Raw genomic sequence first — 65,001 nt, forward strand, 5'->3', positions numbered from 1 at the left:
AGTCCCTGCTGCTGAAAAATATCCCCACAGCATGATGCTGCCACCACCATGCTTCACCGTAGGGAGGGTGTCAGGTTTCCTCCAGGCGTGACGCTTGGCATTCAGGCCAAAGAGTTCAATCTTGGGTTCATCAGACCAGAGAATCTTTTTTCTCATAGTCAGAGTCTTTAGGGGCCTTTTGGCAAACTCCAAGAGGATTGTCGTGTGCATTTTACTGAGGTGTGGCTTCCGTCTGGCCACTCTACCATAAAGGCCTGATTGTTGGAGTGCTGCAGAGATGGTTGTCCTTCTGGTTCTTCCATCTCCACAGAGGATTTCTGAAGTTCTGTCAGAGTGCCCATCGGGTTCTTGGTCACCTCCCTGACCAAAGCACTTCTCCCCCGATTTCTCAGTTTGGCCTGGCGGCCAGCTCTAGGAAGAGTCTTGCTGGTTCCAAATTTCTTCCATTTAAGAATTATGGAGGTCACTGTGTTCTTGCAGACCTTCAATGCTGCAGAAATATTTTGGTACCCTTCCCCAGATCTGTGCCTCGACACAATCCTGTCTCGGCGCATTAATCAAATGAAATGTTATTTGTCACTTGCGCCGAATACAACAGGTGTAGTAGACTTTACCGTGAAATGCTTACTTAACAAGCCCTTAACTAACAATGCAGTTCAAGAAATATAGTTAAGAAAATATTTACTAAATAAACTAAGGTAAAAATGTTATAAAAAGTAACAATAAAATTACATAAATAACAGGGCTATATACAGCGGGATAGCGGTACCGAGTCAATGTGCAGGGGTACAGGTTAGTTAAGGTAATTTGTACATGGGTAAAGTGACTATGCATAGATAATAAACAGCGAGTAGCAGCAGTGTAAAACAAAGGGGGGGTCGTTAATGTAAATAGTCTGGGTGGCCATTTGATTAATTGTTCAGCATTCTTAAAGCTTGGGGTTGAAGCTGTTAATTAAGTAAAGATACTTTAAAGTACTACTTATGTCGTTTTTTGGGATATCTGTACTTTACTTTACTATTTATATTTTTGCCAACTTTTACTTCACTATATTCCTAAAGAAAATAATGTTCTTTTTACTCCATACATTTTCCCTGACACCCAAAATACTCATTACATTTTGACAGGAAAATAGTCAAATTCACACACTTATCAAGATACTGTAACATCCCTGGTCATCCCTACTGCCTCTGATCTGTTTGTAAATTATGTTGGAGTGTGCCCCTGGCTATCCATCAATAAAAAATAAATTGTGCTGTCTGGTTTGCATAATAAGGAATTTGAAATGGTTTATACTTTTACTTTTGCTACTTAAGTACATTTTAGCAATTCCATTTACTTTTGATACTTAAGTATATTTAAAACCAAATACTTTGACTTTTACTGAAGTATTATTTTACTGGGTGACTCACTTTTACTTGAGCAATTTTCTATTAAGGTATCTTTACTTTTACTCAAGTATAAAAATGTAGCACTTTTTCCACCACTGCTCAGTACTTTGTTGAAGCAACTTTGGCAGCGATTACAACAGTCTTCTTGGGTATGACGCGACAACCTTCACACACACATCTGTATTTGGGGAGTTTCTCCCATTCTTCTCTGTAGATCCTCTCAAGCTCTGTCAGGTTAGATGGGGAGCGCCACTGCACAGCTATTTTCAGGTTGCTCCAGAGATGTTTGATCAGGCTCAAGTCCGGGCTCTGGCTGGGCCACTCCAGAACATTCAGAGACTTGTCCCAAAGCCACTCCTGCGTTGTCTTGGTTGTGTGCTTATAAGAGAAGATGAGCGACATGTGGAGGGGAGGAAGACGATCACAAAGACAGGTGAAACAGATCAGGGTGTGACACAAAGAGTTCAATCTCGGTTTCGTCAGACCAGAGAATATTGTTTGTCATGGTCTGTTTTAGACTGATTCAATGAACCATTGTTTTTCTGTTCAAAATGTTGTATCAAGTCTGACCAAATGTGCCTAATTGGTTTATTGATACATTTTCAAGTTCATAATTGTGCACTCTCCTCAAACAATAGCATGGTCTGCTTTCACTGTAATAGCTACTGTAAATTGGACAGTGCAGTTAGATTAACAAGAATTTAATCTTTCTGCCCATATCAGATATGTCTATGTCCTGGGAATACAGGAACAACCTCATACTAGAGGTTATTAAGTACTTTACACCACTGGTACTGAGTAAAGGGTCTGAATACTTATGTAAATGTGATATTTCAGTTTTAAAAATTGTATAAATTAGCAAACATTTCTATAAACCAGTTTTTGCTTTGTCATTATGGGGTATTGTGTGTAGATTGAAGAATAAGGCTGTAACTAACAAAGTGGGAAAAGTCAAGGGGTCTGAATACTTTCCGAATGCACTGTATATTCTGCTTGTATTCTTAGTAATATGACAACTAGTCTTTGGGAGTGGTCTTGATCTAAATGGAAGGCTCTTGGTCGTTTTAACTAACAGCACACATTGAATGTAAAGACATTCCTTGACTGTACAAACACATCTCCAATGCATAAATCCATAGGAGTCTAAATACGTGTGCAAGCGTTAAGGGTACAGTATAACTGAAGTCCAAGTCCAGTATAAATGGTTCCCACATTTTAATGATCAACTGCAGAATGTTTCAATACATTGTCTTGCATGGCCTTCATTTTGAGCCTAGATCAACACAGTTGAAGACGTTTTACATTTTTTAGACACAAAGATGTGTATGAGGATGGTGTAAATCACCTCTTTCAAATAAAGGCGGGTGGGGTCTCAATCCAGAGCTGTGACATGGTTTCCAGAGCTAGGAGCCAAACAGGAATTCCTGGCTCCCCATAGCAAGTCTCCGCTTCCTCTTCAGAGAACACAGAGCGACCTCGTAGGGGGGTGGCTGCACATTCCCCAGCTCATCAAAAGCAGCAGTAACGGCATCATTGTGCAATTTGGGACTCATAATTAGGAACATAATGAGCCTAATCTGTCCATCATTTTGATCCCCAAATCACCATCAACACACACAGTTCAGTCTTCAGAAGGGGGATTCTTGCCCCAGGGCTGCGTCTGCTTGAGTATTTAAATTAGACAAGCTCAAATAGTACAGCTTGTGTTAGGATGGCTCATTCATGCTCCGAGATAGTACATTAGTAGAACAAGCAGCCATTCTAGAAGGGTCTGCTGTCTGTATGAATGATCCATGTAGCCAAGGACCGAAAAAGACTGAGTTCATAATGAACAAGAGGGAAAGGCAGGAGCAGCACAGGATGTATGATGGGTGTGGTGCAGACATAACCTAATTCTCACACACAAACAAAACGCCAGGGCTACTGGGTAAAGCATAGTTACTAAACTCATTTTGAATTCCTTTGCTCGCAGTACTGAGGCCCATTTCATTCTACAACTTGAAGATCAAATCGAGAACAAATGAAGGAAGTGATGTAAGAAGTTCCTAACTTCATCGTGGCCTAGCAGTCTTCACCTGCGAAACTAATTACCCCCTCACCGTTCAGCGTTGAGGGCTCAAGGGCCTACCTCATCTAACACCCTTTACACAGTACTGAGCCCAGTCAAATCAAGCCTAGCCATACTGCACAGGCCTGGTTACGCATCACCCATAGTTGTTGGAACCATGCTGGAAAGAAAATATCCAAGCCAGTACAGTGTGCTTCTTCTGGCACAATAGTGTGAAAAGGGTATCCAACGAGGGAATTGACACATGATGAGAATTATCAGTGTATCAGTCACCATAAGATACTATCCTATCTACAGTGAGCTCCTAACATATTGGGACAGTGACAATTATTTAAAAAATTGATGGTGTACTCCAGCACTTTGGATTTGAAATAGTGAATTGACTATGAGGGTTAAAGTGCAGACTGAGCTTTAATTTGAGGGTATTTGCATCCATATCGCTTGAACTGTTTAGAAATTACATCACTTTTTGTACATAGCCCTCCCATTTTAGGGGACCAAAAGTATTCTGACGAATTCAGTTGTGTATTACAGTAGTCAAAAGTTTAGTATTTGGTCCCATATTCATGGCACGCAATGATTACATCAAGCTTGTGACTCTACAAACTTGTTGGATGCATTTGCTGTTTGTTTTGGTTGTTTCAGATTATTTTGTGCCTAATAGAAATGAATGGTAAATAATGTATTGTGTCATTTTGTAAGAATAAGCATAGAAGGTTTCTAAACACTTGTACATTAATGTGGATGTTACCATGATTACCGATAATCCTGAATGAATCGGGAATAATGAGGGAGAAAGTTAGAGTCCTAAATATCATACCGGCACCAAAATTCGAACCTGCCATGTTATTGTAATGGTGAGAGGTTAACATGTCTTGGGGGCATGATATTTGTGTTTCTAACTTTCTCACTCATCATTATTCATGATGCATTCAGGACTATCTGCAGTCATAATAGCATCCACATTAATGTAGAAGTGTTTTGAAACACATTCTATTCTTATATACAATAAAAGTGACTCCAAAATGACACAATACATTATTTACCATTACTTTCTATTGGGCATAAAATAATGTAGCGATCATTACAATAATCTGAAACACAAGCTAGAGTCACAAGCTTGAAGTAATCAATGCATGCAAGGAATATTGGACCAAATACTAAACTTTGGACTACTTTAATACACAAGTGAATTTGTCCCAATACTTTTGGTTCCATAAAATGGGGGGACTATGTACAAAAAGTGCTGTGATTTCTGAATGGTTCACATGATATGGATGAAAATACCCTCAGATTAAGTATGACAGTCTGCACTTTAACCTCATAGACATTGTATCACTCCAAAGTGCTGGAGTACGTAGCCAAAAAAATAACATAATTGTCACCGTCCCAATAATTTTGGAGCTCACTGTATGTGATGTGCATGTTGAGCAAATTATATTTTTGTGGTGAAATAATCCATCTAAAGATTAAAGTAAGTATTCAAGCCAGCACGCACACACACACACACACACACACACACACACACACACACACACACACACACACACACACACACACACACACACACACACACACACTATCTCTCTGTGAAAGAACCAGCAACCAGGATTTTGCTGGGACAAATATGCCATCTAGTGGGTTGATTAAGTGTTAGGACAAGTTGTACCTACATAGATACAGTTGAAGTTGGAGGTTTACATAAACCTTAGCCAAACACATTTCAACTCAGTTTTTCACAATTCCTGACATTTAATCCTAGTAAAAATTCCCTGTCTTAGGTCAGTTAAGATCACCACTTTATTTTGAGAATGAGAAATGTCAGAATAATAGTAGAGAGAATGATTTATTTCAGCTTTTATTAATTTCATCACATTCCCAGTGGTTCAGAAGTTTACATACACTCAATTAGTATTTGGTAGCCTTCATATAATTAATTAAAATGCCTTTATTAGTATGGCATGTTCAATAGAAACAAAGTTTAAAAAAACGTTGTTTCTATTGAACATCTCTTCTCTTCCTATTGAGCTGTTCTCCTCTCTTCTCTTCCTGTATTGTGCTGTGCTGTTTAAACAAAGTTTAAAAAAACTTTGTTTCTATTGAACATGTCATACTAATAAAGGCATTTTAATTAATTATATGAATAGTGCCTTGGTCCTCCTTTCTTTTTGATGACCAATTTACCCCTTTTACCAAAGAGCACCTTCTGTCTACCAAAATGTACTATTGTGTACCTTAGTAGAGCTTCCCTTCCTCCACTTTCTACTAGTATTTGGTAGCATTGCCTTTAAATTGTTTAACTTGGGTCAAATGTTTCGGGTAGCCTTCCACAAGCTTCCCACAATAAGTTGGGTGAATTTTGACCCATTCCTCCTGACAGAGCTGCTGTAACTGAGTCAGGTTTGTAGGCCTCCTTGCTCGCATATGCTTTTTCAGTTCTGCCCACAAATTTTCTATAGGATTGAGGTCAGGGCTTTGTGATGGCCACTCCAATACCTTGACTTTGTTGTCCTTAATCCATTTTGCCACAACTTTGGAAGTATGCTTGGGGTTATTGTCCATTTGGAAGAACCATTTGCGACCAAACTTTAACTTCCTGATTGATGTCTTGAGAGGTTGCTTCAATATATCCACATAATTTTCCTCCCTCATGATGCCATCTATTTTGTGAAGTGCACCAGTCCCTCCTGCAACAAAGAACCCACACAACATGATGCTGCCACCCCCGGACTTCGTGGTTGGGATGATGTTCTTCGGCTTGCAAGCCTCCCCCTTTTTCCTTCAAACATAATGATGGTCATTATGGCCAAACAGTTATATTTTTGTTTCATCAGACCAGAGGACATTTCTCCAAAAAGTACCATCTTTGTCCCGATGTGCAGTTGCAAACCCTAGTCTGGCTTTTTTAATGGCGGTTTTGGAGCAGTGGCTTCTTCGTTGCTGAGCGGCCTTTCAGGTTATGTTGATATATGACTCGTTTTACTGTGGATATAGATACTTTTGTACCTGTTTCCTCCAGCATCTTCACAAGGTATTTCGCTGTTGTTCTGGGATTGATTTGCACTTTTCGCACCAAAGTACGTTCATCTCTAGGAGACAGAACGCATTTCCTTCCTGAGCGGTATGATGGCTGCGTGGTCCCATGGTGTTTATACTTGCGTAATATTGTTTTTACAGAGGAGCATGGTACCTTCAGGCGTTTGGAAATTGCTCCCAAGGATGAACTAGACTTGTGGAGGTCTACAATTTTTTTGTGGAGGTCTACAACCCACTAGAATTGTGATACAGTGAATTATAAGTGAAATAATCTGTCTGTAAACAATTGTTGGAAAAATTACTTGTGTCATGCACAAAGTAGATGTCCTAACCGACTTGGCAAAACTATAGATGGTTAACAAGCGATTTGTGGAGTGGTTGAAAAACGAGTTTTAATGACTCCAACCTAATGTAAACTTCCGACTTCAACTGTATATAAATGGTATGTATTCATCAGGCTTTTCTAAAGAACATAATACATCCCTTATTTCCATTTTATAGTGTCATTTATTTCCAAACTCCAACATAGTATATTAGATTTCAGAAAACATTTCTAGGTGAAACAAATCCCAACGTGGAACAGAGGTATTATTCTTCTCAAAATAAATAAAACTGGCATTATTTGACTATAAAATAAATAAACTTAAAATAAAGACATGATTCCAAGCTGTAGCATATAGTTATCACATATCACACACCAGAGTATATAATTACATCATTAATGTCAACAGTCAAGAAACAAACCTTGCTTTCACACCAGTTCTGTACAGTATAAGGAACCGTACACAGTGAATTCAAAGCACAAAATACTTCTAGAATACACTGAAACTTCAGTAATATGCATCTCTATCAGTAGACATACAAATACTGCCATTTGTCAGTTTGGGTTGGGTTGGTAATCAGCTAATGCAAAGAGCTGCAGCTCCCAGATTAACTTCAGTGAAAATAAGCTTTAAAACAGAAGTGAGATATGAAACTGTCAGTGTCTCTCTGGAAGATGGCAAAACTGCATGGACATATCAATAATTCATTGAGAAAGCAAAATGGTCATGCTTGCATTGACAAAAGAAATCACAAACACGTTTTGTTAAAATTACAAAACCACAGGCACAAACACAGGGTAGGAAAGGAACAAGGTGGAACCCCATAAGTGATGAGTTAATGTGATAGATAGTCAGACCCCTACAGGACTGGCACAGGCATGACAGGGCAAGCATGCATGCGTAGAGAAACACAGCGCCAACCGAAGAGTAGCTACCGCCACCACAAGTAGCCAGAAAGAGAGAGAAAAGGAAAACAAAGTGTGAGAGACGGAGAAAGAGTTGTGAGACAATCACCATAGTTACTGCCTGTATGGCGGTGTAGCCAGAGAGAGCAGCTGTCACTCATATTGAAAGGCAATAGGAGAAAGCAAAATGAGAGATCTGTCATCTCCGCTCAGATTGTATGCTTACCAGTAGACCTGCACTGAGTGCTTGAGTTAGACTATAACACAATGCACTCATTTGTCAAAGTTTCCAACTAAAACTCAAAAGTAAAATTGGTGCCAGAACAAATTTGTGCAGATTTGTTGCAAGCCAACAATCGGTGTCATTTAAGTATGATCGGTATATAACCTATTTACCCCAAAATAGATACATGGGTGTGTACAGTAATTGTCAGGCATTACTGTGTTGAATAAGAGCTGGAATTGAATTCCCCTGGAAAATCAGCAACATTGTTCCAGTGCTAAGAAAGACTTCGATGCATTCTGTTTTATCTCATTGACATTACTGTAAACATGTTTTTTTGTGGCGCAGACAGTGGCTTTTTTTCTTTGCCATGGGGTTTAAGCAATTGAATTCCAGCCCAAGTGTAGTGTTGTTTTCCATGGGTATTTTCCTAAGGTGTTGTGATGATAGCTTGAAGGCAGGTTTGGAATAGTAAATATGTAACAAGGCCGTCTCAGACTCCCCCCTCCCCTTAAACAGGTACCGCCCCTGGGCTCAAGGTACAGTAGAATAGCAAGCAGCCACAATATGAACATACTCATCTGCAGTTAGAAAAACAACAAGCAAGCTTGCAGAAACAATCAATAAGAAAATGACTAGAAATGGTGGTTGCCCCGCAATGTGTGTTGTTTTTGCTCCATTCAACAGAACCCCACAATGGATTTCTGTACTGGGTCGCAAATTGGACTGCCTTGCAACTTGTCCCTTTAGTCTGTCGTCTCTCTGACTACAGTTTTAAGAGGAGGGCGCTTTTTGAAGGACCTGTGCCCTGCCATCCCTGTGCGAGCCAAAGACTTTTAGGAATCTGCAATAAGAAAAAAAGCAAACAAAAAAAGCAAACAAACAAAAATGACACGACATGTTAGAGGTGATGCATCAAGACACGAGGAAAGTCATTCCATGACATTCCTTCACATTCTGACAATTATTGTGGCAGATTACGTTTCCCTAGAGTTGAGTCTATGCTGCACGAGAGCATGTTTCTGACCGTCAATGGCAAATCAACGTACAGAAAACTTGAGGCTACATGTGTTAATCATTTTCAAACAGAGGAATATCACCTGGTTGCAATACTATGTTCATTCATCTACTTTGACTTATCAATTGGCTCAAGCATGCAGAACAACTCCGTATCAAATAAAAAACTAAGCAGGGATATATTATTCATTCTAAAAAATAAATTCATCATATGCCAATGATAGTGGTGATAATGGTGGTGGGTGCGTTACCATGCGTCTCAGAATGAAACGTTTGTCGAGAACACCACTGTAAACCTAACACGACATTCAGTCATTTAGGCGCTTCAATGAAGCCCCACTGTCAGATTTTGGAGGAGTCAACAACAGTTTGTATAAGAGAATACATTACTAGTCTGTTGTACCATCCTAATCAAGATACCATGCAAGCCATGTTCTTTTTTCTTTACTGTGTAAACAGGCATGTCCTCTTTGAAACATGCCACATGCAACAACTGATTTAATTTGCGAAGCAGAGAGGCAATCTTACAGTAATCCCCTGCCAATGATGGTTGCTGCTCAAGTGCAGATATGCGATGTACTGTTAATGCAATGCAGTGGAGGCTGGCAGAGCATAACGAGTCTCCCTTTAGGCAAGCAAAATTAGCTATTCCAAATAGGAATTGATATGTTTAGATGCAATGCTCTATGGGAAACCATATTTTGTTGGTCAAATAAATCAAGAAATGGACATTAGTTATTATTATTAGTGCTAGAAGCAAGGCGTAGCTGATATGCAGTGGAGGCGTGCAGAGCATAACGAGTCTCCCTTCAGGCATGCAATAATATCTATTCTAAATAGGAATTGATATGTTAAGATGCAATGCTCTCTAATATAAGAAACTGTATTTTGTTGGTCAAATAAATCAATAAATTGACATTAGTTATTATTATTAGTGCTAGAAGCAAGGCGTAGCTGATATCAACAGGGGTCGAGACAACTTAACTTGGTTCTGACAACTTATCACATCCACACGTCTTCATACACACAAACAAACACTTCTCCAAAATTTGTTTCAACGGGTGCAAAACGGTAGAACGTAAAAAGCCCAAGTACAAATGTAAATGCAGTCCGTTGTTCTGAGAGTTCCGTCTCAAATGATTCTGTGATATTTCTGAAACACCAGAGTTCAGGGGGGTTGAAATGTCAGGATATTTGTGTTTGTTGGTCCACCCATTTCCCCTCTCTCAAACAATGACAATTATATGTATGTCATAGCACCTTTGGCATTTGTGTCGAAAAAGACCTTGATGTAAGATGTGGGTACGTATCCCTCTTCGTCCTCGTTCCTGCGCACCCGCGTCCACCCGTCACCCTTATCCTCCTCTATGACATACAGCAGCTCCCCCTCGGTCATGGAAATGGTGCCTTCGTTCTGACCTGAGAAGGGGAGACAGGAAAGAGAAAACAGCAAGTTACTGTTATTTTACAGCTGAGTGTGTTAAAATGTTACTTACTTCCAAAATGCCTATGCTGCACCAACAGTAGATCGTTAATGTGAAAAGCTCTCTCAGGGTGATGTAAAGCACCAAGTTCATTTGTAATCATTTAACAATAACCTATGTAATGACATAAAGTTTACATTTCTGAATATGCCCCGATGATTTAAATCCTCTTTGCAGACCTTTTTTTTTAACATGACGGAAGAAGCTGCATCCTTGTTATTTGACCCAGGCGAGACATCTGTTCTGAAAAATACATCAAACCCCAATCTAACAACACAGATTTCCAGAAGGGGCCTTGGCATACCTTCAAAAGGGTAGAGTGATTTGCAGGTTCCGATAGTGGGGAGTGGGTCCTCATAATCAAAGTCGTCATCAAAGTCGGTGCTCCGAGATTTGAGGTGATGCTCTGTGCTATGATCCTCTGTGTAGCTTCCGTCCGGGCTAACCACATGAAGAGCAACAGTAAAGATCAACAACATGGATACTATATGTGTCATTTTTCAAGTCACCAGCCTCCACTGGTGCAAACCCAAATATATCATTCAAGGTTGCACATATGGCCCTGGTGAGATTTGTCAAATCCATAAACCCATACATTTAAATCAGTATTAATACGCATACATTGAGTCAATAGACAGTCCTTGTCAGATATATTTAGAGCATAATAGATCATGTGCAACAAGCCCACAAACAAGTTTTAGTAAAAACATATGGTAATCTCTTGTGACAGACATCGTTAGCTAGCAGGCGCGAGGTTTGGTTGTGTTTTTTGCCCCGTCTGCTAGTCCACCGTTTCTGAGATATAGGAAGGGTCACATAGGTTCTACCTTTCTCGGTTGACATGTGCACAGTTGTTGTTGACTGGTGTAGTAGTCTGGGAGTTGTACAATCCACTTGGTGGTCTGTGTGGTTCACTCTTCTCTGCTAACCTGGTCTCCACCTCTACCAGCCAGGCCTGCAGACAGACATCAAAAGGTTTAGTCTCAACAATACTTGATACATTTCAAGGTTTATTAATTGTCCAACAAAATGCTTACCTTCTCGACAATGCAACAACAACAATAAAAGATAAGAATACGAATATAACAATACGGACATACATGAACTAGCGTGTGGAATACTACTCCCTTTTTCTTTATTTTGGATCGGTGTGGGGAAAATGAGGGGAAAGTCAGCGGTGAAAGACTCAGACACAGGATTCAAACCCAGATCTTAGTGTGTGGTCAGGAGTCGTCAGCACCACCACTAGAACATACTCTGGCAAACATAAAATATCTAACATGCATCGACATGGATCCTTTGTAATATTTCAACTTACTTCATATTTCCTTGATTCCAGTTGTAACTTGTCAATATTTTGGCAGATCTCCTCTAATCGTGGGTCCACACTGTTGGGGTCCCCCATGTGTGGGTTCTTTATGTACACGGCCTTCATTTTAGACAGAGCATCCCTACAACGCATTCATACATTCATATTGAAGAATTGTTCCCGTTTTTAAATAGACCAGAGTTAGTTTAAAACTCCTTATCTAGATTCAGAATTGGACTTTCACACATGTACTCTACCTCTGATCCATCTCTTTTTGTATTTCCTTGTTGATGTCATTGATTTTGGCCTGGAGCTTCTTCCTCCTCTGTTCAGGAGGCAGGTGACTACAATCTTCAGGGCCAGAACCCTATGACAAAACAAACCACCAAATAAACACCCAGACATCCTCCTACTAAAAGAAGCCTAACGCCATGGAGCAGTGACTTTTATATATGTTTAATGTCTTCATCTACCTTGCTGTGAAAAGGTTTTTGCCCGATTTCTAATTTTCTCTACTTTTGCATATTTTTTATACTGAATGTTATCAGATCTTCAACCAAGCCTAATATTAGATAAAGGGAACCCGAGTGAACTAATAACACAATAATTAACATACTTGAAAACCGACAAATGTTGCTGAGTTAAAGCAGTTCTGCATGCAAGAGTGGGCCAACATTCCTCCACAGGGATGTGAGAGACTGATCAACAACTACGGGAAGCATTTGGTTGCAGTCATTGGAGCTAAAGGTGACACAACCGGTTATTGCGTGTAAGGGGGCAATAATGTTTTCACACAGGGGAATTTGGCTTTGCATAACTTTGTTAACTAAATAAATAAAATAAGTATACTTTTTTGTTGTTGTTATTTGTAAACTCAGGTCCCCTTTATTTATTATTAGGTTTTGGTTGAAGATCTGATAACATTCAGTGTCAATTATATGCAAAAATAGAGAAAATTCCGAAAGGGGGCAAATACCTTTTCACTGCACTTTATTGTTGTCAGTAACAATGAGATCTGAGATGAGTATATCTAGTTGAAAGTACACCCTTTCGATTCCTCTATAGTGATGTAGATTGCATTTGTAATGTGTGCATTACAAAACCCCAATCATCAACCATCTAAAGAGTTATGAAAACAGTAGTGCTTACCAGCTTGAGAGAAAGCTTTCCAAGTGAGGGGGCGACAATGGGACGAAAAAGACACAATGTCAACATACGCTTGAAACTTTGAGACGGAAGTATGACATTGTACAAGCAGCAATGAAGGGTTGTGGACATTAAGATACATGGCATGTCAGTCTGAACAGTTAATTCGCCATTTGCAGCATTTTGTCCACCTACAGTATAAACAAATCTTAAACAACATGACACACACACACACACACACACACACAAATCGTAAATTGGACACAGTGCCAGAATAAACAACTTCCATACGATTGTCTGCAGGTGGTAGGCCAGGTTAGATGCCATTCAAAGGGAACGAGCAACAGTAGGAGCCACTATCAGTAGCCCATAGGCACCACATCAATGTCATAAGCACAGAGTCAATCTCCCTGTACACAATCAACTTACCCCACGCTTCAGACTCCTTAAGCATTGCATTTTATGTTTGGAGGTCATGAACTCGTTGAGGCGGTGGGAGAGGGGCTCACTGGGTTGCTGGGGAGACTGGGGGCCGTTGTGCACGGCACCAGGTGATGGAGAGGTAGGGGGGGGAGGGGGTGGTTGGCGTGGGGAAGCTAACAAAGACATAAGCTATGGGTAAGGGTCATGGAGTGGTATGGAACAAAACAATAACAGAACAAAATCAGGAAAAGTAACACCAAAAATAATGAAATGATGGAAGAACAACAAAGAATCTGGTTACCAACACTTAAGACGGCAGCGGTTAAGACACTGTGTCCAGCACAAGTTAAACATTTAGATAAAGTGTTTCTAACAAGCATTTATTTCATATTACAAAGAATCCCTCTGCAGTCCAGTCGGACACCTGGGCCACGTTCCGTCGGACACCAGGGCCGCGTTCCGTCGGACACCTGGGCCGCGTTCCGTCGGACACCTGGGCCGCGTTCCGTCGGACACCTGGGCCGCGTTCCGTCGGACACCAGGGCCGCATTGAGTCGGACACCAGGGCCGCGTTCCGTCGGACACCAGGGCCGCATTGAGTCGGACACCAGGGCCGCGTTCCGTCGGACACCAGGGCCGCGTTCCGTCGGACACCAGGGCCGCATTGAGTCGGACACCAGGGCCGCATTGAGTCGGACACCAGGGCCGCATTGAGTCGGACACCAGGGCCGCATTGAGTCGGACACCAGGGCCGCATTGAGTCGGACACCAGGGCCGCATTGAGTCGGACACCAGGTCCGCATTGAGTCGGACACCAGGGCCGCGTTCCGTCGGACTCCTGGGCCGGGTTCCGTCGGACACCTGGGCCGTGTTCAATGATGAGAGTGGACAGGATTCCTTATTCTTCATGTCAGAGATGTGCGTGTGTTCGTCAACATATATTTGTGCCTGAACATTACACAGCGTGGTGCCCTGCCGAACGCGGCCCTGGCTAGTACAGTAGGTAGAGGACAGTCTTGTGGACTGATGGTGTTGTCCTTACCTTGTTTCTCTTGATGAAAGGCCACAGTTTTCCCCTGCTGTTGCTGCGCCTGGGCTTGCTCTCCCCTTGCGAGTTTAGATAGCTGGACTCTGACACTGTCCGCCTCATAGACAGACTATAGTCCTCAACCTCTACGTCGCCAGGTGGCTCGAAGCCAGACTTGTAGGATTCCACCACATGCTTGGTGTCCTGTTGGGGATAGTGAGTTCATTAATGTATAACAGACAGAATATTATGAATATTTACCAAATGCATTTCAGCTTGAGGGCACCAAAATGAACCAAATTGCAGAAACTAATTTGCACTTTAAAGTACAAGTATTCCTCACGGAAGCCAACTTCAAAACTACGGCATTTTAAACTCTTATCTGGCGCAGGGAGACACAATTACAGCAAAGCCATGGCTCTTCAAACACACCACAGAAAGAATTTGAGTACACGTGCTGATCTAGGATGAGTTTTATCTTCACTATAATAAATGAATGGCGGTTGGGGGGCTGATCCTGGACCAACACTGATCTCAGATACATAGTAAAACTGAGTTCACGCTACTGTATTTATTTGTATTTTTTTACCATAAGTAAATGTATATGTCAACAAATGCCCCAAAACTGGATTCCTTTGAGATATAGAATAAAACTGGTCACTATCGGTGACGACACCCGTGTTGACTTTGCCTAGCAACAATCACATTTCATTAATGTGAAAGTGGGACAGCCATTAAAGAAGCACCAAAGTCAGCGTTTTGATGGTGTAAATAATTTATCTCCTCCTCCTATATTTAGTGGGCTGCTAACCCTTTACCGCTTCAGCGAATAGAACAACGAACAACCGCAATAATATTCTCTCCGCTCTTTTATATAGAAATCCAGTCAAATGATGTCACTGATATGTATAACAGATTTTTCTATGCACTTTCCTCGCAGTTTGTCACTATGTAAAAGGACTGTACATAACAAGAACCGTGATATAAACATGCAGTAGCCCTACTAACCATTTTTGGCTCTATGGATTCTGCTGCGTTGGTCATGCCATCTAAACATTTGCCAACAATAGGTAGCACTTTCCGATCGACCTCTGCGTAAGTCTTCATAGACTCTCCCACTCTCTCTATACGTTTTTCTTCCATCTCCTGTAGTTTCTGCAGTAAAGAAGACATTCTTAGATTAAAATAGGATTGTGAGTTGCCAAACACATACAAATCAGTTATATTGGGAACAGGGTGGATGTGAGTACTGGCAGTACTTTACTAGGACTGAAATAGGTGCCGGTACTCCTTTGGGGTGCCTGTACTGTTGATGTATTGGTGCAGGAGCTCCATAATAGTTTTGAGCAAATATTCTATGAGGTGCAGTTGCTCAAGCAGTAGAAATGTTGAGGAGGTCCAGTGAGCTCCTGCCCAAGTCAAGCACTGAGCCCTGGTGAATGCAATGAGTTTCTCCCCGAAGCGCTTCCAGTCAACCGGTACTGTGAGTGAGGTGAACTACCTGAAAGATGTGAGGTATGAGGGTATGATAATGTGCATTCTGCTCCTTGTTGAACTTCTGCAGGAAGGTGAGGTATTCATTCTTGCTGTCCTCTGCCACTTGGTGTTTCATCTGGGCCTGCTGTCTGGCCTGTATACCGAGAGGGAGTTCAGAGAGGGTTTAAAGATTTGCACGCACGCCAACAAGTGGGACTGTAAACCTTGCGTAGTTCCACAGAACATTGACACAGTACATTGTTTGTTAACACGCATAACACTGAACAAAGTAAAGTCAATATTTAAAAAATGATAAACAGAATGCGAATAATATTGAACTGAAACCCCCATACAGACATATAGTATGCTTGAGTTAAAGCACAAAAACTACACAAATCTCAAAACCACACATTATATAAGTACCACTGTCATTATGGTCCACAGCGTGTTGTAAAAAAAATAGCCAAGCGTGGCCTAGGACTGTATACAGTGTGGAGACTTTATTCACCCCCAAAAATATCTTTTCATCAAATGATCACGAGAGAGTAGAACCAACCCGCCCTTATCCTCTTATTACAGTTACATTTATGCATCTGACATTCCAGGATCTTAACCGTGTCAATGAATATTTCATATGGCTCTGCCACGTCGAACAAGACAAGGAAACACGGCTAAGGGAAGCGCTTAGGCCATAGATACATTAGTGGCAGGAAACTAGAATTCTGTGGCTTTCCTTTCCTCTTGGAGGGAGAGAGGAGTGTTGATAGTGGATATAGTAAAGCATAGTAGAGTTATACAAATGATGACCTGAGGGTTAGTATGTGTGTCAAAGCTGAACTATGCGGTGTTACTTTGCTGTGAGTGGTCCTCCCCTATAGTGTCAAGAATGTGTATTTTACCATGCCAGGAAGTCAAAACCATTAGTTAATGTCATGTAATGCTGCTCCTCAATTCACATTTAATGTTTATGATGACCAGATGAAGGAAACATTGACCTTAACAAACAACAATAACAAAAGAAAACAGGTTAATCTAGCATGCACATACTCCACACAGATACAGGATGAACACAGACAAACTGTCCACTGACAGGACAAGACCTGGATGGTGTGTCAGCAGACCGTTGAGGACTGTATCTATAGCATAACAGGACTCAGAGCAAACAAAACATTTTGGATGCATCACATTATACTTTGCAATCTAAACAATGATGCATTTTATTTGTGCCTATATTTATTATGTGTTTATATATGAATATGTTTATAGATACGTCTATTCACTGTAGTGTCATTCAATTACCATTTAGGAATAATGTACCCACTAACTAACCACAGCAGTTTCTTACTTTAAATACCCATTCCAATCCATAACTGTGTCCCTTCCAAGTCTTTGGAGATCTTATTTTGAAATGACGTTCCGAGTGAAACCAGCAATAGTACACTATATATACAAAAGTATGTGGACACCCTTTGGCTATTTCAGCCACACCCATTGCTGACAAGTGTATAAAATCAAGCACACAAACATGCAATCTCAAACATTGGCAGTAGAATGGCTGTACCGAAGAGCTCAGTGACTTTCAACGTGGCAAGGTGATAGGATGCCACCTTTTTCAAAAAGTCAGTCAGTCAAATGTGCTGCCCCGGCCAAATGGAAGTGCTGTTATTGTGAAGTGGAAATGTCTAAGAGCAACAACAGCTCAGCTGCGAAGTGACAAACCACACAAACTCACAGAACTGGACCGCCAAGTGCTGAAACGCATAGTGTGTAGAAATTGTCTGTTCTCAGTTGCAACACTCACTACTGAGTTCCTAACTGCCTCTGGAAGCAAGAACTGTTTGTCGGGAGATTCACGAAATGGGTGTCCACGGCCGAGCAGCCGCACACAAGCCTAGGATCACCAAGCGCAATACCAAGCATTGGCTGGAGTGGTGTAAAGCTCGCCGCCATTGGACTTTGGAGCAGTGGAAACATGTTCTCTGGAATGATGAATCACACTTCACCATCTGGCAGTCCGACGGACAAATCTGGTTGTGGTGATGCCAGGAGAACGCTACCTGTCTGAATGCATAATGACAACTGTAAAGTTTGGTGGAGAAGGAATAATGGCCTGAGGCTGTTTTCATTGGTTCGGGTTAGGCAACAGTTTGTGGAAGGCCCTTTCCTGTTTCAGCATGAGAATGCTCCTGTGCACAAAGAGAGGTCCATTCAGAAATGGTTTGTTGAGATCGGTGTGGAAGAACTTGACTGGCCTACACAGAGCCCTGACCTCAACCCCATCTAACACTTTTGGGATGAATTGGAACGCCGACTGCGAGCCAGGACTAATTGACCAACATCAGTGCCCAAACTGGAAGCTAGTCACCACAGCAATGTTCCAACATCTAGTGGGAACTTTTCCCAGAAGAGTGGAGGCTGTTACAGCAGCAAAGGGGGGACCAACTCCATATTAATGCCCATGATTTTGGATTGAGGTGTTCGACAAGCAGGGGTCCACATACTTTTGGCCATGTAGTATATATCTACGGGTGTACATTGAACATAGAGACAGATCCTTAGAGACATACAGACGCCTGTTAAACCTACCTTGAGATAGCACCGCTATAAGACGTGATGGAAAACAAAAACAGAGTTAGTTTCAGAGCACTACAGACAGGTTTTAGATGTCCTAATTATGTGAAAGTTGTATTAATTTATTAGTAATGTACTGAATGAACATCTAGACTGCAAAAAGGCTTGAACTACAGTACCAGTCAAAAGTTTGGCCACACCAACTCATTCAAGGGGTTTTCTTTATATTTACTATTTTCTACATTGTAGAATAATAGTGAAGACATCAAAACAATGAAATTACACATCTGGAATCATGTAGTAACCAAAAAAAGTGTTAAACAAATCAAAATATTTTATATTTGAGATTCTTCAAAGTAGCCACCCTTTGCCTTGATGACAGCTTTGCACACTCTTTGCATTCTCTCAACCAGCTTCATGAGGAATGCTTTTCCAAAAGTCTTGAATGAGTTCCCACACATTGAGATGGTTTGGGATGAGTTGGACTGCATATTATGCTGATCACTTTTTGGCTGCTTTTCCTTCACCCTTGTGGTGGATGAATCAGAATTATTTAGGTAACATAGATCATTTAAGATGTCTTATCTGCATAATATGTCTATGTGATATACTTGTTATAGTCACTTGGGGCCCAGAGAGGGGAGAGGTCAGGCTTGTCTTTCACATGTCTCTGGTGCTCTGCAGAATATCAGAAAGGGAAGAGGACAGGCTGGAACATTGTCTTCATATGTGAATGTATCTGTTAAACCATGTGAAGGGATGGCGTGATTAATGGGGAGCCAATTACTTGTCTCCACAATGTCTGTGCGCAAGTCACTCCCTCCTTTGGCATTGGGGGGAGGTGTATGGCAGTGTCTGGAACCATTGTATGTCCTCTCTGATGTTGCACTTATCCTGTGATAGTGTATGACATAGAGGCTCACTCCCCTCAGTGAGCTTGTCCAGGAGAGGCGTCAAGAAGGGGTTTTACTTGAGATGGGAGTATCTAGAGTTGACATTTGAGTTATGCCATTGGATGAGGTAATGGTTCTGTGCTATGAAGTACCAGGAACGAGATTAGAAACTCGTCTTAGAGACCAAACTGAACGATAATTTATAGCGAATGCTATCTGGCTACGGGATACTCCTTTCTCAATTAAAAGTCCCTTTGTGAAGTGTTCCTAATATCTGTGGTTCGTCATGTAGGTTGAGAGGGGTGTATCTTGGCTATAAAAGATCTTTGTACTTTTGTGTTGTCACTTTTCAATGGTTCATTAGAAATGGTGCATCATTGAAAGTCAGTGCTATTGCAAAAATCTTATTATTAAAGATGGAGTTTAAGTAAAACTCTGACTGGTGTGTGAAGTTTGTCTCTCTCCTCATTTGGTAATGCAGAAATTAACCACCACACCCTGCGGTCCAACTCATCCCAAACCATCTCTTGGGTTGAGGTCGGGTGATTGTGGAGGTCAGGTCATATGATGCAGCACTCCATCACTCTCCTTGGTCAAATAGCCCTTACACAGCCTGGAGATGTGTTGGGTCATTGTCCTGTTGAAAAACAAATGATAGTCCCATTAAGCGCAAACCAGATGGGATGGCGTATCGCTGCAGAGTGCTGTGGTAGCCATGCTGGTTAAGTGTGCCTTGAATTCTAAATAAATCACTGACAGTGTCAAAAGCAAAGCACCATCACACTTCCTCCTCCATGCGTCACGGTGGGAACCACACATGCGGAGATCATTCGTTCACCTACTCTGCGTCTCACAAAGACACGGCGGTTGGAACCGAAAATCTCAAATTTGGACTCATCAGACCAAAGGACAGATTTCCACCGGTCTAATGTCCATTGCCTGTATTTCTTGGGACAAGCATGTCTCTTCTTATTATTGGTGTCCTTTAGTAGTGGTTTCTTTGCAGCAATTTCACCATGAAGGCCTGATTCACGCCTGATTCACGCAGTCTCCTCTGAACAGCTGATGTTGAGATATATATGCTTCACAGAGTTTAAGTAACAGACATTGGGGCTGCAATCTGAGGTGCAGTTAACTCTAATGAACTTATCCTCTGCAGCAGAGGTCTGGGTCAGTAAGTCTGGGTCTTCCTTTCCTGTGGTGGTCCACATGAGAGCCAGTTTCATCATAGCACTTGATGGTTTTTGCGACTGCACTTGAAGGAACATTCAAAGTTCTTGACATTTTCTGGATTGACTTACCTTCATGTCTTAAAGTAATGATGGACTGTCATTTGTCTTTGCTTATTTGAGCTGTTCTTGCCATAATATGGACTTGATCTTTTACCAAATAGGGCTATCTTCTGTATACCCACCCCTACCTTTTCACAACACAACTGATTGGCTGAAAGGCATTAAGGAGGAAAGACATTCTACAACTTTTAATAAGCCACACCTGTTAATTGAAATGCATTCCAGGTGACTACCTCGTGAAGCTGGTTGAGAGAATGCCAGGAGTGTGCAACGCTGTCAAAGACAACGGGTGGCTACTTTGAATAATCTAAAATATACAATATATTTTGATTTGTTTAATACTTCTTTGGTTACTACATGGTTCCATATGTGTTATATCATAGATTTGATGTCTTCACTATTATTCTACAATGCAGAGAATAGTACAACTAAAGAAAATACCTTGAATGAGTAGGTGTGTCCAATCTTCTGACTGGTACCTAATGTGGAGTAAAGTTTTTTATACTTTTGACTATGGCATTGCTTGTATGGTTTAACGAATTTCATAGGGAAGGTGACTTTGTACAACAGTAACTGACATGCAAAATGTATATTAACGTTTAATGATAACTTATTCTGTTTGGTTAGTTCATGTTAGCTTTCTGAGATTCTTGACTTGTACATTTAGGGGGTACATTTCACTGCGTGATGTCAATAGTGCCTGAGAAGGTTTGCAAACTGTTTGCATCTTTGTACAGTTGTAGGCAACCGTGCAATGTCATGGCTAAATCAACTGAAATCAACTCTTTGACTTGGTTTAAAGTTGCAGGTGATTTGGCCAAATGTTTTTAACACTGCACATTTGCCCCCATCCCTACCATTGATTTTTGGTTAGTGGTGGTTTATGTTAACTGGAATTAGCAGTGGATGTTTAAACTCAATCTTGTTGCCACTACTGTACATTGAGCTAGCTTTGTTTCTACGTTGGACAGATCAGATACCTGATAGAATCCTGACTAGAACCAACATATTTGATCATATTACTCCAGTGCTAGCTTCCCTACACTGGCTTTCTGTTAAGGCAAGGGCTGAATTCAAAGTTTTACTGTTAACCTATAAAGCGTTACATGGGCTTGCTCCTACCTATCTTTCCGAGTTGGTCCTGCCGTACATACCAATACGTACGCTACGGTCACAAGACGCAGGCCTCCTAATTGTCCCTAGAATTTCTAAGCAAACAGCGGAAGGCAGGGCTTTCTCCTATAGATCTCCATTTTTATGGAACAGTCTGCCTACCCATGTGAGAGACGCAGACTCGGTCTCAACCTTTAAGTCTTTACTGAAGACTTATCTCTTCAGTAGGTCATATGATTGAGTGTAGTCTGGCCCAGGAGTGTGAAGGTGAACGGAAAGGCTCTGGAGCAACGAACCGCCCTTGCTGTCTCTGCCTGGCCGGTTCCCCTCTCTCCACTGGGATTCTCTGCCTCTAACCCTATTACAGGGGCTGAGTCACTGGCTTACTGGTGCTCTTTCATGCCGTCCCTGGGAGGGGTGCGTCACTTGAGTGGGTTGAGTTACTGACGTGATCTTCCTGTCTGGGTTGGCGCCCCCCCTTGGTTTGTGCTGTGGTGGAGATCTTTGTTGGCTATACTCGGCCTTGTCTCAGGATTATAAGTTGGTGGTTGAGGATTTCCCTCTAGTGGTGCGGGGGCTGTGCTTTGGCAAAGTGGGTGGGGTTATATCCTTCCTATTTGGCCCTGTCCGGTATCTTCGGATGGGGCCACAGTGTCTCCTGACCGCTCCTGTCTCAGCCTCCAGTATTTATGCTGCAGTAGTTTGTGTCGGGGGGCTGGGGTCAGTTGGTTATACCTGGAGTACTTCTCCTGTCTTATCCAGTGTCCTGTGTGAATTTAAGTATGCTCTCTCGGCCTCCCGGGTGGCGCAGTGGTCTAGGGCACTGCATCGCAGTGCTAACTGCGCCACCAGAGTCTCTGGGTTCGCGCCCAGGCTCTGTCGCAGCCGGCCGCGACCGGGAGGTCCGTGGGGCGACGCACAATTGGCATAGCGTCGTCCGGGGTAGGGAGGGTTTGGCCGGTAGGGATATCCTTGTCTCATCGCGCTCCAGCGACTTCTGTGGCGGGCCGGGCGCAGTGCGCGCCAGCCAAGGGGGGCCAGGTACACGGTGTTTCCTCCGACACATTGGTGCGGCTGGCTTCCGGGTTGGAGGCGCGCTGTGTTAAAGAAGCAGTACGGCTGGTTGGGTTGTGCTTCGGAGGACGCATGGCTTTCAACCTTCGTCTCTCCCGAGCCCGTACGGGAGTTGTAGCGATGAGACAAGATAGTAATTACTAGCGATTGGATACCACGAAAATTGGGGAGAAAATGGGATAAAAAAATAAATAAAATAAAAAAGTATGCTCTCTCTAATTCTCTCGTTCTCTCTTTCTTTCTCTCTCTCTGAGAACCTGAGCCCTAGGACCATACGTCACGGCAAACCGGGCATGATGACTCCTTGCTGTCCCCAGTCCGCCTGGCCTTGCTGCTATTCCAGTTTCAACTGTTCTGCCTGCGGTTACGGAACCCCTACCTGTCCCAGACCTGCTGTTTTCAACTCTTAATGATCGGCTATGAAAAGCCAACTGAGATTTATTCCTGATTATTATTTGACCATGCTTGTCATTTATGAACATTTTGAAAATCTTGTCTCTCTCTAATTTTCTCCTTCTCTCCTTCTTTCTCTCGGAGGACCTGAGCCCTGGGACCATACGTCGGGACTGCCGGGCGTGGTGGCTCCTTGCTGTCCCCAGTCCGCCTGGCCTTGCTGCTGTTCCGGTTTCAGCTGTTCTGCCTGCGGTTAGGAACCGCCACCTGCCCCAGACCTGTTGTTTTTCAACTCTTAATGATCGGCTATGAAAAGCCAACTGAAAATTATTCATGATTATTATTTGACCATGCTTGTCACTTATGAACATTTTTGAACATCTTGGCATAGTTCTGTTATAATCTCCACCCGGCACAGCCAGAAGAGGACTGGCCACCCCTCATAGCCTGGTTCCTCTCTAGGTTTCTTCCTAGGTTTTGGCCTTTCTAGGGAGTTTTTCCTAGCCACCGTGCTTCTACACCTGCATTACTAGCTGTTTGGGGTTTTAGGCTGGGTTTCTGTACAGCACTTCGAGATATTAGCTGATGTACGAAGGGCTATATAAAATAAACTTGATTGAAACTTGATTGATAGACATGGAAAAACTGTTTTTTGCAATCAATACTGAAATAGCACTTATCTAATCAGTACTGAAATAATTGCAATGTTTTTTGGAATCGGCATTGCACTGGTACAGTAACACGGCTTGGTTATCATCTGAGGAATTGAGTTTAGAGCGAACAATGAGAAAAGCCCATTGCTGGAGCGCCATGAAGCACTATACCATTGTCTACCAGCAGTGATTCATATTTGGATCCTACCCCACTTCCAAGAGGGACACAGCATTCTCTTGTCAGTGCAGCTGTTGCCACGCAAACCATGTTCACAGCTTTATGAGTAGGAGTAGAGTGGAGTGGCGACTAAGAGTAACTGCACATTCTCACACACACACACACAGGCGCCAAACGCACACGCGCATGTGTGTGGGCCCACACATGCACGCACACACACACGTGATGAGCTCAAGTCAATTGTGTGTAGGAGTGAACATTTCTACGTCAGTCTATAACTTACCTTTTCGACGTCCGCTTTAGTCACGTTGATGTCAGCATCAATCTTGTCGAAGTACTGCTGGGCTCTATCCGCCTCCTTACAGTCTCTCTCAAATCTCCGTTTACTCTGAAAAGAAGCAATTCACATGTCAAGTTGGAATGGTTCAGTCGTGTATCTCTTCAATTACTCCTACCTCAGGAGGACACTTACAGATTCTAGTTGTTTCCAAGAATTCTCAATGTGTTGCTGAGCTCTGCGGCCATCATGGAAATGCTGCCAAAAAAAATGGTATATGTTAATCTGTTAAAAGACGCATAAACAGCAGTAGAATCATTTGTGGTTTGAACCCTGAACAGTTTAGTATCTAGAACTAGACAGTCAAGAGACTTCTACATCTCTTATGAAATATCTTATGACGCTCCTTATGATGATTGGAAGAGCTACGCACTGTAGACTACAAGCACACAACATCCCCACCAAAAAGACACATCTACTCCTTAGCCATTCCATGGAATCAAAACTCAAAACTGACTAAAGAGATTTGCTGATGTGTTTATTCTTGACTAATGTAATGCTCCTCACAGCATATACAACCACCTCCAAGGGCACTTACGGAATCTCACTGAAGGCTCAAAAGGCACTTCTGCTTTTGTTGTGAGTTGAATTTAAATGATAGGAGACGTAAACCATTGGTGTGGCTTTCAAAGCTAATGTTCAATGCCTGGTATCAGGACCTCATTTAACTACACCATGTTCTAGTTAGGAATTCTATAAATGAAAAAACATATGTCGGAGTGAGCTATCGATCAAATCTACCTTTACTACAGGTTAGAAATTCAAAATAATGCAACAGGAATGGCAGGCCTGAAATAAGCTGGTTTCAAAAAACTAAAAAGTACTAACTCTCTCGCTCTGAGCTGAGCCATGGTCAAAGACATGCTGTCAGACAAGAGGCCAAAACCAAAGCCTTACAAAAGTGTGTGTGTGTGTGTGTGTGTTATACATTGCTCACATCATACACACCCCTCCCCCATGTCATATTAGTTCCAGCCACCCAGCTCCAGACAGAAGCCTGGTCCACTTATCAGCAGTGGAGGCTACTATGGATGGGTGGGGGCACTAGGGTCAACCTGCTCCCAATCCATTGACCTGGATACTTGACCCAGTTCTACCCCGGGATTTATTGGATGGGCTGGTGTAAAATGATGATCACCACCATGACAGATTATCAGCTTGATCCCTGGCTGTGTTGGACAGAGCAATGACAATCACCAATGACATAATAGCATTTTTGTATCTGCTCCAGCAATTGATTTTGCACATTTGTTGATCTGATTGTTATGTTTTCCAAAGCACCGTGCACTGGTTGACCCGGGATTGGCTGGTTTGGTTCAGATCATGTGACAGCCATAATCTCTGGATAGCCTCACTACAAAATGGTTGAGCTGCCAATGATCACGATCTGGGAGAGTTCAAGTCATGTCTGAACGAGCGATACACAGGAAAAGGGATGTTTTACCGATTTCCTCTCTGCTTTCAACTCCTGGATGTATCGCGTCAGCTCACAGATGATGTGAGTGGTGAGATCCTCAGCCATGACCTCGTGTTGTCCCGCATAGTCGTTCAGCTCGTTCAGGGTCATCAGGAAGGCCCGACAGGACGTGTACCTGGTAACAAGACGAGACGTGACCATGAAATGTGTCTAAAAACTTTTTTCACATTTAATCACGACAGCTTTATTATTATACATCCTGAGAAATACTGATGTCATACTTCTACAGAAGATTATCAGCACATTCCACTATCAGAGAGGAATATATTTGGTCATATAATATGATAAGAAAAAATGTAGAAGTACTATATATTATGGACTATATAATATTCAAAATTATAGAATTTACAGACCACTTTGACAGGGTCTTTGAATGACAGGACATACTTAGAATTCGTTTTTTGTGATTTTGTGACTAAGGAGGGGAAATAAGACATGGATAACACCCTCATTTGGAAAAGGTTATATGGACACCCCTGATGCTTAAACCAATATTTCACTTCAGAATTGGTTAAAATTAGGTCAAGGTTAGGGTAAGGATTAGGGTCAGGGTTCAGGGTGGCTAGTCGGTTTAAGCGTCATGAGAGTCCGTATAGCCTTTCCCCCCTCATCTGGCACTACTTTCTTCAAAGGCTTCCTCCCTTGCCTTAAGAAATGTCTCTAATTTTCTCTCAAACAGTCACTATGCACACGCGTCTTGGAATTGTCCAACTGTTTAGCACATACAACGAAGGATAACTTCTTGATGAAAAAAATGTATCCATCTGGAAATAACCTTGGATTTAGCTACACAGTAACCTCCAGGGCAAATATGGAGTGTTTCACAGCAAGCCATGAAAGTCTAGCCATGTTAATCTGAAACAGCTATTTTTACCACTAACAGCCGGTAACAAGTGGAGATGGGAAATCAGCTAATTAATTACATGACTTCATGAATTCATCACAAAAAGAATAGTCACATTAATGTGCACGGTCAACCTGAAATAGTGAACATTAATCCTTGATGCATTTACATTTCACTCACTTGTATTCGTCTTCCTCTCTTGAGTTTTTCTTGGGCTGATATTTTTTCGATAAGTTTCTGTTACGGAATGGAAACAAAATTCAGTACAGGTGTAGAAAACATGTAATACACTGTAAATCAGGTCACTGTGGAGAAATACAGAGGGACACATGTAAACAAAAATATAGTATATTTGTGTACTCATGGGGAAGGGACGCCCAGTGACAGGATGTCAAAATCTGTTGATGAATGGACGGCCTTAAGCGGAGTGACAGCCACCTGCCTAAGCCTCAGGAGAAGGTCTCTCACAGTGCTAAATCCTGCTTTATGGTGACCCCTAACAGAGAGGGGTAATCCAGAGGCCTACTAATATATTTAATGGGCAACTAGAATTTTGATCCTGACAAGTCACAGATTATCCTCTGTGTACCTCTGCATCTGGGTCTCTTATGTACACATCTCTATGAACAACAGCGTGATTGGACAAGAAAGAGCAGCATGAGAGGGGAAGTCATCCCTTAGCTTTAATGTGAAACTCAGGATGATTCATCCAACTGGGGATAGAACCTTCCTGTGAAAGCACAACTGTATGTGCAAGATTCATCTTGAAATATCATCGTACTATCTGTACAATGACACTTATGGTTCAAAAGAAAAATGTAAGATATTTCACATCATGTAATATAATATGCATCTTCTGAGTGGACTATCGGAAGCAGAATTCCAGAATACATTTCTCCCCATGAATCACTGGTAGCCTCCACTCACTGTGCTCTGCTCCAGACCATCTATTCTTATGTGTTGCTAAGCAGATTGCCAGACGTGCCAGCCACCTCTTTTTGTCTGCTTGCAGCCACATGACAAATCTGGATTTGCTTCGTGCTTCTACACCTGCATTGCTTGCCGTTTGGGGTTTTAGGCTGGGTTTCTGTACAGCACTTTGAGATATCAGCTGATGTACGAAGGGCTATATAAATAAATTTGATTTGGATCCTGACACAACAGCACATGGTGCAAATTCCATACGCCCAGATTCACGTTAACCCTTTGGAACTAAAATGACTCATAAGACCCTAGTCTGTCTTCTCAGGCCAGTTTAAACCCCTGCTTTTCTTTTGGGGCTTTTGCCTAATTTATAAAGGCTTAATTCCTCCATTCAGTGTCCAATCCGTGCTGTCCATATTCTGATGTGTTTAGTCTATGGTTTCCTAAATCAATATACTACCAACTGTACCATCAACATGTGTAATGAATTCAAATCTATTATGGTTGGTGTTGAAAAGTCACAATTTAACAAGACACCTCATATGCAATCTAAAATGGTGCCATTAGTGATACTGGCTGGAGAACAAAACACACCCATTGGACAATCCAGTTCAGAGCTGATTGCAGCACTATTGCTGAGGCACAGAAAACCCCAGATACAAGGTTAATGATGGTTGATTATGCATGCAGGAATTTGCTGGTGTGTATTCCTTGGTGAGTGAACGGCAGACAGCGATGCAACTCATCCACTGTCCCCGGGGACTACTCTGTCAGAGACTATCACTGTCTGGCAAGTACTCCCATATTATACAGTGGGAAGCTCCCAAGACCATTGGAGGATAACAAATGTGGGTCATTGCTATGGATAACCTAGTAACCATGGTAATGTGTTACCTACGCAACCTACACTTCCGGTTGCATTGAGATAAAGGCCTGTATCTGTTTCTAAACCATCACACTTTGTTGTTACATAAACTACCACCATTAGGTAGGCCTACATTCATCTCTGAATTTAGTACATCACTTTGAAGTGGGCTGATATTTCTACATTTATTTGTGCCCTTTATTTAAGCAGGTAGGTTATTGAGAAGGCATTCTCTTTCAACTACAACATTGTAATGTGCAGTGATAGACTAGAGCAACGTAATATTACTGTACCACTGGGCCCTGTTGGCCTGGTGTATGCATGTCAGAAATGTTGATCAAAATCTGAATACCACAGATAATTTTGTCACTCTTTGCGAACATTACCTCGTGACATTGTAACATGACTTAGACGACATTGGTGATCAGGCTCTGTAGTGTTTTATCAAAGTTACTCAAATCAACAAAACATACCAAAACATGTTTTAGTAGTCCTGTACTCAAGCGGGCACACGTCCGCCTTGAGAGACAGACAGTATCAAAATGGGGAGTGATGAGGGTAATGTTTTCCCAGCCCTTACCTGATTTGCTTTGCATAGCTGATTTCAATTTCAGATCTCTCCTTGACAAATTTTGTATACTTCTCCACAAACTCAATACCCCAGTGGGTGTGTTTTTCCAAGTTGTCAAACTGGTCCTGTAAGAAAAGAAAGAGAAATTAAAATGAGAATAAATTATAAAACAAAGCAGTAAGTTAATTTTCAAACTCACAAAAAATAGCTGGCCCTGGCAAGACTGGCTCTAAAGCAGTATGTAGCCTAGTAGTTAAGAGCATTGGGCCAGTAACCGAAAGGCTGCCGGTTCGAATCCCCTAGGTGACAATACTGCCGATGTGAGCATGGCACTTAACTCTAATCGCTCCTGTAAATCGCTCCAGAGTGTCTGGTAAATTACGTGAATTATCTCCGTGGCTTTTCTTCCTAAAGAACATTATTTTATTTTGCAGGCTTGAGGCAATGTTCATAAAAAATTAATAGCAATGAGCTATTATGGTTAAATTAGAGAGGGATAGTGTACATCAGTCTTTGTTGAAACACTAGGTCTGTAATTCTGCTGCTACTTTACTTTCTGCTGTTGTACAGCTACAACTGTATGTAGGCCTACAACATAAGATACAGGAGGCAAATTGTGAACATAATAGCACTATTGTCGTTCAGTCAGTGCGGTGGGATATGTATTATATGTTATGCACTCAAATGAACAATGTGGTGGCGGGTTACTTTTGCATCTATGCAATGCATTCAATAGCCTATTTGTGCACGCGCGTAGGCTGGCACATCTAAACAACTTAATAAAATAAAAGAGCAATCCTATTGAACTATAGGCTAGATTCCATTTTCCAAAAGAAAACAATCGTTGCAAATATTGAATTCGTTATGTTGGACTTTGCAATAGGCCCTTTTGTGAGCGCAAAAACGTCCTGTTCGCTGTTCTAGAGTGTCAATAGCCATTTCATTTATTCTTCTTCTTCTTCTTATCATTGTTATTATAATAAGGTGAAATGAGACACACAACTGGGAAGAAACACATTCCAAAATGCGTTGCCTACAATACCGCGCTCGCTACAATGTTACAAATGAAACATGTTGCCAGGGTCGCTACTATGTAGCTGTAGCTACTGTATCTCAATGCAGCTGTAGGCTACACGCTGTAGCGCAGCTACTGTATCTCAATGCAGCTGCAGGCTACACGCTGTAGCGCAGCTACTGTATCTCAATGCAGCTGCAGGCTACACGCTGTAGCGCAGCTACTGTATCTCAATGCAGCTGCAGGCTACACGCTGTAGCGCAGCTACTGTATCTCAATGCAGCTGCAGGCTACACGCTGTAGCGCAGCTACTGTATCTCAATGCAGCTGCAGGCTACACGCTGTAGCGCAGCTACTGTATCTCAATGCAGCTGCAGGCTACACGCTGTAGCGCAGCTACTGTATCTCAATGCAGCTGCAGGCTACACGCTGTAGCGCAGCTACTGTATCTCAATGCAGCTGCAGGCTACACGCTGTAGCGCAGCTACTGTATCTCAATGCAGCTGCAGGCTACACGCTGTAGCGCAGCTACTGTATCTCAATGCAGCTGCAGGCTACACGCTGTAGCGCAGCTACTGTATCTCAATGCAGCTGCAGGCTACACGCTGTAGCGCAGCTACTGTATCTCAATGCAGCTGCAGGCGTCCACCTGTGGTAAATTCAGTAGCGCAGCTACTGTATCTCAATGCAGCTGCAGGCTACACGCTGTAGCGCAGCTACTGTATCTCAATGCAGCTGCAGGCTACACGCTGTAGCGCAGCTACTGTATCTCAATGCAGCTGCAGGCTACACGCTGTAGCGCAGCTACTGTATCTCAATGCAGCTGCAGGCTACACGCTGTAGCGCAGCTACTGTATCTCATTGCAGCTGTAGGCTACACGCTGTAGCGCAGCTACTGTATCTCATTGCAGCTGTAGGCTACACGCTGTAGCGCAGCTACTGTATCTCATTGCAGCTGTAGGCTACACGCTGTAGCGCAGCTACTGTATCTCAATGCAGCTGTAGGCTACACGCTGTAGCGCAGCTACTGTATCTCAATGCAGCTGTAGGCTACACGCTGTAGCGCAGCTACTGTATCTGCAGAGTATAGACCAGTGGTATGGACCCCATTTGCAAGGGCTTCGTGATTGTAATAGGTTAATAGGGAATTATAGTGTAAGCAACTCTAGCTTTACACGTAGACAACATGGGGGATAGATATTGAGGTTTATAAGAAATAAGTATATCCATCACCGTGACTAAAACCCGATTCTGTAGCCAACGGCGCAACAGTCGACCAGTATTGAATCTGCCACTGTTACTAGCCTATACCTCCGATAATGAAGCCTGCATGCACGCGCAGAGAAGCATCATGGCAGCATGAGCGTTATGCTCGCTCGCTACTTTGTTGCAAAGACATACACAAATACTTAGTACCTCAACAGATCATACGGTTGACCATCAGATAAAAGCAAGAACAAGTTTAATTAACGGAAATATTTACGCAGTTCTACGTACCCACAGCTCCGTCCCCCATCTGCAACTCATGGTCTCAGAGCAATTTCTACCAAATGATCCACGATTTCTAAGCATGCGCCCAATGGTATGTTCAAAACTATATATGAGTACAAAGGTTTGTGTAGCTTTTCACCGACACATCCTGTCATTACAAATGGTGATTTGCCGTCAGATATCGGGTTGATTGCTGCTCCTACATGTGGGGCATCCATCCGCCTAGCCCGATAACAGCACGCGGCCGCGCGCTTCACTGGGGAATCTCTCCTAGCTGCTGCTCACCGGTAGTATAGAGCGCTTGTTGTGATGTATAATGAATGGATAAACGTTGTGATACTCAAAACGGTGAATATTTGTTATTTCAACGTGAAACTATTCAACCCATAGCCTACCACAGTGCATTCGGGAAAGGACCCCTTCCCTTTCCCACATTTTGTTACGTTACAGCCTTATTCTCAAAATGATTAAATTAAATGTTTCCCCAATCTACACACAATACCCTATAATGACAGAGCGAAAACAGGTTTTTAGAATGTTTAGCAAATTAATAAAAAACACATACATAAGTTTTTAGACCCTTTGCTATGAGACTTGAAATTGAGCTCAGGTGCATCCTGTTTCCATTGATCATCCTTGAGATGTTTCTACAACTTGGAGTCCACCTGTGGTAAATTCAATTGATTGGACATGATTTGGAAAGGTACAGATCTGTCTATATAAGGTCCCACAGTAGACAGAGCATGTCAGAGCAAAAACCAAGCCATGAGGTCGAAGGATTTGTCTGTTGAGCTCCGAGACAGGATTGTGTTGAGGCACAGATCCGGGGTAGGGTGCCAAAAAATGTCTGCAACATTGAAGGTCCCCAAGAACACAGTGGCCTCCCACATTCTTAAATGGAAGAAGTTTGGAACCACCAAGACTTCCTAGAGCTGGCCGCCCGGCCAAACTGAGCAATCGGGGGAGATGGGCCTTGGTCAGGGAGCTGACCAAGAACACGATGGTCACTCTGACAGAGCTTCAGAGTTCCTCGGTGGAGATGGGACAACCTTCCAGAAGGACAATCATCTCTGCAACACTCCACCAATCAGGCCTTTATGGTAGAGTGGCTAGACGGAAGCCTCTCCTCTGTAAAATGCACATGACAGTCCGCGTGGAGTTTGCCAAAAGGCACCTAAAGGACTCTCAGACCATGAGAAACAAGATTCTCTGGTCTGATGAAACAAAGATTAAACTCTTTGGCCTGAATGCCAAGCTTCACGCCTGGAGGAAACCTGGCACCATTCCTAGAGTGAAGCATGTTGGTGGCAGCATCATGCTGTGGGGATATTCTTCAGCGGCAGTGACTGGGAGACTAGTCAGGATCGAGGGAAAGATGAACAGAGCAAAGTACAGAGATCCTTGATGAAAACCTGGTCCAGAGCTCTCCGGACCTCAGACTGGGGCAAAGGTTCACATTCCAACAGGATTAATGACCTTAAGCACACAGCCAAGACAATGCAGGAGAGGCTTCAAGACAAGTCCCTGAATGTCCTTGTGGCCCAGCCAGAGCCCGGACTTGAACCCAATCTAACATCTCTGGAGAGACCTGAAAATAGCTGTGCAGCGACGCTCCCCATCCAACCTGACAGATTTTGCGAGGATCTGCAGAAATGAAATGGGAGAATCTCCCCAAATACAGACTTGAGGCTATCGCTGCCAAAGGTGCTTCAACAAAGTGCTGAGTAAAAGGTCTGAATACTTATGTAAATGTAATATCAGTTTTTATACATTTGCAAACATTGCTAAACACCTGTTTTTTCTTTGTCATTATGGGGTATTGTGTATAGATTGAGGGAGAAAAAAAACAATAATCAAGTTTAGAATAAGGCTGTAACGTAACAATGTGGAGAAAGTCAAGGGGTCTGAATACTTTCCGATTGCACTGTACAGAAGTTGCAGCTGTAGACCACAAATACAGTAGAACAGAATTACAAAATAAACATGATACATACAGGCCTATGCAATGGTGTAAAGTACTTAAGTAAAAATATTTTAAAGTACTACTTAAGTCGTTTTTTGGGTCTCTACTTTACTATTTATATTTTGACAACTTTTACATCACTACATTCCTAATGAAAATAATGCACTTTTTACTCAATACATTTTCCCTGACACCCAAAAATACTTATTACATTTTAATGCTTAGCAGGAAAGGAAAATGGTCAAATTCACACACTTATCAAGAGAACATTTCTGGTCATCCGTACCGCCTCTGATCTGGTGGACTCACTAAACAAATGCTTTGTTCGTACATTTGTCTGTTTTTTTTGTGTGACTCTGGCTATCCTTAAATAAAATAAAACAAATTGTGCCATCTGGTTTGCTTAATATAATGAATTAGAAATGTATACTTTTACTTAAGTGTATTTTAGAAATTACATTTACTTTTGACACTTAAGTATATTTAAAACCAAATACATTTAGACTTTTAGTATTTTACTGGGTGACTTTAACTTGAGTTATTTTCTATTTAAGGTATCCTTACTTTTACTCAAGTTTGACAGTTGAGTACTTTTCCCACCACTGGGACTAAGTGTCTCTATACTGTAAGATCTTCAACTGGTACAGTATGTAATAACACTGGCTAATGTAATGTTTTTAATTTTATAGGATAATGTGACAGCTAAATCACCTAGATAAGGTGATATGTTTTTCTGGATAAGTTTAATAACCATAAGCTTACTCTTTGGACATGTAGGCCTATACAGTATAGCAACTAGTACAGCTGATAATAAAAACAAACTGAAATAACCACCATTTTGACTGTCACTATAGCAATCCATGAAACACAATGTGACACTTTGAATTATGTTGAGCTTGTCATGTTGACTCTTCCAACGCTTGTTGTGCTGTGGAGGGCATGTTTTGCCAATTGAGCTATCTCCTGTGGGATCAGAGAGAGGTTGTTCAGAGGTTTAGCTGATAAATTACTTGGAGAGCGCTGACCTATACAATAAAGCAATAAGAATCAGACGTGTAGTAGACTTACATCTGAGCCCCTCACAAAAATGTAACTTTTGTTGTATTTAATCAATAAGGCACGAGAGGGTGTGGTATACGGCCTATATATCATGGCTAAGGGCTGTTCTTATGCACAACGGAACACGAAGTGGCCATATACCACAAACCCCCGAGGTGCCTTATTGCTATTGCAAACTGGTTACCAACGTAATTAAAGCAGTAAAAAGTTATATTTTGTCATACCCGTGGTATACGGTCTGATATACCACGGCTGTCAGCCAATCAGCATTCAGGGCTTGAACCACCCAGTTTATAATAAAGCAATAAAGCCTGAGGGGGTGTGGTATATGGCCAATATACCACGGCTAAGGGCTGTTCTTAAGCATGACGCAACGCAGAGTGCCTGGATACAGCCATTAGCCGTGGTATATTGGCCATATACCGGAAAACCCCCGAGGTGCCGTATTGCTATTATAAACTGGTTACCAACGTAATTAAAAACAGTAAAAAGTTAAATTTTGTCATACCCGTGGAATAAGGTCTACATACCATGGCTTTCAGCCGATCACCATTCAGGACTCGAACCACCCAGTTTATAAATATCTTAAAATCAATCTTAGTCTACATTAACTACATTTTAGGCACAGTCAATGACTTACCTTATTTGATGAAAACTGCCTCTCAATCTGCTCCAAGACATCTGGTATCTTCTCAGCAACTAACTCGGGTATGACATCACCTGGGAAAACAGTCACATACAGGGGATATGGTTTTCTGAAGGGAAAATTATAGCACTACATTCAAGGTGAGGAGTGTACACTAACCATAACGGGCCATAGCACTGAGGAGGCTACAAAAGTTCCCTACGATCTCTGGGTTGTCATGGTGTTGGAGTTCTGCTTCCTTGACAATAACTAATCCACTTCCTCCATCGGGGGTGAGGAGAAGCCTGAAAGCAGCCAACTCTAAAAGGAATAGAGGAACAGGGACAGTTCTCATATGTTCTGATATAAAGTCTTAATGTTTATGTTGACTCACCTGAGCTTTTGACAAGACTGTCCAGAGCAAGGAAAGCATACTTCACCACATAGCTATGCTTTAAATGTGCTTGGAGTGCGTGCATCAACAGAAGGGTGGAATCCTCAATGTCCTGGTCTTCAGTTAAACCTATTAGTGGAGAATCCGCCAATCAGTTAGTCAGTCAATCAATCTATCAATCTGGTGATGGATCAATCATTTGGGTGTGCTGGTGTGCAAAGACAAGCTGTGGAAACTACATTTCTGACTAATTTGTATAATTTGAGCGGGCGTTTTCACATATAAAATGTTTGTGAGAATTCTACAGAACATGTTTTGCTTTCACAATACCTGAAAATAACAGTTTCAGGGTGAAATCAGCAAGTAGCACATTCTACATGATGCTAGCGAGCTAGCTTATTTACAACGGGCAAAAAAAATTATGCAACTCAAGCTGCCGCGTCACAATACCTGTATCTTGGACCCGCTACTCAAGCAGGTCCAGGATTTGTTTAAGCCGGGGTTCGTTTGCGTTTCACACATGCTTTATAGCATGGATCTGGGTCTGGGCCATATATGTGAAAGCGCCCTTAATATTCTGAAGGTCTTAGCCTACCTTGTAGGGTCAGGGACGACAGGGCTGCACACACAGACTCCATCACTGTGCTGTCCTGCATGTGTGCCTCTCCTGCCACACACACAGCCTCCACAGCATCTTTCAAAGGTACACCTCCAAGGCAAATTCCTGGAAAAGCACAATATGCTGTTCACACATACAACACTTTGGCTGCTGGTAGAGCTCATGGCGTGTGCAAATTATCAAGAAATTGCAGATCATTTAATTTACACAATGACAGCTCTCACTTTGTGTCAGTACGCTCCATAAGCATTTGCAACAGGGCACGACAATGTCACAATCCTCTGGAAACTTCCTCAGTGTGTTCAGCACCTCTCTGATACCGTCCAGGTCCAGCACTTCTCTGGCTGCCTGCTCTGATGAAAGGGAGGTATGTCAGTAATAATATAGGGAGGGGCTTGCCAGTGCTGAAGTACCCTCAACAATAAGCTTAGCACCCCCATTTGCACTAGCCTGGGTACCAGACTGTTTAGCTAATATTTCACTCATAGTACTCCGTGACATATGCCAAATTCATGTTTAGCATGACAAGGAGTAGAAAGGAGTGGAATGATAGCTAAACAGACTGTGCACCCCCCAAGTAAAGAATGTATTAGCACACTGTGCATTTGGGAAAATCCAGGTAACCTGAATCTAAAATGGTAGATTACCTATTATTAAACTATTACTGACCATCCCCGGAGATACAGAAGAGAAGCTGAAAGGCATGAGAGAGCAGTGGTGCTTTCTCAGGGTGATTGTGCACGGCGTTCAGGACACAGGTGATCACTTCCTTGGTAAGCAGACAGGAGCCATCCCCAGCTTGGCCCAGCACTTCAAGGGTATTGCAGAGAGATGACAACCTTGTTGTCTATACAACCAAACCTAATGCCAACATGGCAGAGGAATCTAACCCACATTCGTGCAACCCACCCCAAGTGTTCACCTACCTGCAATTAAACGCTGGTGTAGGACCTGGCAACCATTTTGCTGAACACCTGCACAGTCCATGTGACTTTGCATGGCAGTGGTGACAGCTATAACAACGTCAGTTACCCTGTAGAAAACTACCATAACAATTTAAAGTTAAAGTAGAGGGCATGTTTTTCTAGAGGAACATTTGTAATATCCTGGTCCCAGATCTGATTGTTTGGCATGACAAGGACCATGAGTTATCTATTTTTATTTGACCTTTTATTTAATTAGGCAAGTCAGTGAAGAACAAATTCTTATTTACAATGACAGCACACCCAGGCCAAACACAAACATCGCTGGGCCAATTGTGCCCTCCCTATGAGACTCCCAATCATGGCCGGATGTGATACAGCCTGGAATCAAACCAGGGACTGTAGTGACACCTTTTGCACTGAGATGCAGTGCCTTAGACCACTGCGTCACTTGGGAGCCCAACCTATATAGCACAAACAGATCTGGGACCAGGCTAGATTTGTATGATAAGAATTTTAAAGATCATATCGCCCATAATGAGCAAAGTAAACAGCCTTACCGTTCCTTTCCTCAGACAGCAGGTATGACAGAGCTGACATCTGGACAGATTCCACATCTCTGTAGGTCTGCATGAACTCTGCAAATTACAATTGACCACTATTCGTCAGAACACAACTGCAAACTCTTAAGGACAAGTAGGCTATAGGGATTAACATCTGCAGTAATTTAGACACGTACATTCATTCATTCATACACAATTTTAATAAAACTAGTAGGGAACGGAGGGCAGTAAAAGGAAGTACCGACCGAGCACACTGTCAAAGCCTTGGTGGAATGGCAGCCCATGGACACCAGGGGGCAGTGTTTTCTTCATGGCGTGTAGAGGGGAGCCACACAACAGCAGACACTGCTTCACCAGATCCTCATTCACCAGTTCCCTTTATTGGAGAGATAATCTCAGTTGACCCAGAACTAAAATCTTGTGTAATTTTGTCAGATGGTACCATTTATGTTTACGTAGTCTGTTCACGAGACATTAGTGAAGGGATAGCATAACACTAGTTCATCTTATCCCCCCTGTATCTATAACTAAAGTTCAAGTTTAATTTATATTGCCATTAATAAGTACAATACATACATTGAAATGTCTCTGAGAGCTCAACCAGACCTCAACCTTTGAATGTCTCTGTGACGAGAGCTCAACCAGACTTCAACCTTGGAATGTCACTGTGGTGAGAGCTCAACCAGACTTCAACCTTTGAATGTCTCTGTGACGAGAGCTCAACCAGACTTCAACCTTGGAATGTCACTGTGGTGAGAGCTCAACCAGACTTCAACCTTGGAATGTCGCTGTGATGAGAGCTCAACCAGACTTCAACCAAACTGTGACAGCTGATAGTCTAGGGCACATGTCCCAAACTCATTGCATGAAGTATCTGCGGGTTTCTGCTCCACCCTTGTACTTGATTGATGAATTAAGGTCACAAATTATTAAGGAACTTCCCTCGGCTGGTTATAGAAGTCTTAATTGAAAGGAAAAAAACAAACCCACAGACTCTCAGTTCTCAGTGGAATGAGTTTGACACCCCTGGTCAAGGGCGACTACACTACTCACCACACGCTGGTCCTGGTCTTTGGGTTGCGGTCCAACATCATACTGAGGACTTGGTGGAGGCCCTTGAGGACGATGACGTCCAGTGATGTCTGGTCCTCTCTGATCCTCAGCAGCTGAGAGATAGATCCCTCCGCCTGTGGATGGGAGATCAGGGTCTTATTCATTAGTCCACACTGTAGCAAAATGTTTTGCAACAGAAAACAAGGATTTTTTTTTTTGGGGGGGGGGGGGGGCAAGTTCCCTGTTTCAGTCCGCTTTCTTCTGTTTGGTGACTAGTGACTTCAACCGTCAGTAGTGTTTCTCAAACCTCTCTTCCAGTACCCTCAGCCTTCCCACTTCTTTGATCCATTTCAGCACACCTTATTCAACTAGTCAAACCAGGTGTGCTAGTAGGGGAAGTTGGGGGAAGTTGCACAACTGAATGCATTCAACCGAAATGTGTATTCTGCATTTAACCCAACCCCCAACCCCTGAATCAGAGAGGTGCGGGGGACTGCCTAAATTGACGTCACTGGCACCCGGGGAGCAGTTGTTGTGTCGGTTAACTGCCTTGCTCAAAGGCAGAAAGGTACATTTTTCCACCTTGCCAGCTCGGGGATCCAAACAAGCAACTTTATGGTTACTGTCCCAATGCTCTAACCGCTAGGCTACTTACCGCCCCCGATAGTACTGGACTAGATTAAATGATTTACAGTACATAGGTGGGATACTCGAGGAGAGTGGTTGGGAAATGCTGATCTACAAATCAATCCCACCTCTATGGTAAATGAGGAGTAACTAGTCAGTCATAGACATACATCAAGCATGTGACAGGTCAGCATGTCGAGAAGGACACACCCCAGGGACCAAACGTCGGACTTCTCAGGCATCTGATGATGGGTCAGGCTCTCTGGAGCCATCCATCGTTTGGCACCTATAGAGATACAGTAAATAGCAAACAAAGTAAACTGTACTGTTATTAATTACTACATAATTCAATTCAATAAAATAAAGTAAAGAAATATTATATACATACAGTCCTTTACTCTTTTCTGTAACTTTACTCTATCTCCTGTGATGGAGGCAGTTCCAAAATCAAATATGACAAACTTGGCCTCTTTTGTCATCAGAATATTTGATGGCTTCAAATTCCTACAAAAAAAGAGAGAAATTGTTCTCTGAAATTATAATTTTTAGAAACCATAGGCTATTAATTCACGCAAACTATACAGGCTTGCCTGGCAGTACATTTCAATGTGAGGGGCAGGTTACCTGTGAGCAATACTCCGTTTGTGCAAGTAGGCCAAAGCATCCACCATTTGTCCCAAAAATGTCTTGATGACCTGGTTGGAAAACAACACTCATTGCCCTCAATGCTTAAGGGGTTGATAACATACAGTATGTGTTAATACTGGTTCAACTAGTGATGGAAACATCTATTGAGTTGTTGATGACCTTTTTGTTGATCTTCTTTTTCTCCTGTCTGTGATAAGAGATCACAGTGGATAGGGTTGTCATGTATGGGCAGTCCATTACCATTGAAAGAAAGACAGAAGATACCTGAGAAGGCAAAATGATTTAATGAGACTGACATTCATGATTTTACATTTGTAAATGTTCATTTTAGTCATTTAGCAGACACTCTTATCCAGAGCAACTTAAAGATTTTTCAACTAGTCGGCTCTGGGATTCAAACCAGCAACCTTTCAGTTACTGGCCCAACACTCTTAACCACTAGTCTACCTGCTGCCCTATGTGTCATATACAGGACATATACTTAATCTGTAAATAACAAACTTACCCTTTCATCCCAAAAAATGAATAACTTCTTATATGTGACAATGTTGGGATGTCTCACATTCAGCAGACAATGAGCCTGGAAAGAACACATGACTTTGATGGACACAGTGACAGTGTGTACCAAAATGTCAACAGATAGGCCTATCAGATGGAATAGCCAGATGGTGACATGTGGATCAAGTAGCTGACATATACTAGGCTTACTACTGTGCTATAACACAGTAGATTATTAAGTAACTTTGCATTGTATCAATACTAGTTTTGTGAGAGGCCTACAGGATCTCACCTCCTGGTATGCTTGGTTGGCTCTGCCTTCATCCAAACACTCAACCTGTGGGAGACAGAATTATATCAGCATGTCAGCATCTATTCTAAAAAGAACCAATGCAAATCCTTATCAAATGTGTGCCCACTCCACTACAGTATAACGTTACCTTCTTTAGTGTAAACTCTAGATCAGACGTTCTTTCCTTCACAAATAGAACTGTCCCGAAGCATCCGGGGCACATTGCATCCAAAATCTTAAAAACAATGTTTACTTTACATGTTACAGTAATGCAAATGAGCGAGTGAATAAATAAACAAAAACATAAGCTACTAATTATGCTGTAACAAATCGGCACGTTTTAATGTAACCATTGCAGGCCCCTTGATATTACGTCTGTCAGAAAACTACATTGAGGTTAACTGTTGAGGCAGAAACTTGAACCATGAAAATATACATATTTACCATATAATCGTCCATGGAGCAGTGTGTTCAAGGTGTAGAAATCTGTGCGCTGCTTTGGCAGCAGTGTTCAGTGTTGTGTTTCGAATAAGTGCATAGAAACAAGGCTGTGACGGTTATGAGGGGATTGCATATGCGCATGCTCAATTGCGCATACGCGTATTCAGATATTAATCAATGTAACGTCTCAGCCTGGGACACAATGCAACTCCACAATTATGTTTAACCGTTCAGGATACATCACATTCAGTTTAGCCTCTGCCACAGACTTTCAGCTCATCTTCAGTAATGGTAATGTAGCCATTATGTTGGTAACAATTAAAAAAAAAAAAACGTGAACGAAGGTTGGGAGCCGAGGCTCTACCTTGAGATAAAATTAACTGAACCGTGGTAGTCATGTGATTGTGACCTGCTGGCTGCGAGCGTGTGATTGGTTGCAGGCACACACTGTTAATTGTAAGTATTTTGAGTACAATTTGAGTTGGTGGCTGTGTGGACTTGGAGACTGAAGAAGGCAATGTGATGCACGAAACGTTGGTGGTTTACATTTCTGGAATATATCAAGTTTGCGACTCTCTTTATTCTATAGCCTTTTACAGGTAGTCAGCACCGCTATTATCTTTTTTTGTGGTGTGCACCATGTCATTTACTGGACTTGGAGACTGCCAATAAATGTAATTATTGTGTATGATATATATTTTTTATTTTTATTTTATTATCTAAGGGCTAGCCATGCATGGCACACCTTAGTTCCACCTTTTTAATATTTATTCCTATATGTGTGTGTTAGACTTGCTGCCGCCAGGTGGAGCCAGATGACGGCAGGTAGCCTAGGCGTTAAGGGCGTTGAGCAATTCACTGAAAGCCACCAAATTTTTCCACCAAATATTGATTTCTGAAGTTAAAACATTAGCATTGTGTTGTTTAAAAATGAATATGAACTTATTTTCTTTGCATTATTCGAGGTCTGACAACATTGCATCTTTTTGGTTATTTTGACCAGTTGTCATTTTCTGCAAATAAATGCTCTAAATGACAATATTTTTATTTGGAATTTGGGAGAAATGTCCTCAGTAGTTTATAGATTAAAACAAACATTTTAATTTTACCCAAACACATACCTATACATAGTAAAACCAGAGAAACTGATACTTTTGCAGTGTATCAGAACAAACTTTATCTGACTCTTTGTAAACTGGAAACCACACACCCTGAGGCTGCATTCATCGTAGCTGGGGATTTTAACAAGGCTAATCTGAAAACAAAACTCCCTAAATTCCATCAGCATATCGATTGTGCTACCAGGGCTGGTAAAACCTTGGATCATTGTTATACTAACTTCCGCGACGCATATAACGCCCTCCTTTCGGAAAAGCTGACCACGACTCCATTTTGTTGCTTCCAGCCTACAAACAGAAACTAAAACAACAAGCTCCCTCGCTCAGGTCTGTTCAACGCTGGTCCGACCAATCTGATTCCACGCTTCAAGACTGCTTCGCTCACGTGGATTGGGATATGTTGCGCATTGCGTCCAACAACAATATTGACGAATACGCTGATTCGGTGAGCGAGTTCATTAGAAAGTGCATTGACGATGTCGTACCCACAGCAACGATTAAAACATTCCCAAACCAGAAACCGTGGATTGATGGCAGCATTCGCGTGAAACTGAAAGCGCGAACCACTGCTTTTAACCAGGGCAAGGTGACCGGAAACATGACCGAATACAAACAGTGTAGCTATTCTCTCCGCAAGGCAATCAAACAAGCTAAGTCCCAGTATAGAGACAAAGTAGAGTCGCAATTCAACAGCTCAGACACAAGAGGTATGTGGCAGGGTCTACAGTCAATCACGGATTACAAAAAGAAAACCAGCCCCGTCGCGGACCAGGATGTCTTGCTCCCAGACAGGCTAAATAACTTTTTTGCTCGCTTTGAGGACAATACAGCTCCACTGACACAGCCCGCTACCAAAACCTGCGGGCTCTCCTTCACTGTAGCCGAGGTGAGTAAAACATTTAAACGTGTTAACCCTCGCAAGGCTGCAGGCCCAGACGGCATTCCCAGCCGCGTCCTCAGAGCATGCGCAGACCAGCTGGCTGGTGTGTTTAAGGACATATTCAATCAATCCTTATCCCAGTCTGCTGTTCCCACATGCTTCAAGAGGGCCACCATTGTTCCTGTTCCCAAGAAAGCAAAGGTAACTGAGCTAAACGACTACCGCCCGTAGCACTCATTTCCGTCATCATGAAGTGCTTTGAGAGACTAGTCAAGGACCATATCACCTCCACCCTACCTGACACCCTAGACCCAATGCGTGGTACATTCTATCGAGTCTATCAAAGCCAGTGTTCTCACTAAACACCCACATTTGTATTTGTGTGGGAAATGTTTGCAGGCTATGGTTGCTGTTTGTATTTAATTGAACTTTAGGCCCATACGAAGACAAATCACACAACATAGGCTACCAAATAACCTTAGGCAAAAATACACGAAATAAAAGTCAAGTGGAAAATATTATAAATGTCTTGATCAATTATGAGTATCTAAACATATCGACTTTTGGACACTGATGCGCAGGAGAACCCCTAGCTGTCAATCAAGCAGGCGCGGTGAACGGATTATGACGCTCAAGCGTTCCAAATGACGCAACAATACAGTTCCAGAACAGAGAAAGTTAATGCCGAAGATGTTATTCGGTTAAACTCTAAAACTGCGCTTTGACAAGTGTGATTTGAGGTGAGTCAAATATTTACAAAAGTTTACAATACATTAACCATCCGCTAGCCTACTTAGCCTATAATTGTGTCATGGTAAGATACCACATGTGAACGTTAATGTATTTGAAATATGTTTTCTTTCTGACATTACCTAGCTAGCCTTATAAAACACAATTATTAATTATGGATTCGTTTTTTTCTGTTGCTATCAATCACTCTATCTGTATTTACTCTTCTGTCTGCCTGTCAGACTATCTGTCTGTCTGTGTACTGTCTAGCCAGCATATGCCAGAAAGATTCTTCACATAGGCTCAAGTCTCATAGAAGGAGTGCTGATCAATGATCAGTTCTGTCTTTTAAATCAAACTGAATACGTTTTGATGGACAGGAGGGGACCTGATCCTAGATCAGCACTCCTACCCTGAAACACTTTGAACACAATCCAGGTGTACTGTGATTATGAAGTTGTGATGAGGTATTATTATATTAGTCGTGCTGATGCATGATGGGTTGTAGGCTAGAGCTTGAGTACTGTAGTCTGAAGGCTGTTTCTGAATTCACTGACCTGGTGAGTAAATGTTGTGTACAATGGCACCATCTAGTGACAGAAACATAGAAACACACATTGTTGCTGAACGAAGGCATCTCTTTATTTTCCAAAAATAAAACTTGTAGACCTTTCCTGCAGTCTCTGAGGAGATGGACACCTCTTCTTCTTCTGGACGATCTCCGTCTCCTACTGGGACTGTCTTCTTACCCCCTCCTATCATGTGGAACAGTCTGTAAGTCATTCATCACGTAACCTAGCTCTGGTCCAGGGCATTATGTGCGGCTTGCTGAAGGAAGGCTCAGTGTCTGCAAGCTGTACCTAACGCCCTGGACCAGATCTACACATTACCCACCACTGGCCATCATGGACAGTCAACTCATCACATTCACGTACTGTAAGTCACAGTTGTGTGAGTTGTGTGATTAAAGGCAGTTTCATTGAGCAGATGTTGAATTATTATTGTAATATTGTAATAAATTGTCTGAGTTCACTTCCTAAATAATGTGTTGACATTCCTTTGCTCCCAGCTACAAGCAGGCAGAGATGGAGGTTCAGTTCCTGAGGGAAGAGAAGAAGACCAGTACAGAGAAGGAAGCCCACATGCTTGAGTTGAGGGGGAAGGATCGAACGATCCGAAACCAGAAGAAGGAGATGGACAGACTTCAAGTGTGCCTCTGGGAGGAGGAAAAGAAGAAGAGGAATGGTGGAACGGAGAAGGACGAGATGATTGAACAACTACAGTCTGAGACAGACCATCTCAGAGCCCTTTTGACAGATGAAAGGAGGAGAAGAAGAGTAGAAAGGGGTATTATGAAAGAGTGGAAGGCTGAGATCCTGAGACTGAAGGAGGCAGAGAGCCAGAGGGAGGCAGAGAGCCAGAGGGAGGCAGAGAGCCACAGGGAGGCAGAGAGCCACAGGGAGGCAGAGAGACAGAGGGAAGCAGAGAGAAAGAGGGAGGCAGAGAGAGCCACAGAATGGGAGGAGAAGCAGAGAAAAATGCAGGAGATCAACAGACTAAAACAACTGCTGGAGCTGCTGATGGTGGACCTACAACTGGCCCACGTAAGACATGTCATTGTTATTATTAAAAGGCAGTGTATATTCACCCAGCTGAAAATGAATGGCAGTAGACAGCTGTATGCTAATCCAATGTTAACTTTTATGCCTTTCCTAAACGTTAACCCTTACCTTAACCTCACTGAAACTATACCTAACCTTTACCATAACCCAACCCTAGGTCCTAAACCTAACCTTAATTTATCTCAACCCCTACGCCTTTCTTCTGCTGGTTGAATATCCACTTCCATATTAACGTCATTACTGTTATTGTTGTTGATAACTGTATCTGTGCAGGTTGTAAATAATTGCATTAGTGAAACATCATTTGTAGGAGTAATTTCTACAAGCATAAACATCAGAGGCAACATTGTTGTAACATCACACAAATTGCAATGGGAATTTCTCAAACCCCTAACTGAATGGGCAAGCTAGTTGTGTGTTTGTATTTGTACACATTTTGGACATAATTTATTCCATAAAATGTCTCATAATTTTTTCAAACTATGTCAATACATTAACTGACAATGAATTGTCCAGATGAATTGATCAAAATGACTCTGCTATTGATGTTGTCCAGTGTTTGATTCAATTACCTCGGTCTAAGTTGTATTTCTATGTATCATTCTCTGCAAATCCTTTGAAAGTATGTCTTGGTCAAAGATTATCACTAATTTAACCTTTTCCAATTAAGCAAGAGATAGAGAGATTGAGGATCAGGCAGAAAGTCATGGAGGATCAGCGACCAAGACTGGCCTGGAACAACAAACCTATTGAGACAGAAAGAGAGAGGGAAAGAGAGGAAGAAAGGGACAGAAAAGCAGAATTGGAAAGACAAGAAATGATTAAGAAAGTGAAACAGGCAGAAGAAACGATAAAAGTGTTAGAACGAGAGATTGAGAGATTGAAAGAGACTGAAAAGGAAATCATATTTGAAAGAGAAAGAGACATGCGTATTGCAGAGAATGAGAAAGTCAAACTGGTTAACGAAAAGGTGAAAGAGTTAGAGAGAGAGGTTGAGAGACTGAAAGAAGATATGACAACAAAAGAGATTCAATACAAAATCAAATTTGAAAGAGCGAAACAAGCGTATAGAAGACAGAATGAAAGAGTGAAACAGGTTAACCAAAATGTACTAGTGTTAGACAGAGAGGTTGCGAGAATGAAAGAAGAGATTAGATTGAAAGACGAGACTGAACCAGAGAGAACATTTGATAGAGACAGAGAGAGAGAAAAGGATTGGAGACGAAGTGAGGAGGAGATGAAAAATAGAGTGGAGAGAGAGATGGAGATGGAGACAGCCCTCATCAATGACAATAAGAAGTCTGAATTGGAGGAAGTCTTCAAGAAAATCAAGGAACAGCTGAAAGAATTAGAAAACATGGAAACAGACAAATATAAATGGAAACAGAACCAAATGGACATGGAGGAGAAGATGGAGGGTGAGAACAACAAACAGAAAGAGGTAGAAAGAAAGAGAATGGAGAAAATACCAAAACAGAGACAACAAGAAGATGAGAAGAAGAAAGAGATGGAGAGAGAAGAAGAGGAGAGACGCAAACAGAAGCAAATAGAGATGGAAGAGGAAGAACGAGAGAGGGAGAAAGAGAGACAGAGAGAGATCAAAAGGAAGAGAATGGCGAAGAGACAGAAAAATATGGAAAGAGAAGAGAGACAGAGAGAGATTGAAAGAGAGCATGAAGAAGAAAGAAGTAAACAGATGCAAATAGAGATGGAAGAGGAAGAAAGAGAGCGAGAGAAAGAGAGACAGAGAGAGATCAAAAGGAAGAGAATGGAGAAGAGACAGAAAAATATGGAAAGAGAAGAAGAGAGACAGCGAGAGATTGAAGAGATACACAGAGGACAACAACAAGAGGAGAGACAGAAACAAATGGAGAAAGATAAAGAAAGGGAGAAAGACAATGAGAATCAGAGAGAGATGGAATTAAAAGATCAGCAACAGAAAGAGATGGAGAAAGAAAAGATGATTATGAGAGAGAGGGAGGAAGCAGGAAGAAGAAAGGAGGGGCAGAAAAATATTTTGGGGGAAATTGAGGGACAGAATGAACTGGAGATAGAACAGGAGAGAGAGATAGAAGAAAGGCATGAAGTGATTAAGGAAGCAGAGGAAGAGTACAGGGAAAGAGAAGAGAGAGGAAAGGAAGTAAGCATGAAGAAACATGTAGTAGTTAATGTTAAAGCAAAAGCACGGGAAGTCTTCAATAGACGTAAAGAGAGAAGGTTAGAAGTGTTGAAGGGGGAACGAGAACACATAGAAAGAGGACAACAAATCAGGAGGGAGAAGGAGGAAAGACAGCTGGAGATGGAAAGAAAACAGGAGAGGGCAAGACAACAAGAGGAGCAGGATAAAAAACAAGAGATTGAAATTGCTAGACAGAAAGAAATGTTCAGACTAAGAGAGGAGGAGAGGCAGAGAGAGGAAGAGAGAGAAGAGGAGAGAAAGAGAGCCATTGAAGGCCATTTATCTTTAATCAGAGAGAGAGAGATAATAGAGGCAAAAAGAAGAGAGGAGATGGTGGAAGAGGAAAGAAGGGAGATCCTTGAAAAGCACAAGAGGGGTGACTTAGAGGAAGAGGAGAAGGAAGAAGACAAGGAGGACATTCTCCCACCTGACAAAAGTATCCGAAGGAGAGCTGTGGGCTGGATAAATAAGAAGTGGGAGGAGAGGAACCTCAAGAAGATCGAGAGAACCTATCAGAGAGAAGCTGAGGAGGGCTATAAGATCGTCCACATAGGTAAGACCTATTTTCCCTCTGCTTATGACATCATCCTCTTTAGTCTCCTCTACACACATCAGTTACACACCAGTCATCATGTTGCATCATTGTTTCAATATAAAACTACTGTCTAAAGAATATGTTAGCTGACATGGCTAATTGAGTGACTGACATAACAAGAAAAATACTGCTGATGTAACAACCACGTGTTTAAATGGTACCTTGTGTCATCTACTAGTCTAACTCTCAAGACTAAGTAGAGACCCAGATAGAGTTGTGTCATCTACTAGTCTAACTCTCAAGACTAAGTAGAGACCCAGAAAGAGTTCCTTAAAAACACACACAAAAACGTGTTTTGGGGGGATCCGGGGGCTACTAGTGGCGATCACATATGGGAATTATTGCTCTTTATTGACAAATTCCATGCCTTGCTCAACTGAAAAGAGTAAAGAATCATTGAGATCCAATTGTGTTTTCTATTCTTCATTCCCTGTGTCCATTACATTTAAGTTGATACCAGATCCCTAAGTTGAATGTGAACTCTACTTCTTCTCCCCTACCAGCCATCCCTGGACACACAAGGCTAACAGCCACCATGACACGGGCAGAGAGAGAGAGGGAGAAGAGGAAGGAGCTTTTGAAGGCTGAGAAGAGAAGGAAGAAGATGGAGGATTTTAATAAGCAGTGGAGAGAGCAGTCCCTGCTTAAAAAACAAACTCATCAGAAACTGATGGAGGAGAGGGGGAAGATGAAGGGACATTACCTGGAGCAGATGAATCTGGAGGCTGATGCTCAAATCCACACCCGCTGTCTAACCACCCAACACAGCCACGATTATCTGGAGACAACACAGCCCACTGGATCTGGAGATGGGCACCAGGAAAGGCCAAGGAGGCAACAGGCATGGGCAGAGAACCAGGAGGGGAGTTCAGAGAACCAGCAGGAGTGGCCAGAGAACCAACAGGGGGTGCCAGACAGCCAGCAGCTAGAAGCTCCAGAAGAGGCTGAAACATCAGAGCTAACCTCCAAGAACAAGAAAAGGCCAGGCATCTGGAAGAGAATTAAGATGGGGTAAAGAATGTTTAAACATCTATTCATGTTTTACACTGTTAATATATATGTTGTCCAAGTGTGAGCTATTATCCAAATGTGAGGGTTTAGTGTACATGAAACACACATGTAAATATATAGATACTTACGTGTCTCTGATGTCTTACAGCATTCCTGACCTGCTGTCTGCCTAGAGCTGGAACTCGAAGAAGCCACAGTTCCACTGAGGTTACGTTGGTCATTAAAAGTGTCGCCCAATAATTCCTCCTCCTCTTTAGGTCATCAAGCTACATTTCCTCCACAAAACATTAACATCTCCTCAAGCCAGCAAGTATACTATTTGTCAGGCAACAAACCCTCGAAGGTCAGTGACCCTCCTCCCCAGAGCAGAGGTTCTCATCTTTATCCTAATTAAATTAATCTCTGCTCACCACCTCTACTGTCCTAGAAAATATCCCCAAATGGACATGGTTTAAACAGAAGTCCTCCCCTCAGACCAATGGCTCCAAAAACCAGAGTTTCTCATCTTTATTCAAGTTGAACGCAACTCTGATCATTTCCACCACCTCACCTGTTAAGGGGAGGTCTGGGAGGAGGTCTGCAGGTAGACTGGACCGGACCGGTAGCAGCTAAGTTGCTGGCTCCATCCCCGGACAAAGCTGCTCAAGTCAGGCCAGTGATGTTTGACGATGTCATTTTTGTTATTAAAGTTTTACGTTTTAATAAAAGCATTTATTAAAAAAGCAATATTGTTGTTACGGTGTGGATTGTTTTGTTATTTATTAGAATTGAATCATCCAGTAGTCATGGTAGATGTTAGACTTTCAATGAGACACCTAACATTACATCAGTTTGCTACAATGTGTGACATGTTATATTAGAGAGGAGTCCTCTATACACATCTATTTTAGACCAGAGGAGAAATATCAGATTGAAATAGCTTCTCTAAGAATCTGAGGAGAGAGCAACAGTAGACGCATCGTTAGCTCTCCCACCTCCAGTTCAGTACTTGGGTCATTCCACCAGTTGAGTACCTTTTGGGGAGTGTAACTTTTATTTCACCTAATTCTAACATTCTGTCATAAAGAGCACATGTTCAACTGAATAAAACACATGTTTTCCCATCTCAAAAGTAAAAAATACATACTATAGCAAGTGCCTATTAAGTGCCAAATCAAGTGACAGGGTGGACTGTAACAGAGTTGACTATTTCATTTAGAATCAACCATAGATCCCCATGTGACAGGGGGAATGGAATGCAAGCTTACCAAACAAATGTAAATTGTTTCAACATTTCTAGACTGTCTATCTATAGGTAACAGGGTTGATGTGTTATAATTCACCCAGTGGTGATTGCAGCATGTACATCTTGGTGGGGAAAACTCCCCCAAAATGTTTTAGATGAATGCCAGCAAAGCCACTACACAACACAACACTAAACAATACATTAATTGCACTATAACTTTGACAAACGGTGCCCACAAACTGTTAGGGTCGACATAAAGCTGTCCCAACAGCAGAGCTTTCTTTTCAGCACCATGGAGTGAATCCTTTTTAAAAAACATAGCTGATATGGCTGACTTGCTTAAACAAATGTGGTTTCTACTGAAACTTGAGGGGACAACGAGTGGATAACAGGCAATCCATTATTTTGATTAAGACATTAATGAGAGAGCTAGGATGGACGTAGTCAATATATATAGTCTACATGTGCACCACCAAGTCAGAGCAGTAGGCTAAGTTATGAGAGGGGAAAGGCACAAAATTATTAGGGTGAGACACATGGGCTACTAACAGCTTACTACACAACATACACTTAGTATTACTTTCTTAGCTACAGTATACATATCTCCCTGGCATATTACATCATTTATAGAGCAGCACTCAATACACTTTTGGACTCACCTTGTTGTGCTGTGCTCTCTTGAACAGGAAGGTGTAGTGGCGGTTTGGCATCAAAGTCTGTCATTCTCTGAATTGACTTTACCTGAAAAATGCTTCCCTAAAACTTCAGTAGCTTCCACCCCATATTACTTTTATGAATAGAACAAACTGATATTGGTTCACAGACCTCTTCCCTCCAATCCACGGTAAATACGTTTTGACTTTTGGACATTACAAATTAAGTCAAATTGAAAACAGTATTGGTATTGTTGAATTAGGTTTTCATAATAGCAAGCTAGGACTGATGGTTTGGTTATCTAAACTAGCAAGTATGTTTGTTTGGTTACCAAGGCAACTACTGAAGCAAACTTGCTAGCTACTTCAGTGGATGTTGAACACATTTCTACCTGCAAATGAACACATTTCTACCGGCAAATGAACACATTTATACCGGCAAATGAACACATTTATACCGGCAAATGAACACATTTCTACCGGCAAATGTGTCAAATTATAGCCATGGTATTAAAGGGATAATCAACTCAGGGCTTTATGGGTTCTCTGGAAAATAATGCAAGTCCATGGAAGGTCAGTTCCACAGTGTTCATTATTTGCCATAGAACTCATAGTCCCTCATTGATTATCCCTTACATAACTTTATGAGCTGGATTTGCCTTTCTTTGCAACAGTGGAAGCTGCTGAGGAGGCGGTGACTCATAATAATGGTTGGAATGGAGTCAATGGAGTGGTATCAACCACATCAAAGATGGGGTTTCCATGTGGTTGATACCACTCAATTGACTTCATTCTAGACATTATTATGAGCTGTCCTCCCCTCATCAGCCTCCACTGCTTTGCAATTAGTCTGTTCGTTTTCAGTTGTTAGCATTTAGCTAACAGCGTCTATGTGAATTTGGTATCAGTTTGTGCTAATTTGTTAGCATTCTGGTAATAGATGCCCATAGGTTTTTCTTGTGTTTTTAGCACCCCCTCATGTGCTATGCCGGTAATACTGTAAATCCCAGAATGAGAGAAGGATGGTATGACAATATGAAAATCTGGAAACCGCCCAAGTTAGTCACCACAACTAGCAACCACAACTACCACACCTACCTATCACAACTACCACAACTACCTACTACAACTACCACTCCTACGTACAAATTCTACCACACCTACCTACCACACATATGTACCACAACTACCACACATACCTACCACAACTACCACACATATGTACCACAACTACCACACCTACCTACCAAAACTACCACACCTACCTACCAAAACTACTACACCAAACTACCACACCTACCATCATCACACCTACAAACCTACCATCACCAAATCGACCTAACACAACTACCACACCTACCTACCAAACTACCACATCTACCTACCACAACTACCACACCTACCTACCTACCACAACAACCACACCTACCATCAACACACCTACCAAACCTACTATCACCAAACCTACCACACCAACCATCACTACACCTGCCACACTTACCATCACCACACCTACAAACCTACCAAACCGACCTAACACAACTACCACACCTACGTACTACACCTACCTACCAAAACTACCACACATACCTACCACACCTACCACACCTGCCTACCACACCTGCCTACCACACCTACCATCACCATACCTACCATTTCTATCATCACCACACCTACCAAATGTACCTACCACAACTACCATCACACCAACCACACCTTACATCACCACAATTAACATACCTACCATCACCACATATATCAAACCTACCATCACCAAACACACCACAACTACCATCACACCTCACATCACCACAACTACCATCACCAAACACACCACAACTACCATCCCGAAACCTACCACACCTACCTTCACCAAACCAAGCATCACCACACCTGTCACACCTACCATCACCACAGCTACCACACCTACCATCACCACACCCACCAAACCTACCTACCTACCACAACTACCATACCTACCTACCACACCTACCATCACCACACCTACCATCACCATATCTACTATTTCTGGGAGTATGTTAATGAAGGCTTTTCAGCTGTTGAACTATGGCAATGTCGAACTAAGTTCTAAATCTTTCTTTTAGTCAACAAGTGATGAGCCAGAGCATCCAATCAACGCCACTGCAGCTGCTCTACCCACCACCCCCACTGCTCTCCCTCCACAAGCAACCTCATCCTCTTCTCCTGTTCAACTCATTTGCCGCCACACTAGAAAGGACTGTACATACATACATACCCCTGTGCCCATCTAATTGCAATATGACCCATCCAAGTCCTCAGCTGGATGCCTAAAATGAGAGAAATGTAAACAAGATGCTATAGTTGTGTGTGTATGTGGTTTGAGTTTGAAAAAAAGACATGAGTGTGATGTGCCCCTCTGTTTTAGTGTTGAAATGCCATGAATGGAAGATGACAAAGGAGATAGTGATGAGGGTGAGAGCATATAGTATGAAAATAAAGACCCCTTGGGATCTAAAATGAGTGTGGGGGCCCTCTTGTGTCTCCTTTTTGTCCGTTCGAGGATACTACAGTCACCCCTGGTGGAGGATCTTGGAACACTGCTTGATGAAGGTTGATGAAAACCTTCAACGGTGAGGGTGCTATGTTGCGTGTTATCTTGAATACCAATCAGCTGTTTGAGAACAGAATGAACTGGTGTAACCTTAACAGGTTGAACTTGTTGAGTACACTCTTCGCAAAAGGGTTTCCAACAGGGTTCTTGGCTGTCACCAAAAGAAAATCCTTTTTGGTTCCAGGTAGAACCCTCTGTGGAATGGAGCCCAAAAGTGTTCTACCTAGGCACAGAAGGGTTTCTACCTGGAACCAAAAAGGGTTCTCCTATGGGGACAGCGGAATAATCCTTTTATGTTGTAGAAAGCACCTTGTTTTTAGTGTAGGCCTATATTGCAGTGGTGGTTCAGTGGTTTTCTGTAATAAAATAACTGGTTCATTGGTGGTGGGGAGTTAAGGTCATCTGAAATAATATGAAACATCCCCACTTTTATCCCACATTTACAAGCAGACAAAGTAACCTCCTATGTCTGCTGAGGCATGTGTGATCACTCAACATTGACAGGACCGACAGAAAAGACATGCTCACATGCAAACAAAAGATAACATGTGTCTAGCTTGCACAGTTAGGCAATTATTAAGAGACTAGATACAAACAGCTAATCCTGGCTACCAATGTTCTAGCATTAATTTATTGAGGCAAGCAGATCAGAGATGTCAAGGTTGTACCCAAGCACATGCCATGTGTTTTTATTTTACCTTGATTAACTAGGCAAGTCAGTTAAGAACAAATTTATATTTTCAATGACAGCCTAGGAACAGTGGGTTAACTGCCTTGTTCAGGGGCAGAACGACAGATTTTTACCTTGTCAGCTCAGGGTTTTAATCTTCCAACCTTTGCAGTTGCTAGTCCAATGCTCTATTTTTGATGTTTTATTTGGTTTGATATCTTATGGAGCCAACCCTTGTATCATTTTCTAGGCCTCCCAGGTATTTGCATTTAAAGTAATGTATATGATTACTGCTGCTAGGGGGAGCTGTAACGTCAATGGGGAGCGTTAGTGAGATCGTGAGGTCTTAGAGGTTTCTTCTTCAATCTTGGAGAATGTCTACTACTGAAAACTAATAACGTTTCTTCGTCTCATCATTTGACCCTATTAATTCAGTTACGTAATGTGCAAAAGTGCAATATGACTCTGAAAATATTGAGGTAACATGGTTAACTACATAGTCCATGAGTTTGGTCAATTAAAGAGAGTTTTAACAGAGTGATAAACTGGTTGGTATTTTCCCCATTGTAAGTAATGGAGGTTGGCTAGGTTGCTAATGGTTTACATGTAAGAGAAGGGATCAAGATGGCGTCTGAACTTTCTGTACTTTTTCTCAACAAAGTTTAAGATCCTATTTGTTTTATTTTCTATCAACAAAGACTCAGTTTAGTTCAGGTAATATATGTAAGTATGTGATGTCACGATAAAATGTGTTAATATTTCTACAAAAATATAATTTAACAGTTTGCTAACTTGATGCTAACCACATTTAGCTTATCTAAGCGCTAGCTAGCTCTAGGCTAGTTGATTTCAGTCAATGTTAGCTTTCATGTTAGTGGTTTATAATGTAATGGTTGTAGCACCGTTTAGCACAGGCCTCCAGTAATTTATAGCTTTTTCCAAATTGACACTGATAGTACAGTATATAATATATACAGTATACAGTATACAGTATACAGTATACAGTATACAATATATAATGTGAATGTGTAAATGTGTGGTGATAGTTTTTTAACCAGAGACCTTTTAATATTTTGATACTGGAATATGAAATGTGGAGATGTAATGCAACAATAGAGTTGTAATGGATACTTGGTTTTGACAACCAAAAAGATTAACAAAAGAGAACAGTATTTTAATACATATTGGAGAATGCCTACTACTGAACACTAGGAACGTTTCTCCATCTCATAATTTTACCCTGTTAATTCAGGTTTATTATCTGCTGACCACGTCCCAGTCCGAGGCGTGTAACATATGTCAACAGGTGTCAAGGACTTGAAAGTTACAGAAATTGTGTCAACTGTTAGGACAAGGGATAACAGCTAAATGAAATCCAACTAGCGCCATTGCGTGAAGACAAACACAAGCTGATATTATTTGACTATTTCTGACTGCTGTCATATCGACACTTATATTAATTATAATGCCATTATTGATTGTGTGCTGTGTTTCACGATTTATCAAGGCTACTTAGTGAGGATAATGATGTTTGTTCTACCAATGTTTTCATCATTTGACCTCATGTCTTGGTGGTTGGGGTATTTTATTTATTTATTTTGTTGTTATTAAAAGAAGCTGTTACTGTGTTCCAACATATATGCTTTCTGTTTCATAGTCGTAACAAAGGCACTCCATGAATACAATTGATTGAACACTTTGTGGTATTTTAAGTGGTGTTTAATTTTTACCTATAGCTGACAGGAACATAAACCAATGAAAATGCTATTGTGTTGTAGTAGAGTTCAAATGGTTATTCCATCAAACTTCAAATTATTAGAATAGTACACAACGCAGAACAGAACAACCAGGTTGGGGGTCAGTGGCCCAAGCCCGCGAACAGGAATATTCCAAGTTAAGACAGAAGGGGGGAGTCAGATCGCTATGATCGCCAGAAACTTTACTTTTGGTGTCTATTATTAATTGTTGCTCTACTGGCGCTGCCTGTTGATGTTAGGTAGGCAGCTACAGTAGCTGAATGATGTTAACATCTTAGGGTTTTGTTTCATTAAATGTATTTTATTTCATCTGGGTGCTTGTGTCACCTACTAACACCCTGGTACTACCCGTAGCTCCCGTTCTCCTCGGTCTGAGAAAAAGGTATGTGTTGCAGATGACTCCTTTGTAGAAGTCCATAACGTTAAATAAATAAAACATCCCAAGGTTAATGCTGGAGATATTGTTATAAGGGAGTGTGAGACTATTGAAACATGTAACTTTCAGAGTTTTATTGTTGTTATTAATATAGTTTACAGAGTGCTAAAAGTGCTGCTGTTGCTAGCTAGCATGCCTTTCTGTGATGCAGACGGTTGGCTGAGCTGCCGACTGGTGCTGGCGTTGCATTATGGGAGATGTAGTTTGGTCCTCTACAGTCGGAATGGGATAGAGGCGATTTCACGTTGTAATTTGTTTGTGTTGCAGTGTTTTTGTACATGAGTTGTTGTATTTTGGTACTGTCAACACTGAAAGCACCTAGCAATGTATTGGGGATATGAGACATGTGTTTTACCTTTCTTCATGCTCCTGTGTAGAACAACTTGTCAGATGGTGCATTGGAGACTGATGTGTTCCTGTCCTGTCTTTTCACAATACTATTGCAGGTATGGTTCTATGGTTCTATTGTTTAAGGATTAAGATTATAGATTCTTTGTATTAAGGACTGGTTATTATTTTATAGTATACTGTAATGAAACTCCTAGCCCGAGGTCCGGCGCGCTATCGACTGTGCTGCAAAAGCATGCTCGAGCGGCAGAGTCGATTTCCGCGCTTATAAACCCAGGGTCGTTACACTACTCCCTCCTTTCAAAGAGCGCGTCCTCGCGCTAGCTTGCGACTTTACGTCTTACAGGAACGCGCTCACCGGCCAAGCACACGCACTGCCGTGGATGCGAGGTCCGATCCCACTTCTGACACCAATGTAATGAAACAAGCAGGGAGCAGGTCTCGAACCCTCAACCTCCTAGCCCGAGGTCCGGCGCGCTATCGACTGTGCCGCAAAAGCATGCTCGAGCGGCAGAGTCGATTTCCGCGCTTATAAACCCAGGGTCGTTACAATACATTATAGAGGTCGACCGATTATGATTTTTCAACACAGATACCGATACCAATTATTGGAGGACAAAAAAAGCCGATACCGATTAATCGGACGATTTCTAATTTAATTTTTTTTTAAAATAAATGTATGTTTATATATCATACACACACACATTTTTGTAATAATGACAACTGCAAAAATACTGAATGAACACTTTTATTTTAACTTAATATAATACATAAATACACACACACACAGCTCTGAAGTGACAATGATACTGAAGAGTCTGCTTAGGAGACAAATCCTCTCAACTGTTTGAATAAAAATAGAGTTTAAGTTACCTGTGATGAATGTTGAAAACAAAAACTGTCCTTTCTATATGCAGGAAATCCTATTTTAATAATGGGCATGGTAAGAATTAACGACCAAAGTGCGAGTCATAATTCCCATGACACCTAGCAAAATCTGAAAAGTGGTTCCTTCATTTATTCCATAGGATATTTTTAGATTCACTTAAAATAAGGTCTGTGTTTCGTGTAGGCTTACACCACCTTGCCAATTTTATAACTGTGTAGATATCCATAAGACAAGGTAACTCTGATCAATTTTGGCTAAATATAAGCGAAGATCATTATTTTTGTAGAGTGGATTTATGATATATGTTGACAAACGTTACCTTATCCTAGTGAGATTTACACGGTATTAAAACGTCAAGGCGGTTTAAGCCTGCACGAAACACAGACCTTATTTGAAGTAGATCAAGACATTCTCTATGGAAGACATGAACGGTAAAATAACGAAGGAACCCCTGTCAAGTTCAGCCGCAAGTTATTACAGGAATTATAACGAGTCAACTATTTCTCTCTAAACCATATACCTTTGACTAATCCGGAAACTATTACCTCGAAAACAAAACGTTTATTCCGTTCCGTATTTTATCTAATGGGTGGCATCCATGAGTCTAAATATTCCTGTTACATTGCACAACCTTCAATGTTGTCATAATTACGTAAACTTCTGGCAAATTAGTTCGCAAAGAGCCAGGCGGCCCAAACGGTTGCATATACCCTGACTCTGCGTGCAATGAACGCAAGAGAAATGACACAATTTCACCTGGTTAATATTGCCTGCTAACCTGGATTTCTTTTAGCTAAATATGCAGGTTTAAAAATATATACTTGTGTATTGATTTTAAGAAAGGCATTGATATTTATGGTTAAGTACATATTGGAGCAATGACAGTCATTGATTGATTGTTTTTTATAGGATAAGTTTAATGCTAGCTAGCAATTTACCTTAGCTTACTGCATTCGCGGCACAGGCAGGCTCCTCGTGGAGTGCAATGTAATCAGTGTTAGAGCATTGGACTAGTTAACTGTAAGGTTGCAAGATTGGATCCACCGAGCTGACAAGGTTAAAAATCTGTCGTTCTGAGGCAGAACGTTCCTAGGCCGTCATTGAAAATAAGAATGTGTTCTTAACTGACTTGCCTAGTTAAATAAAGATTAAATAAAGGTGTAAAAAATAATAATAATACCGATTTCCGATTGTTTTGAAACCTTGAAATCGGCCCGATTAATTGGCCATTCCGATTAATCGATCGACCTCTAATACATTATGGCTTTATATATGAATGTGATTTGTGTGAGTCCGAGAAAACACTGAGAGAGAAAGAACAACTTGTCAGATGGTGCATTGGAGACTGATGTGTTCCTGTCCTGTCTTTTCACAATATTATTGCAGATCAAAATAAAAGCCTGAAAGACAGCCGTGGTGTCGCTCTTCATTTCTTGGTTCTCCTGTGGTACATAAGAAACCAGCTACAGTGTTATTGTAAATCAAATAAAAATTGTATTCTAATGTTACCCATGGCTTTCATAAAAACAACCAAATGATTATTTTTGCGATAGCATATATGAAATGTATTACACTGTTAGAATGCTGCAGTCAAAATGACTGCTCATCTGCTTGATGGGGGGGTCTTGAGGCCCAGCGGTTCTAGTGTTAACAGAGATCCTGAATCAGTCAGTTTGATTCTGAATCAGTAAGCTTGACTCTGAATCATGTGCAGTGTGACCACTGAGACTTAAACCAACTCAATATGACTCCTGCGATAAACAGTTAATCATTTATAGTGTCTGTGAAAAGAAACCAAATCAGTCAGTCTGGTCAGAGTAACAGATTTTTTGGTTATTCTGCTACCATTTTGGTAACGGGATTACGAGTTTTAATCACTTAATAATTCACAAACAAAATATATATCAGAAAAATCACTAGAACTAATTGTTAGCTCCAACATTACTTGTTACTTCTGTGAACTTTCATTATCCACCCTCCTCACAAATCCAAATGTGAAAATATCTGAAAGTTATGTGGGTTTTTGGTAACGGAATTACAAGGCACAAGTCAATATTCCTTAAACAATTTCTCCAAACCCAAATGTAAGTGTTGATATTAGTAGGCAGGGGTCTTTACGTCAACATTATTATTTTTTAATGTAGTTCTGATATTTGACCTGTTAAGACTTTTTCTGGTGATGTTTTCTAAGATCCCTTTTCCATCTGTTTACCCAGAAATCAAAGCCTTCACTGGTTTAAAAATGGATCTAGAATTACATTTCCCAAAAATGAACACTCTTAGATTTCATTTGGCACCCAATTACACATGCTCCTATGAACATCACATTGGTGCTCCAGGGTCCTTTTACATGGAAATGCCCTACTGTGACTCTAGAGATGCTATCCATCCCCAACTAGTAATAAAGTGGTCGGGTTGGTTGCTTCTGGCCTTTCCAGCTTCAGGCTGAATCACACCCATGATGAGAGGAGGTTTACTGGAAACACAGGGAGAAACTACAGTCTGAATCACACCCATGATGAGAGAAGGTTTACTGGACACACAGGGAGAAACTACAGTCTGAATCACACCTATGATGAGAGAAGGTTTACTGGACACACAGGGAGAAACTACAGTCTGAATCACACCTATGATGAGAGGAGGTTTACTGGACACACAGGGAGAAACTACAGTCTGAATCACACCCTTGATGAGAGGGGGTTTAGTGGACACACAGGGAGAAACTACAGTCTGAATCACACCCATGATGAGAGGAGGTTTACTGGACACAGAAACTACAGTCTGAATCACACCCATGATGAGAGGAGGTTTACTGGACACACAGGGAGAAACTACAGTCTGAATCACACCCATGCCGAGAGGAGGTTTACTGGACACACAGGGAGAAACTACAGTCTGAATCACACCCATGATGAGAGAAGGTTTACTGGACACTGAGAAACTACAGTCTGAATCACACCCATGATGAGAGAAGGTTTACTGGACACTGAGAAACTACAGTCTGAATCACACCCATGATGAGAGGAGGTTTACTGGACACACAGGGAGAAACTACAGTCTGAATCACACCCATGATGAGAGGAGGTTTACTGGACACACAGGGAGAAACTACAGTCTGAATCACACCCATGATGAGACTACCTTTCAGGGTTTGGTTGTTAGTGTTTAGGTTAGAGTCAGTTTCAAGTTTTGGCCAGACGGGCTGTCAATGGGATGTTGGTCTGAAAAGTCAATTTCGTCCTTCCCTTCTCAAACCTGTCCTCCCCCTAACCAGTTCATATCATGTATTCCACCACCAGCACACCTGATTCACTAATCAGAGGTTTTGATGATTAGTTGACCAGTGGTACAAAGGGGACTGGATCTAGGTGAACTATGCGGATAGTCTTCCAGGGACAGTACAGTACAGACTGAGAAGATAACAACAGTGTAGTTTACTCAACTCATTCAAACTATCATGACTATTGTTTAGAGAGAAGATCTGCACAAGGGCATAAAGTGTAAGATATAGCGAGAGGACAATATGGTGCAAGGCAGCCAAAGTGGAATCAAAAGTCATAGGCCTAATCATCAATCAAATATGAAATATAAAACCAAAATATAATCTACATATAAAGACAACATGTCATCTACATGTGTTATAGAAAAGCTCCCTTCTCACATCCCAGGTCATGTTTAGACTGGAACGTGACAACTCAACGTCTATGCGCATCTTCCCAATAGCCCGACAGACAACTTTCCTGAGTGCAATGTCATTAATGTGACCGATATGTACAGTATAATAAGCATAGTGAAGAAGGAAAAGATCCCACCTCTGACGCACAGCAGAGAGACATCGCTGCTGAGATTTCCCCTGGAACAAGAGTCCTTCAAGAATTTAAAAACAGTCATTGCGTTACAATGAATGTACTCCCTAAACGCGTGTTGCATCGTAAACTATCCTCCCAGTCCCTTGGGAGTTCAGCGGATGGATGATGCGCCGCTGTCATTTACTTGGATGAGAAGTTGGACGAACGCTCCTCCAGCTCACGTTACGCAATGGTGGACAACTACAGTGTGGTGATGTGTCGTTCACGAACGAACGGCTCTTTTTGAACGGATCTTTTTGTTGAACGTCGGGAACCGAATTGCATCGGTGAAAGAGTCATTCATCTGGCTCTCTGATTTGCATACTGCTACTACTGCTTGTTGAGCTCAGAACAACGTTTATCTGTAGATAAATTACAACATCACTATCTAAAGGGGGTGAATCCTCACTGCAGAAACAATAAATAGCGGGGAGAGCGGGTCAATCTGGTCCACGAGGATTTATTTCATGCTTTAAATGCATTTCACGATCTGACTTAATTTAATGGAAGCCTACATTTTGGCTTTTACATTGACTATTTGCAATTTTTTCATTGTTCTAGATTGATTTTAAGCATTTTGAAGGAAGATCCGTTTATTAGCCAAATGAACCCGCTCTTTTACTTGAACGGAGCCAAATGTGCCTTCTCGCCGAAAAGACTCAGAAATCCCATCACTACTACAGCGGAGAGATTAGATCCAAACAGAGAACCACACTCAACAGGCAGTTAGGGCGTTGGGATTTGACTGTCACAGGGACAAACTAATAAGAGGTTATAATTCATTGGAATAGGCGGTTCTTGAGGTAACGGTGGCCAATTGAAAACGGACCAACTGGATTCTTGTACCCCGGGGAACAGGTGTAGTCCAGCAGTTGGTGATGGTGACATACTGAACAGTTCGACCTGGACAGGTGCACCAGAGTTGTGATTGTATGTTTGTTTGTACAGTTATGGCTGTCCTGATATTATTTTGTGTTCTCACTAAACACCCACATTTGTATTTGTGTGGGAAATGTTTGCAGGCTATGGTTGCTGTTTGTATTTAATTGAACTTTAGGCCCATACGAAGACAAATCACACAACATAGACTACAAAATAACCTTAGGCAAAAATACACGAAATAAAAGTCAAGTGGAAAATAGTTATTAATGTCTTGATCAATTATGAGTATCTAAACCATATCGACTTTTGGACACTGATGCGCAGGAGAACCCCTAGCTGTCAATCAAGCAGGCGCGGTGAACGGATTATGACGCTCAAGCGTTCCAAATGACGCAACAATACAGTTCCAGAACAGAGAAAGTTAATGCCGAAGATGTTATTCGGTTCCACACTAAAACTGCGCTTTGACAAGTGTGATTTGAGGTGAGTCAAATATTTACAAAAGTTTACAATACATTAACCATCCGCTAGCCTACTTAGCCTATAATTCTGTCATGGTAAGATACCACATGTGAACGTTAATGTATTTGAAATATGTTTTCTTTCTGACATTACCTAGCTAGCCTTATAAAACACAATTATTACTTATGGATTCGTTTTTTTCTGTTGCTATCAATCACTCTATCTGTATTTACTCTTCTGTCTGTCTGTCCGACTATCTGTCTGTCTGTGTACTGTCTAGCCAGCATATGCCAGAAAGATTCTTTCACATAGGCTCATATTCACAAAGTCTCATAGAAGGAGTGCTGATCAATGATCAGTTCTGTCTTTTAAATCAAACTGAATACGTTTTGATTGACAGGAGGGGACCTGATCCTAGATCAGCACTCCTACCCTGAAACACTTTGTGAACACAATCCAGGTGTACTGGGATTATGAAGTTGTGATGAAGTATTATTATATTAGTCGTGCTGATGCATGATGGGTTGTAGGCTAGAGTTTGAGTACGTAGTCTGAAGGCTGTTTCTGAATTCACTGACCTGGTGAGTAAATGTTGTTTACAATGGCGCCATCTAATGACAGAAACATAGAAACACACATTGTTGCTGAACGAAGGCATCTCTTTATTTTCCAGAAAGAAAACTTGTAGACCTTTCCTGCAGTCTCTGAGGAGATGGACACCTCTTCTTCTGGACGATCTCCGTCTCCTACTGGGACTGTCTTCTTACCCCCTCCTATCATGTGGAACAGTCTGTAAGTCATTCATCACATAACCTAGCTCTGGTCCAGGGCATTATGTGCGGCTTGCTGAAGGAAGGCTCAGTGTCTGCAAGCTGTACTTAACGCCCTGGACCAGAGCTACACATTACCCACGTCTGGCCATCATGGACAGTCAACTCATCACATTCACGTACTGTAAGTCACAGTTGAGTGAGTTGTGTGATTAAAGGCAGTTTGATTGATCAGAATTGTAATTATTATTGTAATATTGTACTAAATTGTCTGAGTTCACTTCCTAAATGATGTGTTGACATTCCTTCGCTCCCAGCTACAAGCAGGCAGAGATGGAGGTTCAGTTCCTGAGGGAAGAGAAGAAGACCTGTACAGAGAAGGAAGCCCACATGCTTGAGTTGAGGGGTAAGGATCGAACGATCCGAAATCAGAAGAAGGAGATGGACAGACTTCAAGTCTGCCTCTGGGAGGAGGAAAAGAAGAAGAGGAATGGTGGAACGGAGAAGGACGAGATGATTGAACAACTACAGTCTGAGACAGACCATCTCAGAGCCCGTTTGACAGATGAAAGGAGGAGAAGAAGAGTAGAAAGGGGTATTATGAAAGAGTGGAAGGCTGAGATCCTGAGACTGAGGGAGGCAGAGAGCCACAGGGAGGCAGAGAGTTACAGGGAGGCAGAGAGACAGAGGGAAGCAGAGAGCCACAGGGAGGCAGAGATACAGAGGGAGGCAGAGAGACAGAGGGAGGCAGAGAGACAGAGGGAGGCAGAGAGACAGAGAGAAGCAGAGAGACAGAAAGAAGCAGAGAGACAGAGGGAGGCAGAGAGAGCCACAGAATGGGAGGACAACCAGAGAAAAATGCGGGAGATCAACAGACTCAGAAAACTGCTGGAGCTGCTGATGGTGGACCTACAACTGGCCCACGTAAGACATGTCATTGTTATTATTAAAAGGCAGTGTATATTCACCCAGCTGAAAATGAATGGCGGCAGACAGCTGTATGCTAACCCAATGTTAACTTTTATGCCTTTCTTAAACGTTAACCTTTACCTTAACCTCACTGAAACTATACCTAACCTTTACCATAACCCAACCCTAGGTCCTAAACCT

General features: G+C 41.9%; 3 protein-coding genes and 1 long non-coding RNA gene across 11 annotated transcripts; 1 reads left to right on the plus strand and 3 right to left on the minus strand.

Annotated features, from left to right (window-relative positions):
- Positions 1-6,979: 6,979 nt before the first annotated feature.
- LOC129853145 (formin-binding protein 1-like) lies at positions 6,980-34,405 on the minus strand. 4 transcript variants are annotated; one of them, XM_055918880.1, is made up of 18 exons: positions 31,526-31,956; positions 29,023-29,138; positions 26,834-26,890; positions 25,777-25,924; positions 24,468-24,530; positions 24,279-24,383; positions 18,415-18,429; positions 15,854-15,982; positions 15,361-15,507; positions 14,368-14,556; positions 13,332-13,514; positions 12,906-12,920; positions 12,014-12,123; positions 11,766-11,898; positions 11,275-11,402; positions 10,752-10,888; positions 10,224-10,382; positions 6,980-8,790 (listed from the first exon to the last, which is right to left on the minus strand). In XM_055918880.1, exons 1-18 carry the CDS (start codon positions 31,598-31,600, stop codon positions 8,783-8,785), a joined length of 1,917 nt encoding a protein of 638 aa, XP_055774855.1. In that variant the 5' UTR covers positions 31,601-31,956; the 3' UTR covers positions 6,980-8,782. The 4 variants fall into 4 exon arrangements, with proteins under 4 accessions (XP_055774855.1, XP_055774857.1, XP_055774854.1 ...); XM_055918882.1 differs by lacking the exon at positions 31,526-31,956 and adding an exon at positions 34,317-34,405 and having other exon boundaries at positions 6,980-10,382; XM_055918879.1 differs by having other exon boundaries at positions 6,980-10,382; positions 31,526-31,957.
- On the minus strand, positions 33,261-41,353 carry LOC129853147 (serine/threonine kinase-like domain-containing protein STKLD1). Of its 2 annotated transcripts, XM_055918883.1 has the most exons (19): positions 41,228-41,352; positions 40,932-41,018; positions 40,784-40,828; positions 40,499-40,573; positions 40,153-40,257; positions 39,970-40,040; positions 39,734-39,849; positions 39,516-39,631; positions 38,719-38,852; positions 37,911-38,041; positions 37,663-37,740; positions 37,106-37,222; positions 36,849-36,989; positions 36,404-36,532; positions 36,156-36,284; positions 35,561-35,689; positions 35,347-35,487; positions 35,182-35,261; positions 33,261-34,445 (listed from the first exon to the last, which is right to left on the minus strand). In XM_055918883.1, exons 1-19 carry the CDS (start codon positions 41,240-41,242, stop codon positions 34,368-34,370), a joined length of 1,917 nt encoding a protein of 638 aa, XP_055774858.1. In that variant the 5' UTR covers positions 41,243-41,352; the 3' UTR covers positions 33,261-34,367. The 2 variants fall into 2 exon arrangements, with proteins under 2 accessions (XP_055774858.1, XP_055774860.1); XM_055918885.1 differs by lacking the exon at positions 36,849-36,989 and having other exon boundaries at positions 41,228-41,353.
- Positions 41,354-42,613: 1,260 nt separating this feature from the next.
- Positions 42,614-50,084, plus strand: LOC129853144 (trichohyalin-like). 4 transcript variants are annotated; one of them, XM_055918874.1, is made up of 6 exons: positions 42,614-43,228; positions 44,619-44,725; positions 45,021-45,555; positions 46,244-48,305; positions 48,851-49,358; positions 49,507-50,084. In XM_055918874.1, the coding sequence occupies exons 1-6, from the start codon at positions 42,740-42,742 to the stop codon at positions 49,529-49,531; spliced, it is 3,726 nt and encodes a 1,241-aa protein (XP_055774849.1). In that variant the 5' UTR covers positions 42,614-42,739; the 3' UTR covers positions 49,532-50,084. The 4 variants fall into 4 exon arrangements, with proteins under 4 accessions (XP_055774849.1, XP_055774852.1, XP_055774850.1 ...); XM_055918877.1 differs by having other exon boundaries at positions 43,140-43,228; positions 44,632-44,725; XM_055918875.1 differs by lacking the exon at positions 42,614-43,228 and adding an exon at positions 43,235-43,962.
- On the minus strand, positions 44,618-51,961 carry LOC129853148 (uncharacterized). Its single transcript, XR_008759085.1, has 4 exons — positions 51,243-51,961; positions 49,487-49,533; positions 49,051-49,337; positions 44,618-44,706 (listed from the first exon to the last, which is right to left on the minus strand). It is a non-coding gene; the product is annotated as an uncharacterized LOC129853148 (long non-coding RNA).
- Positions 51,962-65,001: the final 13,040 nt, after the last annotated feature.

The sequence above is a fragment of the Salvelinus fontinalis genome, chromosome 4 (genome assembly GCF_029448725.1).
Source record: "Salvelinus fontinalis isolate EN_2023a chromosome 4, ASM2944872v1, whole genome shotgun sequence".
Classification (NCBI taxonomy): Eukaryota; Metazoa; Chordata; class Actinopteri; order Salmoniformes; family Salmonidae; genus Salvelinus; species Salvelinus fontinalis.

What these genes read in the sequence shown, in the direction of transcription:
- LOC129853147 (XM_055918883.1), bottom strand. An exon ending in AAAAGAAGATCAACAAAAAG is followed by an intron (nt 40,041 to 40,152) that starts GTCATCAACAAC and finishes TTTTCCAACCAG; the next exon opens with GTCATCAAGACATTTTTGGG. An exon ending in GCTGTCTGAGGAAAGGAACG is followed by an intron (nt 37,223 to 37,662) that starts GTAAGGCTGTTT and finishes TTGTTATGGTAG; the next exon opens with TTTTCTACAGGGTAACTGAC.
- LOC129853145 (XM_055918879.1), bottom strand. Translation starts at nt 31,600, where the DNA reads ATGCTTAGAAATCGTGGATCATTTGGTAGAAATTGCTCTGAGACCATG. An exon ending in AGCTATGCAAAGCAAATCAG is followed by an intron (nt 26,891 to 29,022) that starts GTAAGGGCTGGG and finishes ATTCCGTAACAG; the next exon opens with AAACTTATCGAAAAAATATC. An exon ending in AATCCATAGAGCCAAAAATG is followed by an intron (nt 14,557 to 15,360) that starts GTTAGTAGGGCT and finishes TATCCCCAACAG; the next exon opens with GACACCAAGCATGTGGTGGA.
- LOC129853144 (XM_055918874.1), top strand. Translation starts at nt 42,740, where the DNA reads ATGTTGCGCATTGCGTCCAACAACAATATTGACGAATACGCTGATTCG. An exon ending in TCTCCTTCACTGTAGCCGAG is followed by an intron (nt 43,229 to 44,618) that starts GTGAGTAAAACA and finishes TAAAACTTGTAG; the next exon opens with ACCTTTCCTGCAGTCTCTGA. An exon ending in CCTATCATGTGGAACAGTCT is followed by an intron (nt 44,726 to 45,020) that starts GTAAGTCATTCA and finishes CTTTGCTCCCAG; the next exon opens with CTACAAGCAGGCAGAGATGG.